General features: G+C 35.5%; 1 protein-coding gene, 2 long non-coding RNA genes and 3 pseudogenes across 4 annotated transcripts; 1 reads left to right on the top strand and 5 right to left on the bottom strand.

Annotated features, from left to right (window-relative positions):
* Positions 1–7,436: 7,436 nt before the first annotated feature.
* LOC115982438 lies at positions 7,437–21,458 on the bottom strand (annotated as a pseudogene).
* LOC115982439 lies at positions 10,342–12,226 on the top strand. 2 transcript variants are annotated; one of them, XR_004089619.1, is made up of 4 exons: positions 10,342–10,803; positions 10,879–10,976; positions 11,378–11,429; positions 11,681–12,226. It is a non-coding gene; the product is annotated as an uncharacterized LOC115982439 (long non-coding RNA). The 2 variants fall into 2 exon arrangements; XR_004089618.1 differs by having other exon boundaries at positions 10,348–10,976.
* LOC115982440 lies at positions 12,671–14,983 on the bottom strand. Its single transcript, XR_004089620.1, has 3 exons — positions 14,250–14,983; positions 13,989–14,075; positions 12,671–13,221 (listed from the first exon to the last, which is right to left on the bottom strand). It is a non-coding gene; the product is annotated as an uncharacterized LOC115982440 (long non-coding RNA).
* Positions 21,459–23,234: 1,776 nt separating the features above from the next.
* Positions 23,235–26,424, bottom strand: LOC115979010 (GDSL esterase/lipase At5g14450-like). Its single transcript, XM_031100948.1, has 5 exons — positions 25,792–26,424; positions 24,789–24,998; positions 24,532–24,704; positions 23,961–24,231; positions 23,235–23,801 (listed from the first exon to the last, which is right to left on the bottom strand). The coding sequence occupies exons 1-5, from the start codon at positions 26,114–26,116 to the stop codon at positions 23,548–23,550; spliced, it is 1,233 nt and encodes a 410-aa protein (XP_030956808.1). The 5' UTR covers positions 26,117–26,424; the 3' UTR covers positions 23,235–23,547.
* Positions 26,425–34,833: 8,409 nt separating this feature from the next.
* On the bottom strand, positions 34,834–37,907 carry LOC115981137 (annotated as a pseudogene).
* A 7,364-nt stretch (positions 37,908–45,271) lies between these two features.
* LOC115981136 lies at positions 45,272–53,362 on the bottom strand (annotated as a pseudogene).
* Between the last annotated feature and the right edge of the window lie 9,544 nt (positions 53,363–62,906).

Below are 62,906 nucleotides of genomic sequence, written 5' to 3'. Positions count from 1 at the left end.
GGTCAATTTATTTTCACATAGCATGTCTTTTGTACTTTGTTTAACTTTGATGAGCTTATTTATTGCACTTTACTAGTTGAAACTTTGTAGTGCATGTTGTGTGGGAAAGATGTTTATGGCTTTTGATTACTATGTCTTAATTTTGAAGTCACATGTTTTTGAATGTTTGACTTGAACTTTTAGAGAAAGGCATAAATAACCATCTCACCACAATTTACTAGCCAATCATGAACACTTTAGTGCATATCATAAGATTTTGTGCTCGAGAAAGTATAGCACATGCACAAAAAGAACATAAGGTGAAACCTCGGGTTAAATTGCTTAATTCTTAAAATCAAAATTGGTGTGTACTATTAGGCTTGATACCAAACTCACATAACTTAAAATTGGAATGTATACTATGAGATATAAATACAAGAAACTTACATGATTGCAAGCTTATGATCTAGGAGATGTGGGAGTTATATGATGTAACTCTTTAGGTGATAGTCTCTTTTAAATTCTTTGTGATGAATTTTGTAGACTTTATGATTGATTGCTATTCATATATCACCTCACATGTATCTCAAGTTTTTGTTAGTTGCACACACTACACGAGTTACTCTTTGCTAAACTTTGTACATGTTATTGTGTGTGTTTATGGTCTGACCAACCAAGTTTTGCAAATATTTTGAATTTTGTGCAAAATTAATTTGTTACTTGAAAATTTGTGGAGAATGCAAGAAATTTTGTTTTGGGAATTTTGGGCTTAAAATTCTTGTTTTGAAAATCATATCATCTCATACTCATGCATTTTTGTCTTAAATTTCAATGCCTTGAGTTAAATCAAATTGTTTTTCAAAAATTGTGTTTTTCCTCAAAAATATGGTGAGCCTCTGCCTAATTCGATCGATCCATTCTGTTTTTCGATCGATTGAAAATTTTTAAATTTGAGAGAGAGAGTCTCTGTCTGTTTCGATTGATCGAGGCTGATTTTCGATCGGTTGAAACTCGTGAATCAGGTTTTTTAAAAAGACAGATTGGACTTTTTCAAAGTCACTTTTTCATATAGTTTTCAACTTTTCTCTCTCTCTCTACGTTGGCTCTAGGCTCCACCATCCAATTTTTTGTTGTTTTCCTTCAAGATTTTTGCAAGGTTTTTGTCCTTGGAGGCCGGTAAGTCCCTTTTGCCCTTCATTTTCCATTTTATTTCATGATTTCATGTATTTTTCATGCATTATAATGGATATTTTCGGCACTTTCAAAATATTGGGGTTTTTGATGATCCGAACCTATTTTGGTGAAATTGATCAATGGGTTTTTGTTCTATGATGCTATAATGATGTTCCTTATAGTTTAATTTGATCAATTTTGTGATTTTTGAAAAATTGGAAATTCTAGGGTTTTGAATTTGATCTGAATTGGGGATTTTGTCTAATTGGGTTAAACTGATAAAATTGGCTTATCAAATTGATGTATTTGGTCATTATTTTTGTTATTCTATTATGTGTGATGATCAATTCGTCAATATTTTTTCAAATTGATCAAGTGGTTTTCCAAATTTTGGGGTTTTTGTGTTAAAACCTTAATGTTCAAGCCAATTTTGTAAATTTGAAACTTTTGGACTTAATTCACTGCATTAGAACATGCATCATGTCATTTAACTTGTTCATGCATCATATAGATTTTTATTCTATATTCTGTTTTTGTGCTAACTTGCAGTCTGCCCTTGGTTTTGATTTTGTGTTTTTGTTCTTTTGCTTTGTGTTTTGGTCCTTATCTTAGCACCATGCCTAGGAAAACTAGAGCCAATAGGACCCCTTCTACTTCCTCTGTGTCTCCCTCTAGGGTTGAGGTGTTTAGGAATGAGAAGTGTTGTGAGGCCTATGAGACTTTGAACTGTAAGCGTAAGATATGGGATGAGCGAGCTGTTGTGTTGGATGAGCTTGATCCGGCCATTAGGGCCAATTTTGAGTCTAGAGGTTGGTTGCCTCTCTTACAGATAGATCATCCACCCTCGACCGCCCTGATTAGAGAGTTCTTCTCGAACCTCTCTTGCCACATCTATGATTCCAACACCTTTGTTAGGAGTTGGATACGAGGTGTAGAGCTCACCATTACCCCTCGGGTAGTGGCTGAGGCTCTTGGGGTGCCGATTGTTCGGGATGCTGACTATCCCTATGATAAGTCACCCTCATTAGATGTTGTCATATCTTACATCACTAGGTTATCTATCCAGTGGGGTTCTAATCCTCGGATCACATCCGCTGAGCTTACTGAGACGGCCTATCTCTTCTTTAGGATAGCGTGTCATTCCTTATGACCTATCTCTCACTTCCACACCATCCCTTCAGAGCGATGTGTGTTTTTGTATGCCTTTGTTTCTGGAGCATCTATCAGTTTTCCTCACTTGTTCCTTCGCTCTTTGAACGAGGTTCATAGGAGTTCTATCGTAAGGCATGCATTGATTCATCCTATTTTCATTCATAGGATTTTACTCTTCTTAGGTCTAGATGGTTTTCCATCTGGTGAGCCTGTTCATGTGATTGCTCCCATAGGTGACACATTTCTTCGTCAGAGGCCTGCTCAGTTGAGAGTTACTCCTTCTCGTCCTAGAGGTGCGTCATCTAGTGGTGTTCCCCCTCCTCCCTCTTCTACAGGTACAACTGCTGCTGAGACATCAGGTGCTGCTGCTGATACTTATGTTCCTCCATCGACTGCTTCGGATGATTCAATCATTCGTCTCACGTTGGATCATGTCTTGACCGATTAGGCGGCTCAAGGACAGATTTTGGTAGACATACTCGATGAGATTCGTGCCTTGCGTGCGAAGTTGGCGCAGTTTAGACCACCTCCCTTTTGATGATGGATATCTTGTTTACCCTTTGGCATTCCGTCACAAAAAGGGGTAGTACTTTGTAGAGAGTTTTTTGCTTTCAGGGGGAGTTTTATTTGTTTTTGGTTGGAGCTTATGGAGTTTAGATTGTATCTAGGTGCTTCACTTTATACTTAACATTTTTAGCTCTTACCTTGTTTTTTATGAGATATTCATGTTAGGGGAAGTTTTATGTTTTGTTGGTTTTTTATATGTTTTTTGTTTCAAACTGCTTATTGATTTATATTTATGTGTTGTTTGAAATCAAGAAGTTATTTGTTTACTTGTATTGTTTCCACACATGCGGTTATGCATTTTGTTTAGTGTTTCAGGAAATATACAGGTTGATTCAATTGAGCTGCTGTCTACACTTGCAACTGATGGATAGTAGTTAGGATTGAATTTGTTTTATGAGCATTATTTTGTAAAGGGCTTTTTATTTTGTAAACTTTGAGCTTCTAGTTGTGTTTTGTCACGGATTGCCAAAGGGGGAGTTTGTTAGGTTCTAAAGTTTAGGATTTTATGTATTTAGAACTCTAATTTGTATTGTTGGCAAACCATGATCAAAACAATGTGTTTAGAAGTGTTTAAGTCTAGCTCAAAGTTGTGCGTCTTTGTAAAGTTGGAATAGAGTTAAAGCAGGAAAGGATTGTGCCTTTCGGCCTGGCTCGATTGGTCAAAAGACAGGCTCGATCGATCGAAGCTCTGGCAGAATGTTTTTCTGTAGATTCGTCCAACTCAGCCCTAAGTTTTTTAAAACGTTTTTAGGGTTTCTTATTTGTCCTAAGTATAAAAGGCAAACCCTAGCTACATTTTAGTGTTACTCATATTTGCGATTTGTGTAAATCTCTTGTGAGATCTAGAGGAGCTTTCTTTTACACAAACTTAGGGTTTTCAAGGAGAAGATTTATCTACGCCTTGATGATCAATTCAATTGCTGCCATTGAAGCTTAAAGAAAACATAAGCGGGTGTACTTGTAGCTGGTGGTAAATCCAAGAAAGAAGGAGTTCATGGATTCGGAGCTTGCACGTGGTCGTATCAGTAAGTTCTACTGGTTGGTAGCAATAAGAAGTCGAGCGTGGGAGCTTGTAAGTCTTATTGTATGAACTTCGATTCTTTCAAGATAGTGGATTCAAGTTTACCTTGAGGATAACTAGGTCAAATCCTCCCCAGGTTTTTACTGGTTTGGTTTCCTGGGTGATCATGTCTTGTGTTATTTATTTTCCGCTGCTTTACATGATTTGATCTTTTATATTGTGATAACCTAGACTTGTTTAATTGGACTAAGTAACAATTTGGCTAATTACCTAGGTTTAATCAATTGTTTAAGGGGTCTAAAAACCATCAAAATTAATTTCATATGAACTTATTGACAAACTTTTACAATCCATTTTTTTTTTATTACAATCCAATTTCAAGTCTATATAAATATATTTTCAGACCAGTATAAGTATAAAAATATAATATTACATATAGTTTAATCAAGCTATCATATTTACGAGCTTGTTCATGAATACATTATTATATTTCAGCTTAGTTCGTTTAATAATCGAGCTTAAACTTAAGGTTTGAACTTGGCTTGTTTTCTAAACAAATGAACATAAACAAAACTTTTCTCAAGTCGAGCTTGGACTATTTATAAATAGTATGTTTTATTTACAGCCCTATATACACGACCCTATATCGAAAGGATGTCCCCTCCTTTCCTGTCTTGTCAACGTTATATCTATACTACTAGTTAAGGGTTTTCCCTCTTTGGCATTCTCAATTTTGATACTTAAAATACCCTCAAGTTTCCCAGTTTGTAAAACTTAAATAACAGTTGCACTTTGCACATTACTCCCTCATGTCTTTTTTTTATTTTTTTATTTATTTTTTTTTCCATACTTCTATACTACTATTTAAGGGGTTTCCCCTATTTGGGATCCTTAAATTTGATGCCCAAAATACTCTCAAATTTACTAGTTTGTAAAACCTAAATAATACGGTTAGATATGTAAAATTACTATTTTTAAAACTCCTAAATTTTAGCTAAATTTAAAATTTCAGCCTTTTCTAACCAGATTTCTACCACCTCAACAATTCTTTCTCACATTAGTGTTTTTATTTATTATTTATTATCTATACTACTATTTAAGGGGCTTCTCTTATTTGGTATCCTCAATTTTGATGCTCAAAATACTCTCAAATTTACCAATTTGTAAAGTCTAAATAATATGGTTATATATATATATATATATATATATGTAAAAATGTTAGTTTAAAAACTCCTAAATTTTAGCTAAATTTATATAAATAAATAAAAAACAGTTTGCACTTTGCATGTTACTCCCTCACGTCTCTTTGCTTCTTCTTTTTTCCCACAATCTCTTTTTCTAATGCAAAGGGAGAAAGCTGCTCCTAAATTTCTCCCTCAAGTTTTTTTTTTTTTTTTTTTCTTCAAATTGGGTTCATAATACCCCTACACCCTGGGGTTAAGTAGGAGTAAAATTTGGTAAAAATACTTTTTTAACAACCACGTAAAACACTATTTACAAAATAGGACCACACTCATTGGTTTTCAAACTCAGTTTGTTTCTTCCTCAATTCTCCCAATTCTCTCAATTATGTGTTAATCTTCTTTCCACCATTATCATCATCTTTTATATTTGCTCTTGCTTAATGGTATGTGTATGTCAATGTATATTGCTCTTTCTATTTTGGTTATTTTATTTTATTTTATATTTAAAAATAAATAAATCGAAAGCATTCTAATACTTTTTGATCACAGCCATGACAACTTGTCTATTGATGAGATTTTCGTAGTTGGTTTATGTTGAATTTGGTACGTTACTACTTTGCCTTTTCTTCATTGTTTCTAAAAGCTTAGTATTACGTTTGTTTTTCTTTGCTGCAAAGAGGGAACCTGCGGATGTTTGCTTTTATTTTTATGAGTTGCTTTTCTGTATTTGCATTGCTGTATTTTTTTATAATTAGTTTCCTTATTTTGTTATCATTATCCTTTCCATATCATTATCTTATCTAATCTTTAAAAAAAAAAAAGTTCTGGTTTGTTTGATGAGTAATTAATTAAAGTAGTGAATATTTTAAATAATGAATTGTGAAAGCAAGTTAAAGGGCATGTAGTGGTAGACAGTATACACTGACAGAGAGATAGAAATACAATTCATTATGATTGGTTTGATTAGTAATAAATTGTGAAATAATCTAAATAAGTAATTATTTTTTTTACTCCAAGTATTACATAGTCTAAAATTTCCATGAATAAACCGTTAATTCAACCTCATTTTATGTATGGTTTGGTTTCAGTATTCTTTGTGATAAGAATTGTGTTTATGAATTTTATAGTCTTTGAATGTATTCTAAGTGGTGCTCTCTCTTCCTTCTATTCTTTTTCTTTTTGAAGTTTGTTGTTTTTCTTATATTTAAACCTTACTACTATTTTTTGTCTTTTTTAAGGGTGACATATTAACAATTTTGTTTGATTGCATAGTAGGCACATTAGATGAATTCAAGTTAAAGTCTTTACCAAAATTATTGTACGATTCAAGGCTCACATAAAGTGATAGTCAATCTATCAAGTGGTTGTTAAAGACCATTTTTTTGTAAATATCCTACCAATGCCTATATTTATTAGTGTAACACTACATTTTCAATTAATTGAAATTGTTAAATTTTGGCTTCATTTTTCTCAATCTCATCTCTTTTATATGAAATTTAATATTGTCCTTTGTTGTACCTTTCACAACAATTTTTTTAAAAAGAAAATACATTTTTTAAATTGGTGATTTAATAGTAGATGTTAATGTTGAGAGCCTTTCTTAGTATATATATATATATATATATATTTGGGGGGGGGGGGGGGGGGGTGGGACTTTTTAAAGCATCCTAAACTTTAGTTATGGATGTATGCTATCTGCCTATCTTTTAGAATTAAATATAACTACATATCTACCATTTTATATAAAAAAAAAATTAAATAAATAAAAAAGTTGACAATGTAAGTTTTTAGCATTTTAAACTTTAGTTTTGGTTGTGTACTAAGTGGTTACCATTAAATATAACCTCATAACTACCATTTTTTTTAAAAAATTAACCAAAAAAAAAAGTTGACAACGTGACAACCTTTAGCATCTAAAAATTTTGTTCCCAAATTATAATAAATGTAAATTATTAACTTTTATCCTTAAAAATGAAAAGCTTCTGAGCGCATGCTATTCAAAAAATAGGAAAGCCTCTAAGCACATGCTACTCATTTTTTTTTTAGGACTCTCTGACTTCCCTAGAAATTTTTGTGTGTAAAATATGCAGAAACTTCAAATTATGATGAATAAAAATTAATCTTTACAAAAAAAATTTAAGAGGTTTTGCGTGTGTGCTCAAAGGCTAGTACAAAATAAAATGGCTAAGAAAGAGGTTTCTTTGATTCTAAAAAAATCACAAGCATGCTTAGAGACTAGGACAATATAAAATGGCTAGGAAAGAGGTTTCTTTGATCCCACCCAAAAAAAAAAAAAAAAAGGAGAGGTTTTTATTTTTTTATTTTTTTAATTTAAGAAAAAGAGAACTAGAGAATGTTTATTAGTGGTCCATTCTTTGACAAGCAATATCCAATGAAATAGGCGGGTCCGTAAATGAGCCACTAGCTATTTGGTTGAATACCCATTTGTTGCGGCCTCCGTGAAATGAGTCCCATCCCAATTAACCCGAACCGATAGGTCTTTGCATTTATTTGAAATCACAATATCTTTGCCACCTACTGTCTTCTTCGACCCACAGTAGTTCTTCAGGTTGTAATTATATTTCCCACCATGGCCACAACATACAATAAAAGGCTTCTCGAATCCTTCAAATTCAACAAGAAGAAAAAAAATTCATATGAAAAAATTTCTCTCCAAAATATAGATTTTCAAGGTTTAGAGGAAAAATTCCTTAAACTCATTACATTACGATTAATAAAAAAGGATGTAATGTTTCTACCGTAAACTATTACATAATATTTTTTTTAAACTATTTATATGACAATTTTTTACTAATTCTTCCATAAAAATAAAAATATCTTATTGGTTGTAATTTAGATCTGTAACTAATATCATTTTTTTACTCATCAATAACTACTTAATACATCAATTGTTTATAAAATAAAATCTTGTAAAAATAGTTTATGCTTTTAATATTTTTCTTGATAAAATTATCTACGTATATTTTTAATCACATTACCTATTTAATGAATTATATGACTTGTAAAAAAATCTTGATGAATTGTATGATTTATTTAAATGATAAACATAAGTGATTTTACGAATTTCCATTAGCCCAGAAAGTTATTTATCAAATCAAATCAAATCCACTAGTGTAAAAAGGATGTACCATATTTTTTGAGTAGATATCAACGATTCAACATAGGTGATTCAGATCCTTCCTGAGTTGGGCTAGGGCTTCTTTTAATTTGAGATTCAAATATTGGGCCGCCTCATTGAATGGGCTGGCGCAGCCATATTTATCCATTTGGCCCGCTGTAATAAGAAATCGGTCCAAAAAATATGGAAGGCAGCCCAATGAGCCGGCGTTGTGTACGTACCCAAAATATTCTTCCACCTTCACCATATATTTTCTGCATGTAACTTGTAAGTCATTCTCACACTTGAAGAAAAAAAAAAAAAAAAAAAATTTTTGAAGTGATTGTTGTGAATTTGTAATACCTTAATGATATCTAAGAATTGGCCCATTACATCAGGAACATATGCCTTAATTTGTTCAGTGGTCAAGTTGGTTTTTTTTTTTTTTTTTTTTTTTGTAACCAGCAGTAAGATCATTTTGGCCAATGTCAAATGTGTACAGGGCTTGAGAAAAATAATCCTCCTTGGGTAAAAATTTCTCAAAGACCCCTCCCTCTTGTGCCAGAATTTTATTGAAACAACATTCACATTTCATTTTCAACACCAATATGATAATCAAAGTTTTTGCACAAAAATGATACATCCAAGAAAAGAAACATAACCACCGCACACTCTTGGTGTGGTAATTACTTTATAAGTATAAGTGTTTATGGGGTGTAGGGAACAAAGGCCAGGGATCAAGTATTTAGGATAGAGCTTCAAGCATATATACACTTAGATTAAGTTAGAGTAGAATTTCTATATTGTATCAAAAAAGAGAAGAAACATGGGAGTCACCTTGTTTTCTCAATATTTGGGATCTTCTATGAAAATCTGAGAATTGGGCAACCTGCATGTCTAATGAAATGGGACTATTTCCACCCAATGTAATTGGTATATCCAGAGGTCCGATTGATGATGCAACATTTGCAAAATTGGCTCTGTGGCTAAAGTTTGAACCCATAGAGTCTAAAAAAGCACTAAGATATGGTAACCCAAAGTTTTTCGCTGAATATCAACAAAGAGTTTTTCTTGTACAATTAGAACTAGCTACGAACCTCAATTTTTCAGGTTAGTTTCTCATGGTTAGATTAGCTGTCCCTGGGGTTCCAGAGAAGCTTACTTTACATAGTAGAATAGCCGTTCCTTGAGTGAGGATTTCGTTGTACCTCAAGTAACTATTGTCACCTGTAGGTCTCTTGAGTCTTTTCTTCTCTTCTTCGCTGTAGTCTACTAGGGATACACGAGTGTTAGTGAGAAAATAGAGATGGACAACCTGGCTGAACATTGGCAGAACCTCTCATTGAATGAAAGAGAGGATGTAAACCTAGAACTATCTGAGGATAAGTCATCGAATGAATTTATTATGGCTGCAAAATTCCTAACAAAAAGGGCATTAAGTGTTGAGGCAGTCATCAAAACATTCAATCCTCTGTGGCGATCAAAGAAGGGTTTTGCGGTGAGAAGAGCAGGGGGCCACATTTTGCTGTTTGTGTTCGATAATAGAGAGGAAGTGGACAAAATCCTTAGCAGCAAGCCTTGGAGTTTCGATAAATATCTCGTGGTGCTGCAGTGGTATGACAGGGAAGTTCCCATTAGGACTTTAAAGTTCGACACGATACCGGTGTGGATTCAAGTACACGATATCCCGGTGAGATTTTTGAACCACAAGGTTGCTGAAGAGTTATGTGAGGTTGCAGGCTCGGTGTGCAAGGAAGAAGACATTAACGAAATGGATGGTGGAAGTTTTATGAGAGTGAGAGTCTTATAGACATCAATAAACCTCTCTGCAGAGGGAGGCGCTTCTCTTCTCCTCAGGGGGAGCAAGGTTGGGTTTCTTTCAAGTATGAAAGATTACCCAACCTTTGTTATTGGTGTGGGAGCTTGAGCCATGTGGATAAAGATTGTGAGTTATGGATAGATAGTGAAGGTTAGTTGAAGAAAGAAGAGCAAGCGTATGGGTTCTGGATCTGTGCTCCTCCATTTGTTAAGGGAAGAAGTCCGGTGATCAAAGTGCCAGGTTTTTATAAGGCGAGGAAAAAGGAAAAGCAACGGATGAGTAGAGAAGAGCCAATTCCAAGGTCGGTGATGGTTCTGGGGAAACGGATCCTCTCCATTTCCTTTGAAATGGAGAGGCCTCCAGTACACGGTCAGGATTTTTCTGAAAATGATCCACGCTCAAAAACTGGACACGTCATAAACTTAACCCACATAAACTTAACCCAAACCACATGAACTTAACCCAAGGTTAGATCAGCCTATTCTTTTCTCTCACCAACCCATCTGAAATTTCAAAGTTCAAACTCTCATCTCCAACTCTCATCTCCGAGGATTTTCTCTCATCTCCAACCCAAGGCCTTGCGCAATCTTTTTGAGAGTTGAGGCACAGAGTAACACAGAGATTTTGGAAAGAGAAAAGAGAAGAAAAAAATGAATACCCCTCACGGCACCGATCCAAGCAGAGATTTTGTCGTATCATCCGATCCAAGCAGGAAGCATTGACGGCACTGATATTCTCCCTCACGACAACGCCATTTACAGAGCCCACCTCTGCGCCTCTGCTGGACTCTGTATATATACCCCTCTCTCTCTCCTCCAATTCTCACAATTCCAATTCTACCCATCACTTTTCGCTCTTTTTGCAGATGACCCCTTTGGCGATCGCAAGGTCATCGGAGACCCTTACTGCACCGTCTTTGTCGGCCGCCTCTCTCGCCACACCTCCGAAGACACTCTTCGCGAGGTCTCTTCTCTTTTCAACCCTCTCACACTCTCTTTTTGGTTGCCGAGATAGCTTAAAGGAAAATAAAAAATAAAAAATTTAATAACTGAATTTGAATTTTTTTTGGTGTACTTAGGCGCTGAAGTGTCAATATCATTTCAATTTCATGTTTGTTTGGTTGCTGAGAAAATTTAATGCTCGTATAGAAATTTTAGTTTCTTTTCCTTTGGTTCCGTATATAGTCCGTATCAACTTTCCAAATTCAATTTATTTTCTTTTGCTTCCGTATTATTACTTTACTGATATGTCTAATTTTTCATTATATATATATATATATATATTTATATATATATATTAAAAAAATTATGTTCTTTTAATGAATTGTTATTTGTTAATGGAAAATATGGTTATTGGTGTTTTAGGCTATGAGCGAGTATGGGCGGGTGAAGAACTTGCACTTGGTCAGGCATATTGGTAATGATTTCATACGTCACTTTCTTAACTGTTGATTTCTGTTATCTATTTTGCAGTTGTCTTAACTTTCTTATTGTAGGTATTGCTGTTTGAGAATTTGGATTGAAATTCGCTTAATTGATGCAAATTATAATTTCTTGGGGTTTTTGATTTTTTTTTTTTTTTTGAATTGGGATTAGATTTTTGGACAGGTTCTGTTATTGGTTTCTTTGTAATTTTGAAGGATTGAGATTTGTTAATATTGCTTGTAGGTTTCATTGATCCTAATCATCAGTAATTTGGAAGGACCTTTGGAGCTATGATACATCCCAAAGCTTTGATACCAAAGCATCATACATTCATACCAAGAGATGGGGCAAGTTGGATGGAATGTATAATTAGCTATTTCTGAAAGCTGGAGTCATGTGATGGTAAAGGGCGACTCAAAAATTTGCTTCGACTCAATTGCGGGCAAGTACCAGTCCGTGGATTGGTCCATTTCTACTTTGACTGATAATATTCGTAGTTTAGCTGTGTTGTTTGCTGTTTGCTCGTTTAGCTGGATCAATAGGAGTTGTAATGGCGCAGCTCATGCTGCTGCCAAGTTAGCTTTAGGTTCTTCCTCTCCTTTTTGTTGTAATAATGGCAATCTTCCGGCTGCTTTGCAGTCAGCTTGTAAGGTTGATTGCCCCTCTCTTGTTTTTCCTGTTTTGGTTTAATACTACTATAGCTGATTATCAAAAAAGAAGCAAGAGGTAGAATTCTTGTTAGGGCTCTTGTTCTAATAGTCTTGTAATCAAAGTGTACATTTCAATAAAGTTTTGTTCATTATTAGCTTTATTTATTATTGGATCAAACTCGTGCATCAATTCATGACCATATAGGCAACATCAAAATTGTTCAATTTGAAGCATTACAAGAAATTAGAAATAAAAAGGCGCACAATCAATTACATTGCGTTACACACTCAAACCAATGTAACTAAATTTTGTTACATTTTTCTTGGTTTGTATTCTAAATCCTTGTTAAAGTTTTTGTAAATGAACAATGAAACTACCTAGTATCAAAATAGAAAATACATTTAAAGTTTCAGTTATACTGAAAATAATTAGCCTATTGACAACAAGATATGGTTTCAATACATCATGGAGTGCTTGTAACAGGTTCTATGTTATGACTGGGTTTAATTTCTAACTGAATGGATAGTTATTTGGTCGTATTCAAGATGACCGGTCTCCTGAATAAGAGAATAGAGAAGGAAATTGGGATAATAATTCTCTGCTGCTTTATTAATTGCATTCTACGTTAAATACAAGTCTTAGGAATCCAAATAACAATAGATACTCCTATGAATATTCAGAATACTAACAGATAATCCAAAAGGGACTCAACTTCCTAGAAACTCAAATACAAGTACCAAATCAGGTATAACTTTATCTAAATAACATAATTCAAATATGAATGCAACAGCAACTCCTTAGTAATCCAAATATGAATTTCAAATGCAATAGCTATCCACCCACGGCAATAGCTATCCACAATGCCAAGTCTTCCACGTAATCTTCTCCCTTTCAGCAGTGCACTTCTTTCTTTAGACATCACATTCTACTTTGAAAAAATTCAGTTACAAGTTACAACCAAAGGCCATCTTTGATAGAGCTACTATTTTCCTGGCAGAGTACCAACACTTCATATTCTTAGCAATTTTTATGTCAAGCTTTTCTTTATGTAGCACTGTCATGTAATGTGTCTTAGCTGCTATGCTCTTTTCTGAATGTGTCTTAGATCATGGAATGCTTCAAAACATTTTATCCTGTTAACAACAAGAGACATATAGCTATTAATCCATCTAAAAGCTTTGGCCACAATAAATGGGGAAAATTCATAAAACAAACTCTTGTTCATAAGCTCAATTGTGCCTAAATTTAAATGCAATTTCTGCTTTATTGTATAGATCAGTACCATATTTGTATAACTTAGAAATGCCCAATTAGAATTAGAGTTCATAAATCAGTAACATATCTGTATAACATTGAAATGCCCAAGAATTAAAGTTCATCTAGAAATATTTGAAGATTTATTAAAAGAAAAAACACATCACCAAATTTTCAAACATTCTTTTGAACCAAAAACCCAGAATATTTGAGGGAGGCCTTAACATATAAAAATCTAAATTGACTACTTAAAATTTGGGCTAAACTTGTTAAGTATGATTGGTAACAATTCAAGCAAGCAAAGATTTTCCCCTCAAGTTAGCCTATCAAGAGCCACAGTTTATACCTTTAAAATGAACTACAACACGCAAAATACCCATCTGCAATTTAGGAAAATAACAGGTACCTAAGAAAAATTAGGACAAAAAGAGAAATTTCATAATGATTTTTTTAGCATAGACCAAGCAACACAATTACTTTACTGATGTCAAAGACAATAGCACATTTGGCTGTACCCAAAAACCTCCATTGTTTTATGCAAAAGGAAACTTAGCCACTAATAAAAACTGAAACAAAATGGGGGTTTCGGTCATATCTAAAAAGCAAATAAAAAGAGAATAGACAATAGAGAGAAAAAGAAGGGTACCAGCGGCCACCAATGGTGTAAACACCGTCTATATGCACCGCCGCCGGCAGTAGTGTGGTTACAAGATGAAGCTCGGCCAAGAACAATCTGTATCCAATTACACAAATTCCACATTATTTTTTTCCCATGTACAACAGGGAATTCAATTTCTTTATCAAAAGAAAACGAAATCCTAATACAATACTACAAATTAAAAGATCTTTTTTTTTGTTGAGAAAATTAAAAGAAGGAAAAATCAAAGAGGGAGACAGAGAACTTTACCAGAACCACGGTCGGAATTGGTGGAGCGGAACACAGCGGCTGCTAGCGGTAGCCATGGAGATTGAGCATCAACTTCTCTCTTTCCCGATTTTCCCCAAACCCAAACCCTAACCTTCTCTGATTTGGGTCTGAACCAAATCGGCAAGGCTGGCTCACCGCAACCACCACCTCCGATGGTGGCTTCTTCTCTCCTTCGACCAAAATCTCTTTCTCTGTCTCTCAATCTCATTTCCCTTCATAGATCAAACCTGAAAGATCATCAACTTCTCTCTTTCCCCATTTTCTCCAAACCCAAACCCTAACCTTCTCCGATTTGGGTCTGAAAAGCATCAATGTCTCTCTTTACACCCAATTCTCTCCAAACCCCAACCCTTACTCTCTCTCTGATCTGGGTCTAAAAAGGATGCGTGTATGGGTGTCGGGATCTCTGGTGAGCTAAGGTTTTTTCTTTGTTTTTGCTGATGGGTTTGAGTTGAGTATGCTAGAAATGGAGGTTGAGAGAGTTTGAACTTCGAAATTTGAGAGAGAGAGTTTGAACGGCTGGTGAGAGTTAAGAGTTTAACTTGAGTTTTTTTTTGCCCGGTTGAGTTAAACCCCAGTTAAGTGCGTTGAACTCTAGTTAAGTGTGGTGTTAAAATTTTAAATGACGTGTCCAGTTTTTGAGCGTGGATCATTTTGGACGAAATCCTGACCGTGTACTGGAGCCTCTCCATTTCAAAGGAAATGGAGAGGATCCGTTTCCTGGTTCTGGGATCACAACAGGTGTCAGTGGTGGTGCAAACTCGGAACGAGGAAAGAGTGGTTGTTCAGGAAGAGTAGTATGACAGTGACGTAGGGGCTGGTACCGAGGCTACGTTTACATTGGAGACAGTAGGAAAAAGCCGAGATTTGGGGGATGGGTTTGAGGAGCGCATTGAGGAAATTGACAAGGGATTAAAGCTATTTGATAGGAGTGAAAGCTTAAATCTGGGTAATGAGGACCGTATGTTGGGGGATGAGACCAGCTTTGAACACGCAACAAAAAGTTTGGCTTTTGGTAAGAATGGACAGCCAGAGAAAGTGACAACTCAAGGGGTTCAGCTTGGGCCAGAAGGTGAGCTTTTATCTAATATTCTCAATACATTGGAGTCTGATGTGACTATTATAGAGTTTGAACCAAAAGGTGAGCTTTTATCTAACAATGTTAATACAAGCAATGCATTTATCAATGAACCTCTTGTGTACTCGGTGGAACTAATTAATGGTTTGGCAGACTTGGGAGGTCATGCCCATGCAGAATGTAGAGTGTAGTGTTGATAATGCAATAAACAACGTGGGGTTGCCTAGTCCTTTACCTTCCAATACAAAAACTCTACCATTATCAGATATAACTAACCGGGCTACTATACAACCTCGAAATGGCCTAAAGAAAAAATGGTCAAAATTGGAGCAAGAGGTTGATGAAAATAATGTTAGTACTGATATGGAAGTGCAAGGTAGTAGGAGATCGGAGTTGGAGCTCTCGAAGCAACTTGTTCAAAAGAAAAAGAGAGTAAGTGTAGTTGGAGGATTTTACAATGAAAATGCTCAGGTGGATGCTGGTCGCCAGCACCACCTGTTACAATGAGTTGCCTGAGTTGGAACTGTCATGGGCTTGGGAACCCACAGACAGAAGGCGAACTTGTTGATTTAGTCAATAAAAAAGATCCCAAAATGATTTTCTTGATGGAGACAAAGGTTGATAAAGAGGTCATTGAAAGAATTTGTCGGAGATTGCAGTATTCTAATTCTTTTGTTGTTCCCCGGATCTCTAGGGGGGTGGTTTAGCCTTGTTGTGGAAATAAGGTATTCAAGTTATTGTGATGAATTTTTCAGAGAGATATATTGATACAGTAATTGATCATGGAATGAATGATGCCTGGCGTTTCACAGGTTTCTATGGAGACCCTGATACTGCCAACCGGGAAAATTCCTGGTCATTACTTAGGGACCTTAGCTCCCGGTTTTCCATCCCTTGGGTTTTTTTGGGGGATTTTAATGAAACCATTAGAGTAGAGGAGAAACAAGGATGGCTGGATCGGCCAGAGAGGCAGATGCAGGGGTTTAGAGATGAAATAGATTTTTGTGGGTTTAAAGATCTCGGCTTTAATGGCTTTCCATTCACTTGGTGCAACAGGAGACCAGGTGACCAAAATGTGTGGGTTAGGCTAGACTGAGGGTTAGCTACGGTGGAGTGGATGCTTCGATTCACCACATGTTGTATTCATCATTTGGATGCCTTCCATTCCAACCATAAACCTATTTTGCTTATCTTTGATTCCGAGCAAAAAAGGTTTTACTGCAAGGGAAGGCCTTTTCGTTTTGAGGCTATGTGGCTCAAGGATAATTCATGTGAAGAAGTGGTCAAAAATTTGTGGCAAGAGGTGAGTGATCCATCTCCGGTTTGCATGGTCACCAAACAAATAATTAACTATCAAGATAATCTCAGAATTTGGAACTGAGATACCTTCGGTCATGTCTGGTTGTCCTTTGCAAAGAAATTAAAAGAATTAAAAGGGGCCGAAGAGAGGGGTTTTTATAGGTCAGATCCAGCTCACGTTCATCAGCTTCGAGCAAATATTCAAGCTCTTATGTCCAAGGAAGAAACTATGTGGAAACAACGATCTCATGTTGAATGGTTAAAGGAGGGTGACCAAAATACTAGGTACTTCCATTGCCGAGCAAATCAGAGGAATAAACACAGTTACATTTTGGGTTTTGAGGATGAGGTTGGGGACTGGATTGAAGATGAAGGAAGAATGGGGGAAATGGTTGTGGAGTATTTTGCCAATATCTTCACTACTTCAAACCCATTGGGTTTTGATGAGGTTCTTGAGGGTATGCTTCCCACAGTGACTAAGGATATGAATTCTGAATTAAATCGACCCTTTTTGGCAGAGGAAGTTCAAAGAGCGCTTCACCAAATGGCTCCCCTCACAGCACCTGGTCTTGATGGTATGTCTCCCATTTTTTATAAATCTTTTTGGCATATTGTTGGTAATGATGTTATTATGGCTATTCTATTAACTTTAAATACAGGTGTTGTCCTCGAATCCATTAACACCACCTTCATTGCACTTATCCCAAAAATTCTAGAACTAAAAAAGGTCTCTGATTGTAGGCCTATCAGCCTTTGTAATGTGATTTACAAACTTATTGCTAAAGTGTTGGTTAACGAGTTAAAGATGATGTTACCTTTTGTGGTTTCTGACACACAAAGTGCCTTTTTGTTGGGTCGCCTTATTACTGACAACATATTGGTGGCCTTTGAAACATTGCATTACCTTAAACGGAAAACTCAAGGCAAACTGGGGTTTATGGCTCTGAAGCTTGACATGAGCAAAGCTTATGACATAGTAGAATGATCTTTTTTGGAAAAAGCTATGTTACATCTGGGTTTCTTGGAGAGATTTGTGAAAATGATCATGTCTTGTGTTACATCGGTCTTATACTCTGTGCTTTTAAATGGGGAGTCGACAGGTAATATTAAACCTAGCAGGGGTTTACGTTAGGGAGACCCTCTCTCGCCATATCTGTTCCTTATATGTGCCATGGGGCTTCAAGGGTTATTGTACAAAGCTGAATTTGAAGGTCACCTCAGGGGAGTATCAATTTGTAGAAATGGGCCTCGGGTCTCCCACCTGTTCTTTGTTGATGACAATGTATTGTTCTGTCGGGCTATAGAAGCGGAGTGCTAGATAATCCCTAGATGTGCTATCAATCTACGAGAAAGGTTCTGGCCAAAAAATTAACAGGGATAAGACTTGCATCTTCTTTAGCTCCAACACTGAGGCTGAGCTTCAAACCCGTATCCAACAGGTCTTGGCTGTACCTACAATTAGGCAATATGAGAAATATTTGGGCATGCTCGCTTTTGTAGGTAGGGCAAAAAAACAAAGTTTCATCTATATCAAGAAGCGAGTGTGGAAAAAATTACAGGGTTGGAAGGAGAAGCTTTATCACAAGCTGGTAGGGAAGTCCTTATTAATTCAGTGATTCAAGCTATTCCCACCTATTCTATGAGTTGCTTCAAACTTCCTAAAGGTTTGATCAAGGATATTGAGGCTATGATACAAAAGTTTTGGTGGGGTTACAGTGGGGATTCGAGAAAGGTCCATTGGGTGAAGTGGGAAAAGCTTTGTGAGGCAAAAGAAGTAGGGGGCATGGGTTTCAAGGAGATTGAAAAATTTAATGAGGCTCTCTTAGCCAAGCAAGTTTGGTGCTTGCTAAACAATCAAGATTCTCTCTGCTATAAGGTTTTCAAAGCTAGATTTTTTCCAAATTGTTCTATTCTTGAAGCCAAAGAAGTGAAGGGTGGTTCCTATGCATGGAAAAGTATTCTAGGTACAAGGGAGGTGGTGAAACAAGGGCTGATTTGGCACATTGGCGATGGAGCCAATGTAAGTATCAAAGAAGACAAGTGGCTACCGGATCCTTGCTATAGAAAGGTTAGCTCCCCTCTGCCTTCTATTCCACCTGAAGCAAAGGTTAGCTCACTTATTGACCATAACTTAGGAACATGGAAAAAGGAGGATATCAAACAATTGTTTTTGCCTCAAGAGGCGGATGCAATTATAAGCATTCCATTGAGCTTGAGAATGCCCACTGACTAGCTGGTGTGGTCTAAAACTCCTTTGGGGAATTTCTCTTCCCGAAGTGCTTAAAGGTTGTTGGCTTCCAATGCTTCAGCCACCAACCTAAGTAGCTCTAATCCAATCCCCTAGAGATCCTTTTGGAGAGGAATTTGGATGCTACATGTCCCTCACAAGGTGAAGCATTTCGCATGGCAGGCCTGCAACAACTTTTTGCCAACCATGGATAATCTGTTCCGATGACGTATAGTTCCCTCTGACTTATGCAGCCAATGTAAAGCCCAACTTGAAGATATCTTGCATGTGGTGTGGGGCTGTGTGGAGGTTGAAGGTGTATGGAGGAACCTCAATTGGGTTCGGGACCTAGCTCATCCCCCTCTTGGGGACTTCACTAACTTTATTTCAAGGTTCTTGCAGGTTGTTGATGAGCACAGGGCTGAGTACTTCATCATTATGGTGTGGATGCTATGGAATAGGCGTAATTTAGTTCGTCTCAATCGCCCTGCATAGACTCTAGAGTACATCACAAGAGTGGCTGGCAATTTTCTTCAGGATTTCCTTAAAGCGTAGGAGCCCGTGCAAGTGTCAAGACAAGCTGCCACCGTCTACCATTGGTGTCCACCTCCCCATGCCAGATTCAAAGCCAACTTTGATAGTGCGATCTTCCAAAGTAGCAACGAGGCAGGTATTGGAGTGGTGATCCGTGATCACAAAAGTGAAATCATTGACTCCCTATCTTTGTGTATCCCCCTCCCTCCAACGGCAGCTGAAGTCGAAGCACTCGCATGTCGTCGAGCTGTTCTGTTTGCAAAGGAACTGTGTCTTCATGAGGTACTTTTTGAGGGTGATTCGTAGATTGTTATCAACGCCCTTGCAGATGGTAGAGCTGAACAATCCATTTATGGTCATATTATTGGTGACATCCTTCATGAGGCAGCCCAGTTAAGTTTTTCAGAGTTTGTGTATGTTAATCGCAATTGCAATATAGTTGCTGATGCAATGGCAAAAAAGGCCAAAACAGGTTTAGAATTTCAAGTTTGGTTAGAGGACATCCCAGAGGAGTTTGTTCCTTTGGTTCTTGCTGACATTTCTTGAGTTTTTATTTTCAATCTAGCCTAGGTTGGTGGTTTCCAGTCTGGTTTCTCAAAAAAAAAAGAAAAAGAACTAGCATGCTACACTTAGTAGTCCTCCAAATCAAGCATAATTTTGACTTCCCTCTTAATTTCCTAACCAAAAAAGAAAGAAGAAAATGGAAATACCAATAGGTTTTTTTTTGGTTGGGAGGAGTAAAGTTAATAACAAACTAGCCTCGTCACACGTGTTTCGCATGTGCAATGAGACTTTTTTATTTTTTATTTTTTGAATTTACATGTTTTACTTACGGCTTTTTTTTTAAAGAATAAGTTGTATTAGTACTTGATTACTAATATGAGAGACAAATATGGAGGTGGAAAAAAAAAAGCAGTTTAGGGATAAAAAAAAAAATGGTACTTTTGTGGAAAAAAAATTTTATTTTTTATATTTTTTCAAAAAGAAGAAGTTGTATTAATACTTAACAACTAACGTAAGAGAGAAATATAAAAATGGGAGAAAAACTGTTTATTTATTTATTTTTAATTTAGCTAAAAATTAGGAGTTTTTAAATTACTAATTTTACATATCTAACCCTATGATTTAAGCCTTAGAAACGGATGAATTTGATGGTATTTTGGGTATCTAAATTGAGGATTCCAAACAGGGGAAGCCCCTTAAATAGTTTCTTAATTCATTTCTTGAAGTTGAATGATAGAAATTATGAGATTACAATCTTATATCATGTATTTTCTACCCATATAGATATGCAAACACTAATGTATTTGACTATTTTCTATATATATATTTTTTTGAGAAAAGACTATTTTCTATATAATATTAAAGAAAAAATTTAGTTACAAAATTAGTTGTAGCCTAGAGTTACAACCTTCGTCAATATTTTTTTTTTTATTGTAGGTGAATTTTGACAAATCCATCATTGTATTACATCTTCTTCTTATATCCACCATGTTTGCAAAATTTCTAGAAAATTAAAGTTCAATAGCTATGTTATTAATAAATTGTTTAAATTGCAAGTTTTTATGTTTTAAAATTATACATAAAATATAAGCTTATAAATCAAATAATATTCGATTAACACAAAATTTGACATATGCATTAAGTACGTAACGTAAAGAACATGCATTTCAACAATTATATTTTCAAAATATGTAGCCTTAAGCTACAACCAATTTTGTAATTAAACTTTATCCTAATATTAATGGATACATGCTTCCACAAAATTATTAAAAAAAAAAAAAATCAGAACATTAAGAAAGAGAAATGGATTTACCTATGAAATCAATTACAAGGTGCCCATCACAAATCCGTCCGGATGGGGTGTGAAAATATGTTTCTCCATTAGGCGGTGGAACTTGTCCGAATAATGCTGAGTAACCACCGGTGTCTGCATTTGAGGCACAAAAGTTGAATATAACAGGAAAATTTTGGTTGAGATGGTAGGATTTGGTATTAATGCCAATGAAATTATCAGGCCAAAGATAGCATATAAGGTATGAGACTCCATGTCCATAAGAGACACAAAGAGATCAACTTTTTTTTTTTTTGACTCAAAGAGATCAAGCATAGAGACAAAGAAAATATGGTATGACTAATGTCTGTTTGTCTCCATCTAAAAAAACATGCCATTGACCTGTTCCAATGATGGTTTTAAAAATCGTACACTACAAAATTTGCTTTTGTTCTCGGTTCTTAGTTTTTCTCTATTTTTATTGGTTTGAGGGTTTTTACTAGACCGAATTAGTACCCGATTCCAAGTTTAACTAGTTGAACCTACTAGTCGATCTAATTTTTAAAAATATGGTTCCTATTATTATAATTTGGTCTTTATTTAGCGAAAAGAATATCTACTTTTGTAAAAATTACTGACAATTAATTAATCTGTTCCTATGTAGACCTTTTTCCTATGTATATCTTATCTAAGTCTATATAATTTTATATAAATAAAAGTTAGCTTTTAGAAGCTGTTATACCAATTGGATATCCTACCTGATTGCCAGGTGAACTAGTGGTAATTTTGTGGCTGATGCTTTAGCTAAAAAAGCTAAGGACATTGTAGGATGTCAGGTCTGGTTGGATGAGCTCCCTAAATACATTGCTCCTCCGGCCGAATTTGATGTTCATTAGTTTCTATTTTTTAATATATTCCCAGACTCTCTGGCTGGTTTCTCAAAAAAAAAAAAAAAAAAAAAATTATTCTCATGAAATTTTATTTTTAATTCTTTGTTTATATCATCTTTTGTTTTTAACTGTTTGTTCTTATCAGATTTTGCTTTGACAGTTTGGTTAAGGCTATGAAAAAAAATTTGTCAACCACTCTTTTTAGTTGTTTTTTTGATGAACCACTTTTTTTTTCTTTACTAATTTATTCTCATCAAATTTTAGTAGTTATCCTTAAGAGTTTACTGTCATTATTATTATTATTTTTACTCCTATTTTAAGCTAAAAGATAGCTGTCAGAATTCTTAACAAGGCAGGTACACGTGCTTTTGTTTGGTATTAATTTGCTACGTTGATGAGGGGCTAAAAGTTATCACCATTTATAGTTTGTAAGACACAAAACAAAATTATAGGTAACAATTTGTGATGTTCGTGGAGAGAGACACAGAGAATTGTTGATGGTTTTTAATTTTCCCAACAGTTAAGTTGATAAGTTATTATTGATTTTCATGAGCCTCACACTATTTTATTTTTTATCATTACCAACTCGCCATTTCATATGGTCATCTCCATGGTAACTCAGTCCCTTTCATATTCAACCTCATCATGCAATTTCCATCAAAAAAGAAAAAGAAAAAAGGAAAGCTTCATTATGCATAAGACAATCATGGACATGGTGATCTTCATAGTACTGGCCACAACATACCCAAGATGATTAACAAAACCTGCAATTTTTCAACACCAACAAAAGAGAGATTTGAACAAGCCAAAAGATAGAAGCACAAAACTGAAATTATCACTCCATTACTTTGAATCATAGGGATGAAGAGCAGAATTTAACTTACCATACTACTTTGCTTCACTAATAAGTGTGTACTCTGGTTAATATATGTCAGTGATTTGTAACCTGACAATACTTCATAGTTGCACTAAGCAAAAATCAGCAGTCTGAAGACCAACTTGGACAATAGGAGATCGCCATCCTTAATGCTGTATTGGGCAGCTTTCCCTGTACAATATATGCAGAGATCTCAACATGGACACAAACAGATGGACTGTTTTTGCTCTTTTTCTACCATAGATTCCAAGACTGAGTCACTGATTAAAGTTTATTTTTGACCCTAATGCTTCTAAAAGTCCCATTTATAGGATGCATTATCAAAAATAAACTTCATGTCTACAGTTTCCATGAGAAGCCACACAAAATTTTTGCTAGTCCCAACTTCAAGTGATAATAACACTCATACAACATTGATCTGCTTCTTTTGTAACTTTTCTGTGCAAATTTGTGAAATGTCTGTACAAAATGAAATTCGAAGTTCTATTTCATGGGAAGGAAAATGAATTATTAACAGAAACATAACCGCATCTCTGATAGAACTTAAACTTTTCCATTGCATGGTTGCAAGATATCCATTGGAGCTTAAGGCTTGTGATCATGAATGACCAAGCTTGTGACAAGCTCCAGTAATCGGGATCGGAGGGTTGGAAAGGTTGCCGTTAAGAATTTGGTTGGCTATCCATTTATTTGCAGCATGAGAATAATGTACGCCATCCCAACTGATGTACTCTGAAGGATTGCTGCATGAAGCCCCTATGATTTCAGTCCCATTCACCATTGCCTTCCTTCCACAGTCAACATTGTAATCTCCAAGATGCCCACAACAGTATCCATGTGGATTAGCAAAACCTGCATAACCCCAACGCCCAAAACTGAAACTTTAATTTATACAGAATTAAAATGAAAGTGAAGTGCACAAATGTGATCAATCATATCAGCAACGACTAAATTCTTTCAGTCTTTCATGTAGTCATAATGATACTCATGATGATCATATGTGAAGCTTACCAAGCTTCTTTGCTTCAGAAATTAAAGTGTATTTAGCCGAGAAAATGTCAACATAAGTAAGTATTGCATCTGGAAGTTGCGCTCCCAGTTGGGTCACCCTCTCTTGAAGCTGCCTGTTAAATTCCTTGGCGACCTCATTGTGGGACTTCACACAACCACTTTGGTCCATATTTTCTGGCTTTGGAGGATAATATATTACAGCAAAAGGCAAGCAGCCAATAGGACCTGTATTATGTATCCAAAATGATCTTGCTCCTAATTGGTATAGTTTCTGAAATAGTAAATGACAACAATGTTTATAAGGTTTAATCTGCACAAGTAATTTTGGTTACAAAATTGAATACGTTGAATCCCAGAGAAGGACTGTAGATTAGAGGAAGAAGTTCAAAATCAATATGGTCAACTTAAGTCTTCATAGCATGCTCCATACAGGTTGCAACGTGCATTTGGCCATAACATACCCAAGATGATTTAAAAGCAGATAAATAGTGCCGACTTTGTAGGATACTACTTGGTCCCTTACTAAAATATAAGTTGTTAAGAAGCTATACAGAACATATATTTTTGTTACCTTGACTGCCTCAGCAGATTGATTGATAATATTTGGTGTTGATGCCAGCACTTGTTTCTCTGTCATCGACACGAACCCACCATGAAGATCATTCTGTCCAATATCCAATGTGTATAGTGCCTTGGAAAAGTCCACTGGTCTGGGGAAACTGCTTTCGATATATGAGCTTCTACCTGACAATGAGAAACTACTAATGCTTTCAATCAATCAAAAGCACAAAAATTTTCTGACTTCTCCACAACAAATACACATCTAACCTTCCTTGTATAGCTCAATGGTGCGTGCTTTGAATTGTTCAAATTGAAAAAGCTGTATGTCAAGAGAGAAGGGGCTAAAACCCATCTCAAATATTTTGGCATCAACTGGCTGAATAGTAGACCCCGCTGTAGCAAAATTTGCCCCATATCGAAAATTTGTCCCAATAGAATCTAGATACCCGCTCAAGTATGGCAATCCCAGCTTCTCAGCTGCAAAAATAGGTACATATGGATAAAATGAGAGAGAGAGAGAGGGATCCATAGGATTTATTGTTGTGACTAGTCACAGATTTACTCTTAAAAGTTGGAATCTTTTATCACCAAAAACACCAAATAATTAGCTTTGTGGCTTACATTGGCCTAAGAATTTTGCATGAAGCTTGACATCCAATGCTAACTACCTTACCTAATTCTATTGAAAACAGGGTCATTTTACAACAGTATCCTATCTTAACCTGTTATATCATACTAACTATTAAATACGTGGGTTTTAGTTAATTCATGTACTAAAATCTATGTTGCTGAATAAGGGACTTAAGTTCAAATCTCACCTACACCAAAATCAAATGGTGTCTTGGCTTGATGATAAAGAAAAATCATCATGGAACAAACATCATAAGTTCAAATCTATCATATCTATATTAAACAAAATGCTGACAATTGGATGTAAGTTACATTACCCAAAAAAAAAAAAAAAGTGTACCGCATAATTCTCATGAAAAACAAGCAGAAACGATGCTTTTAACCCGTCAAAAAAATTAGTAAAAATGAATGTCCATCGGATCCATCAGAAGGAGGAGAAGATGCAGAGAACATACAATGTTTGACATATCATTTACAAACCAAATCAAAAATTTTAGTATGTTCTCTGCACAAACAAATTCCCCAAGTAAAATCATCAAATGGGTATTTGTCCAACACATTCCTCCTCACATAAACTACCAAATTTTCTTAGTGATTCCAAAGGAAATAGAAAAAAAAGGGGGAAAGTGAGAACAGTCACCTATAAAATCAATGACAAGTTGTCCATCGCAGAACCTCCCCGAAGGTTTACCAAAGAAGGTGTCACCGTTAGGAGAGGGAAGCCGATCATACGCTGCTGATTTGCCTCCAGTATCAGAGTTCGAATCCCCAAAGTTGAATATTGCTGGAAAGTTACAATGACCTGAATGATTATTCAGTTCAATTTGATTAAGAGTTTTAGAGCGTCCCATTGCCATGAAAATTGAGAACCCAACAACCAGAAAAACCAAGAAAGCCACTGCTTCCACACTCCTTAGTGCCATAGCTATAGGACCCCTCCATCTCCTTCCGAGGTTAACGTCCATTGAAATTTCTGCTACAAGTTGTCTTAGACCTTTTGTCAAACAGGTGGTGGTGTTTCTGTTTCATCAGCCGCAGTTGAATTTATTGGTAGTTGGTAGGCACTAACTATTACGATGAGTGATCAACTAATATATATAAAAAATAAAAAATAAACACTAACTGACAAGTTAAACCCCTCGAATTGTACATTCTACGCTTCATAACTCTCAAAAGTAATTTAATAACCTAATGCAGACCAGCTATTTAGCTTTAGACCTCGGCAATGATAAAATTAAGGATAATTTTTTTTTACACCCATTAATTGAAACCAAATTTTCAATTAAAAAAAAAAAAAAAGCGTGTAAACAGAGTGTGTGTAACGGTTTTTATCCTAAAATTAAATGCTAGTTCTAATTGGTTTAATTGTTAAAGTTTCTTGTCTTAGAACAAAAGATTTTATCATGAAATGGGAAATTAATAAAGAGCTGTGGGTTGTCATTGTGAATTAAAAAACTAAATTGTTGGTTGAAGTGATAAACTCACACACTACTTCATCAATTTGCACATGGACAAGGCCATGCAAGGCTGCTCTGGCTCACTCACTATACATGATTCACATGATGTCCATAGCACATACATGGCCTGCAATTTGCGAAGCCATGACCCCAGGTCCATCACCTTCACAAAACCCATTGTCACGTTGTTACTTAGACAACAGGAGTATGCAAGGTCCACAACAAGGTAGCATAGACTGTTATTGCCTCAAAGCACTCATCCCATGGCATGCCACCTTCATGCCCAGAAATGTATGTGACTGTCATGGATGCAAGGTGCCACCACGTGAAGCAGCTTCAAGCATCAAGGTCTAACACTTTAGTGACTCATAAATTTAAGAGGATAATGGTCAAATTTGTTCTTTGATGGTCACTTACTTTGCTACCTTAGATTTTGACTAAATTACAAATTGCTTGGTCTAATTTTGACATACTTTCAATTAATTTTCATTTTTAAATTTTGGTATTTTAACTTTATTTTGGAGGTTTTGTGCAGAACAGATGTCTTCAGTGATTCAAAATAGTAAGTTAGGAACGTTTTGAAAGAATTAAGAAAAATAACATCTCGAGTTTTAAAAACTCGAGATTCAAGTTAAAAAGCGAGTGTTATAAAGTCGCTTTGCAGTTGTTCTGAACTGCTGAGGTGGCAAAAATTGCCACGCAGATCTCGAGTCTTAAAGACTCGATTTCAACATGGTAAAAACCGAGTCTTTAAGACTCGAGATTGGATTAAAACAACCGTCCCTTTTTAGTAAATTTTGAACAGATCTCGAGTCTTATAGACTCGATTTTTGTGTAGTAAAAACAAAGTCTATAAGACTCGAGATTTAAGTAAACAAACATGGTTTTAATTAAACTTTGAACAGAACTCGAGTCTTATAGACTCGAGTTCTCCTGGGACTAAATATTAATAACGTGTTCTGCAGGATTTTTATTCAGTCCACACTCAGCCTCACTAACCTCTCACCCAAAAACAGAGCATCCTTAACTCTCACCCATACACTCAGCCTCACTAACTCTCACACCTCTCACTCTCAATCATCACATTGCCTCTCTCACTGCTCTTCCCTCTCAACAATTTCATATTTCAGGTAAGGGTTTTTTGATTTGATTGTTATTGTAGTTGGGTATTAGTTGTGTATGAGTTTTGCCACTAAGAGAACTTTCCAATGGTTCTTAGTGTCTTTAAATCTTTTTATTGACTTCTTATCACAATTCATGTTCCCATTCTTTGCTGCCAAACGCTGCGTTAATTTATTTGTTTTGAGTTTTGTTATCTGATTTATTCTGAGCTGTAACAAAATTTATTTATTTGTAAGGATTTTGGGCTTTTGACTTACCAACATATGTAAGATATATAAGCTCATATTACACCTGGTGTAACCTTTTTCAATGTTGCACTATTAAATTAATAACTTTCATTGGATTTCCATGCTTGCAAAATTCGTAGATGAGTAGATATATATGTAAATTGCAAGGGTTTTTTTTTTTTTTTTTTTTTTTGTGCTTTAAAAATGTTCGGAAAAATATGAGTTTATGGATTAGAATTAAATAATGGTTGAGTAAAAGTGTTTGATTAAATTGTAGAAAACTTTCCAATGGTTCTCAGTGTCTTTCGATCCATGGGTATTAGTTGTAGTTTTCTACCAGATGGTTCTTTGTATTTGATTAATGGGTTAAACATGCTGCCAGCCTTAGCGTATTGGAAATTCCTCTTAAGATCAACTTTAACCTGCTTTCAAGCATGTAAGAAGTAAATATTTGTCCAATAGCATTAAATAGCATATTTAAGGTAATCAAGGTTCTGGTATCTTCCGTTTTGTTCAATAATAAGCTCTCTCTACTTCTTTATGATAAAAGGTTAGAAAATATGCTATCTACTTATAGTACAGGTTAATATAGATGTGTATGTGTGAACAAAATATTATGGACTTTAATCTTGTAATGACTTTTCATGGAACCATTACCAAAGTGGTCTGTACAGAATAGCAGAGGTTCTCTTATTCATTTTCGAAGGGGCTTTTGTTGAGAACAGTCACAATCTTGAAGCAGATTTAATTTGTAATGAGTGTGTATCGTGTGTTCATTAGGCTAAAAGGTCCACTCTGATGTGGTTATTAAAGGTAGTCTTGGAATCTAATAAAATGGTTGACTGGGATTTCAGTTGATACTAATGTCTTAAGCATGAAATATGTTGGAAATATTGAAAAGGTCTCGATTCTTTTTTGTTGGGGGGGGGGGGGTTTGTATGTGTTACCAAAAAATGTGGCTGTGTTTGTGTTACAAAATTATATGATATATCTTTTGCAATTATTTAGTCCTCCATTATCTTTTGCAATTTTGTATGTGTTACAAAAAATTGCGTTTGCAATTATCTTTTGCTTTACATGTGTTTGCCTCTCATACCATGCTGCTATAATTAGCCTCTTGTATATAGGAAGGACAGATGGATTTGTATATGTCCAATTGTTAAATATAGTCGTACTACAGCTGAAATTGTAGGAAAAAATGTTCAGTTTGTATGTATCATGAAAAGCAACTTATAAAAATTTCTCGGCCGCATCTTTTTATTAGAAAGTTAAAGGCCTGCTTCAAGTTTCTTTTAAATCAGGGAACTTGAAAATGTTTGTTAACTAACATAGTAACTTGACTTTAACAGGTTCACAATGCCTGAAATTGATATAATCATATACCACGGTGGTCCGTTGAAGAATGCCAATGTGAACAAGGGATTGCCATTTGAAGGGCTGGGTATAAAGACCTATTATACCCAAATTGATCGTAGGTTGAAGACCCTTGACGAATTGAAGATGATGGTTATGGAAGAGTTGTGTGAGAACCTTGCTGTGCACAACATACACATTACTTATCGCATGCCAAATGAAATCTTGAAGCACCGGATTAATTACATGGCGATAGAAGCAGACAAACATGTGAAGATCATGTTTGACAAGTTGGAGATAATACCTAAAGTAATTAACATTGAGTTGTACATACAGTTGGAGCCACGTGCATAAGTTGGTATTGAGGAAATCCAAAAAACACAAACAAGTTTACAAGTTACAGTTCCAGATGCTCAATATGAGTATTTTACACATGTAGAGCATGATAATGTTCATGCCGATGATGATGATGATGAGGATGATGATGATGATGACGATGACTTTGTTGATGAAAATATTGCCATTAATGGTGAAGATTTTGGCGATAGAGATGAGATTGAAGACAAGATTGAACAAGGGGACTTTAGGGACTTTGAGAGGGACATTGATGACGATGAGACATTGGACGGTAGTCAACCTGATGCATACAATGTTCTTAGTGTCCAAAACATTACAGACACAATCCCTGTGTACTCACCACCTACCTTGTCATTTTCCGAAAATACTTGGGAAAATATGGTTGATCCTTCACATATTGAGACACCATTTGTGTCTATTTGGAGAGAGGGGATGAATTTGTGCAAAGGCTTGACTTTTGCCAATAAAGTGGAGGTGCAACGCGTATTATCAAAGTGTGCCCTCAAGGAAAACAAACATTTTATGATCAGTAGGTCAACCATGACAAAACTTTGTGCGAAATGCATGGATGAGTCATGCATGTGGTATGTCTGCGCAGTCATGAAGCCCAAGTTCCACAATCTATGGATGGTCACTGTGTACAAGGGTCCTTACACGTGTATACGGACTGGGGTGCGACATGATGGTAGAATGATGAGTTGTAAATTTATTGTAGATGACATCCTTAAGAAGTTATGTGAGGATCACCCTACCCCAATTAAGCATCTCAAATCTATGATAGAGTCGAAATATGTGGGACAAAAGCCTTCTTACTACAAGGTATGGGATGCGAAACAAAAGGTGATTGGGAAGATGTGGTTTTTACAATGCCTCAGAGATGCGATTGGCCACGTGATACCTAACGAAGATATTTGCATAATTTCTGACCGACATCTCGGTATCAAAAACGCCATTGCAAACTGGCCTAGAAGGGATGATGGAAGACCACTGGTATTTCATAGATATTGCCTTTGACATGTTGCTAGCAACTTTAACACACATTTTCATAACTCAACTCTAAAGTCAGCGGCGTTGAAAGCCGGATATGCTAGTCAGGCAATGAAATTTTATACCATAATGGAGACCATTAAGCAGGCGAAAATTAAGGCCATTAGAAATAAGAAGAAGTTGACGGGGAAGGATGGCAAGGAAAAGAATCAAGATTATCTTCCATGCATATACCTAATGGGTGAGTCTGTGGATATGTGGACCCAGTCACATGATGGTGGGAGACGTTTTGGGGCAATGACAACCAATATATCAAAGTGCTTCAATGGTGTACTGAAAGGTGCACGGGGCCTTCCTATTGCCGCGTTGGTTGAGTTCACTTGGAACAAACTTGTTCAATATTTCCACGACCGTCGCAAAGAATACCATTTTGAGTTCTCAGAGGGTAAGAAATGGAGTGAATATTCCTTCTCCAAGTGGGATGGGAATAAGCGTAAATCTAAGAAACACTATCTCAAGCCATTTAGCAATGAAGAGCTGATATTTCAAGTAGTTACCCAACTCAACACGTGTAGTGCAGAGGGGGAAACCACAGTTATGAAGTTCGGTTACAGGAAAGAACATGCAGTTGTGGGAAATGGCAAAACATAGGGATCCCGTGTTCACATGCAATTAGAGTATATGACTATTTACATATTGATTCGACCACATATATTCACTTGTGTTATGGTTTGAACAATGCCATTAACACTTATGAGCATGCATTTATGGTTCCTAAGTCAAAGTCATTGTGGAGGGATCCCATAGGGCCAAAGTGGTTGCCTAATCCAGCATTGTTGCGGGCCAAAGGTCGACCAGTGAAGTCGAGAATAAGGAATGAGATGGATGGAGTGAGGAATAAGGATCGAGAACCGGGATGGCGGAGGGAGGATGCAGATTTGATAGAGTCAGCCCAAGCAGACATGTGGACTGTGTCATGCTTCCGGGCATAACCGTAGAAAATGTCCGCAGTCCCGTGGCGCTTCCACAAGTGGTCATGTTCCACACTAGGTAGGTAGATGGCAAATACTTATGCATCGGTTAAATATTTGTTGTTCATTCCATGTTGACCTAATGTTTACTATCTTCTCTCCTAACGTGATTACTCTACGTTTTTCAGGCATACTTCCAAGGACGATGTTTTTGTTGTGCGGACCGCCGATCTTAGGAAAAGTGACTACGTTGTATTGGCTCTATGTGAACTTTTTGGTTTTTGTTGAATGTACTTGTAAATCTCTATTCAATGTATGTCTATGAAGATTGTGATTTGAGTAGTCTGGTTAGAACTGCAAATTAAGCGTGGTTGGGCATGTTTAGAATGTTGATATTGAGAATGCCTTTTCCTGCGATGTAACTGCATTTGCATTGTAAAACCATGTTTATATAGAGAGCGTAAAAGTTTCTATAGTTTCGTGCATACTGAGAACACGTTTTGATGTAATGTATGTGTATTTACATTCTCAGCTTCTTTGCCTCTGAATGAGTGTTTATGGATTACATTCGCAGTTTGTCTATCTCTGTTTCTCAGTAGGTGCATGCACACGTTTCAGTTTCTGGTTTGTCTGCGTGACCAGGAAAAAAAAAATTCCGCAGTGAATGATTCCAGGAATGAGTAGAGGAAAACAGAACAAAAAAAAAAAAAAAAAATTCCATGGAACTCGAGTCTATGAAACTTGAGTTCTTCTGGAAAAAACAGAGGAAAACAGAGCAACTCTCTCAGACCTCTCGGAGTAAACAGAGCAAAACCAAAAAAAAAAATTTCCTAGTGGAAATCGAGTCTATGAAACTCGAGTTCCACTGGACAAAACAGAGCAACCCTCTTGGACCTCTCGGAGTAAACAGAGCAAAACAAAAAAAAAAAAATTTCCAGTGGAACTCGAGTCTATGAAACTCGAGTTCCAATGGAAAAAACAGAGGAACCCTCTCGGACCTCTTTGAGTAAACAGAGCATTAATGCTCTTTGGTTCTCGAGTCTTATAGACTCGAGTTCCACTGGGAATGTCAATTTTTATTTATTTATTTATTTTTTAAGCTCACAATTTTTGTTCTTTTCTACAAATGAGCTTTTTAGAACTTTTTAAGGGAAAAAGTTCTGTTTATGTTTTTGTAATTTTTTTTTTAACTACTTGGCCTCCTTTTATGTGGGGTAGATGTGAACATTGGGATTTTTTTTTTTTTTTCTTTGTAACTTTAATTGATTGAGCTCCTGTGTTACCCAAACCCCAATGCCAATACTAAAACCAATACTATTAACTCTAAATTATAATAAATACACGTTTCATAAATGGTCCTCCTCATGGAAGTAGCTTTTGCCGCACTCAGTCTTCAATTAATTGGATCACCGGCTCCTATATTGTTATGCCTTCCAGCTAGCATTATTGCTAGGTTATATAAATGACATGCATATGATTGATCATTTTAAATTCACATATACTCTATTTTCGAATATGAAATTTTAAAATTTTTATGCTCATTGTAACCTATAGATGCATTGCATTCAATAAATTATTCCACTCCATAACACCAAATGAGTGCTTTTGACAATATAGTGAAATGATCTTAACTCCAAATAATATGAGACACAAGCTTTTGATATAAAAAATGTGTCAAGTACATAGTTCTCTCTATACAAAACATAAAATTTCTGCCAATCAAGGCTTAAATATCCACATCTCAATACATTGTTCTCTCTATACAAAATTTGCAATCACACTAAGAAATGGCATGGAAGAGAAAGTTATCCACCCTTTTAAGACAATATACAAAGCAAGATAAGGTGGCAATGACAATGTTGGTCTCAAATATTTCATTCAACTTCCAACTGTCAGGCATTGGAGATGGCTTTACTCGGTCCTTTGAAATCGTCATGATGGTCCCTAATACAAATCACAAACAGAATTTGATCACATTTCCCATATAATGCAAAAAACAAAAATCTATCATTCATATCTTTATCAATTTAATTAATTATATATTTTTTACAAACTCTTTAGTTTCTTTACGAGGCCAAGAATACCAGCTAAGTAATAGAAAAAAGAAAGAAATATTTGCAAGAGGCTCTTTGAAATAATACCATCATTCAGTATTGCGATTATCAGAAGCATGAAAGGTGGGAACTTATCTTCCCATATCAAAGCTAGAAGCACGAAACCAAGCTACAAAAAGGTTGCGTTAATGAATTATAAGAAAGTTGAAACCAAAAAGCAAGAATTAAACCTTTAGCACTGAAGCTAGTGAAAATGAACTAAACAAAAAGTACTTAAATGCAAAATACTCCTAGCTTACCAATGTCCTTATGGTTATGGAGACAGCATATATCTGTATATTCATGCAAGCTAATTAGTTTTACCATTAAACAAAAAATATATATAAACAAAACTATGAAGAAAACACATGACAAGTTATGTGTAACAATCATGTTTGGTACTACAAAAGTTTCTGATATATTTTGCATGCTTATTGCTTAGACATAAAAATGACAAGTAGCAACTTCAAGTCTGGGAATCAACCTTCCAGGGTGATGTTGAGAAGCAAATTCTTGTTAGAGATTATGAAATGGGAAAAGCACTTGCTTTTCAGCAAAGGATCCTGAATTTGAAGGAGGTTCACACTTTAGATGGATATCAAATGTAAGTCCAACTTACATTATTTATGTCTTTATCAATTTTTCCCTGGTCGATGCATCTTCTGGCGTTCATGCATACAGTGCTGAAGCAAATGCATCTTCTACATCGAATGTTGACGAGCTTCATCAAGAAATCTCAGTTCATTCAGCAGTAGTCATAATTCCATTGATTATTGTGTGGACACACACACATATTCCTTGGAGTATTTTCTAGAAAATCCATAGAGGAGGTACAAGAGAAGAAGATGTTGCTAGAAAAGCTACAAGTCAAAATGAATGAAGCAGAAGCAAAGGCCAACAAGCTTAAAGTGTCATTGGAGAATCTATGTGGTATACTAACAAGGTTTTTACATTTCCTATTTTTTTTTTATTATAAATAATTCCAATTATACAGTAATTTTTCTTCCATAATAATATGTTAGAGCTCAATCAGACAATGGGAAATTGAAAGTAGGAAAACGCAGAAAATGATCTGATAAAGCTTGAACAAGCCCTGCATTATGAAGAAGCGGTCTGCCTTCTTTTCCTGGAATCTTCACCTTCCAATGCTTCAAGAGGTTTGATATAACAGTGATATCTGTGTCTAAAAATAAAGCAATAATTCTAATCAAAACCCAATGCAATTGAAAATTTGAATATGTATGTCATAATATTTTTTTTTTTTTTTTCAAAACATTGAATCTAATACTTGCCTAAAACGAGTATGTTTCTCAATGAAGGAATACAACTGGCTGCAACGTCGTAGTACTAAGTGCACAAAACTTAGTTATATTTGTGGGGTTTTTCAGTGGTTAAGGTTGAACCCACAACTACTTTTGGTGAAAGGCACTTGTCATTGCAACAAGGCTTGACCACTAGTGCAACTGCTAATTCAGACCACTAGTGCAAGGCTTGATTGAAGGCACCATTTATATGTGCAACTGCTAATTCTCACTCTTAACATTTTCAAAACTCATTATTAAAAGAAATTAATTTTAAAAGTCAATCGACCATACCTTAACCCTTTTCAAAAGATCTTTTGCATTATTGTCATGCTTGAAGTGTTCTCTTACACGCTACAAATAGACAGAACAAAGATGTTAGAGCACAAAATTAACGAATTTGATGATTTATAGGCTCCCTTGAGCATACTTTGCAATAGCCTCATAGTGTCCAAAAATTCACCCTATGTTTGGATGGGGCAGTTCCAAACATACCCTAAAGGATGTGGGCCAATCAAATTAAGGTCCTAGCAATTTAATCATAGCTTCAACATGGTAATGGGTTGCAGAAGTCCAACGTCATTTATCCAAAATGTGTAAAGTAGTGGCATGACTCCCCAAAGTGATGGGGAATCAATCTACCTAAGAAGCATTAATTAGAGCTAAATGGATTAAAGGAAACAACATACCTCTAGTATTTTATTGAAAGCCTTTGCCAAGGCTGGTTTAAAAAGCAGCTCGATGTAGCTTTCCACTTTCATAGTAAGCAACCAATTCTTCAAAGCTTTCGAAGCTCTTGGATTGTAGAGAAAACTTACATTGCAAGAAAACAATCTGAGTTACTATTCCCAATGAAAAATGATTTTGGAAAAATAGCGCAAGCAAATATAGAAATTACTTAAGGAGCACGGACTTTGAACAAGATGCAAGGGTTGACCATCATGTGAAAAGGCAGATGTCGTACCATTAACTAAATAAAATAAGTAAAGCTTTCATAATAAAATCCTTATGACTTACTTATCACCACCATTCTCTGCACTGCGCTCTATTACAAACTTTTTAAACCAAGGTAAAATGAGGTACTTCACATACTCCAAGCATGGATTCCCTTCCACAATATCTGGAGGACAGTATGCTCTCTTTATCTTCAAATTTACTTTGGCCTACAACATGGAGGCAGACTAAATCTAAGGTTAACCTAGTTTATAATCCACTATCCTTATGCTATGCGCAACTAATAAAGAAAACACTATGTAACCCCCTAAATGGCAATTTGATACCCCTATACATGCACCCTACCTCGTCATCTTCCATAAAAGTTGAAGATAGTGGATCACTTTTCGACATCTTCTCCTGACCTTGTTGTAAACTGGGTAACATGTTTGTAAATTACCAGTAAGCAAAACAAATAAAGACCACACATAAGCACATTGCATGCATGGGTAGAAAATTTGTGCTACAGTGAACTCTTCCTCATCACTTCGACCCATAATGTGACCACACCTGCAGCAAAATATAATAGAAGTAAAAATAACGACTACATCACCAGCATATTAAAGTAATAATAATAATCATCATACCATAATTCACCTTTTTATCTTTGAAACCGTATTCCTTTGTGCTATATCCATCACAAGAGGCTAGTACTCATGAGCTTGATTTAGTTTATCTCCTTCGATGACCGCAGAAACTCCACCTTCCCTCCATCAATATCCATCCCAATGGCCTTCCAAATCTCAAAGAGGTAGCGCCCAACAACATCAATTTTCTTCAACTGACCTCCCATCTTATTGGTTAGCTGGGCAAACCAATCTACAATCCATATTTTCACTCTACACCCAGCAGATGTCAACTTGTTCACATTTATTTTTAAATTACTCCCTGCAGAACAAAAATGAAAAAGAATAAATAATATTTACAATCTCCAACCTCATAACATAAATCATACCAAAACCCAATAAAGCAACACAATTCTAAAGCTAGTATGACAGTATCAATAAATACACAAATATAACATATACGGACTATAATCGAGTGTTATCCCAACTACACAAACGTGTCCCAATATTATGGATTGCAGGTTCTTTGAGTTAACTTTATGATAAACGCCACTAGCTATAATGTCAAACATAATCAGATTTAATAGTTTTATCCATGATAAATTATCATAGTATTCTGAGTTCAAATCATGCAGCCACTATCATGGGTAATGATTAAATTGAACATTAAACCTTTAATACAAGTGCTGATTTTAGGACTAAACCATTAGAGCGTACTTACGTACTTATGAAGACTGCTAAATATTTCGGCATTTACAATTTCAGTTCAATTCCTGCTTTATCAATTTTAACATACCAATTTACAATCCACCAAATATCAAAACTTCTATTATTTTACCATTTCATTTAAATATTATTTTTTTATTCGTTCTTTATGTTTTCTTTATTCTTTCTGTTTATGTTTCCAAATAACTACCATTAAACAAATATTAAGTTTTTTCAAATAATAACCTCAGGTTTATTTTTGAGAAGATTCTTGAATGACACTTTAAGCTTCTTGGCCTTTGCTTCTGCTTCATTCATTTTGACTTGTAGCTTTTCCAGCAACATCTTCTTCTCTTGTACCTCCTCTTTGGATTTTCTTGAAAATACTCCAAGGAATATGAGTGTGTCCACACAATAATCAATGGAATTATGACTACTGCTGAACGAACTAAGATTTCTTGATGAAGCTCGTCAACATTCGATGTAGAAGATGCCTTTGCTTTAGCACCATATGCATGAGAGCCAGAAGATGCATCGACCAGGAAAAATTTGATAAAATTTAAAGGACCTGCATATTCCAGCCCATAACAGACCTGCAGATTCTAGCCCATAAAGGACCTGCATTTGGGAAGTTAAACGAATAAAGTTTAAAACAAATTTATGCAATAGGTCTTCCATGAAATAAGAAAAATCAAAATAATTTAGTTATTACATAATAATGCAATAAGTATGGGATAAAAATTATGTTACCAAGAAAGTAATAAGCAATAGCCACTCTAGCACATACACCAATTATGTTAGTGATCTCGTACACAAATCAAGATTACAAAATTAAAAACATCCTCTAATCCAATCAATTGACAAGTCACTCATCTAGGAAGTTGTACTGCACATAAGCCCATACAGAGGTACAATATTCTCTACACAGAGATGAAAGGGGATAAAAAGATTCTAACTTAAATAAGAGTACATCATAAATTTTAAAACTTCAATAATTTATTTTAGAAATTTTTTTAAATTCAATAAGAAGAAGATAAATTTCATTTTTGTCATAAAAGATTACATTATAGATGTCGCACGCTATCAGTGATTTTACATTCTTAACAAAATGAAATTAATCACCACTAATGAACTGTGATATAATTCAAACTAGCCTCTGAGCACGCGCGTGAGCTCTTCTATTTTTTTCGGTAAAAGTTAATAATATGCATAAATTATAATTTGGGATTAATATATTTTCCAATCAACAAAAAAAACCTTAGGGTGTGAAGAAAAAATTATTTTACCACAAACGCTTAACACTCATCACACCCCTAGGTTTTTTTTGTGATTCGAAAATGTATTAATCTCAAATTATAATTTATGCATATTATTAACTTTTACCCAAAAAAAAAATTAAGAGCCTCACGCGCGTGCTCAGAGGGTAGTATTTCTTATTTAAGTAACCACATGACTGAATTTTAAGAAAATAACCTAAGGAATAACACCTAAGGTACTATACTTAAGACTAAAATTTTGTAGTATTTTTGTTTTTTTGTTTTTACAATTCAAGCCACAAACAAATCCTAAATTTTAGGATTTCAGAATCTCTACTAATGGCCTACTAACCAGCACAATTTCCCATTATAAAAAATAAAATAAAAAATTTCATGTTTTAGGATTTTAGAATCCTAAATTATCTTTTTGTTTTACATTTCTTTTTTTACTGTCCTTATTATGTTCCACGGTTGAGATTCAGGATTTTGGATTGTGCAATATTGTTAAGGATAAATTGCTATGTTTAAGGATAACAATATCCAATAGAGTTTTGGTGAAAAATAAATGCATTACTTTTATTGTTTCAATTAATAAATTGTGATCCTTGAACGTTGCTTTGATAATTTTTTTACAATTTCAAGCAAAAAAATAAAAATTAAAAAACCCATGTTTAGGTAATTTTATTCCTAAAAGTTTGCCTATTATTTAGAAGCCATTTTTTCTATGATTTTATAATTATAACTTTAAAGAGAAGAGGAAAAAAAAACGTTTTTACGTTTTTACCCGGTATTTTTATTCCTAAAATTTTGCCTATTATTTAGAAGCAATGTTCTCCATGATTTTACAATTTTATCTTTAAAGAAAAAAAATTAAATAAATAAAACCCCCGCGTTTTAGGTTTTTACCCGTAAAAGTTAGTCTATTATTTAGTAATAATTGTTCCATTTTTCTCAATCTGTGGCAATTTATTTTATATTTTTAATTTTTTTTTACAAATCTATTAGTAATATGTATATAATGGTCAATCACTCTCCTTTGCCTATATATTGTATGCTTCGAAATAGAGGTCACTGCAATATAATTAATTAATACGTGATACTTATCCAAATTGCACAATTTGTATTTCTTGTATACAAGATGATACTCATCCAAATTCCATAGTTGTTGTATTATAATATTGTAATCAAAGAAATTCACAGTAATATTGCAATAAAAAAGAAGAAGAAAAGCAATGACTAAGCTTTAACCTACAAATGCATAGAAAAAAAAGATAGAAAAGAAGAAAGAGGATAATCATAAGGAAATAAGAAATTAAAGAAAGAGCCAGAGCAAAAATAATTAGACTGCCATTAATTTCTTTATAACAACAAAATAGACAAGCGCAATGTACATTCACATACCTACAGAACCGAAACAATTAGAATTGAACTTGGTGCTTTCTAGTAAATTTTTTATTTCTTCTTTGGATTTTGAATTTAGGATTCAATGATGATTAAGAATACCACAGTCAAACAAACCATAAACCATCATAACTAACCATTTACAATAATTATTTATTCAATATATATTGCATGCAATAGTGAACGTTGAAGATGATGACTTTGTTTTTCTAATTATCATTGCAAAACACAAATAGAAATATAATCACGAAGGATCAAATAACGGGACTTTAAGCCGCGTTTTCTAGCCAACTTTTATCCATGACTATACAAGATAAACAATATCTGACCTACAACAACATTTGGTAATGCATAGCCAATAAACTGTCAAATTAGATTCAGAGGTGATCTGAGACCTATTACTGATTTGTAAAGAACAAACATACCGAACTATGCATAGATTTTCGGATAACATATATATATATCACTACATCAAGAATAGCCTATACTTTCAATTTTCTAAATAGTAACACTAAATGAAGCATAACTTAATGTGATATGTTTGGAATATTTTAAGCATAATTGTTGGAATAAGATATTAACAAATCACAAATGCATGCAATTGTAATAATTATAACCTCCAGAATACCAAGATAACTATGTCCAACAACGAAGTCGTCTCCTACATGTGATAATCTAAGCTAAATGCTATGTATGATGATATTGTAAGTCCAAAATAGAATATATTGTTGCCCACTCCTTTGAGGTTCCAAGAGTTGGTCTAAGTGAATTGTTACGAACAAATCGATATGATTTGTTGATTCTATATTAGCAAGAAAGAACTGAATGCATCCATGTAATTGGGTATTACTTGTTAGGAGTCGATTGTCACATTTTGCTATGGAGTTTAAAGTTTATTTAAATTATGAAAAGCGTTAGTCAAGAAGAAAGTTGTATGAAGGGTTGAAAATCATTTAATTTATGAAAATTTATATCATTTATGAAATAAGTTAGTCAAAAGAGAAGATGTATGAAGTGATAATATCTATATTTAAGTACTTCCCAACCTATTAAATTAAGAGGAAATTGAAGTTAATTGCATATACACACACACACGCAGGCATCTCTTCATGCAATATGAAGAGTGAGATATTCACCCATTCAAATATAAAACCACTGTCCTTTCCAATACAATACTGCACGTTGGGTATGTTCCAACTGTGTTTGTTTTACAAGTATCTTTTCAAAATTTGTATCATACGGCTACATATGTCTCAGATACAGCCCTATGATATAAATCTTAATCTATATAATTAAATGAAAAGAACAATTACAACAAAAAGAGTTACAAAGATGCAAGGACGCATCAATTTAAGAAAGATAGTAAGCACAACGAAGAAAAGGCGTGGGAATTGGGCAGGTACCAAGATAAAATGATAGAAAATGTAGGTGAATGGCTTTTGAGAGGCGTCTGGATTTTCGTGCACAGTGAGCGGAATTTGTTGTGAACTTTGTGCCTCTGACTATAATTTCAAATGTTTGCGAACAACATCACCTGTGAAACACATGTAAGGAACATGTTAATTAATAGATACATGTACATGTACATATATATATGTGTATGAAAATATCTGACTGAAATTCACACATATATTACTAAAAAAAAAAATAATGACAAATCACATATAAGTAGTCATCTTAACTAATCACGAAAGAGAGATTGATACAACAGGCACTACAAGTGAGATATGCCCTTCGCCCAAAGCACGATACATTTAGATGTGAGCGTTCATGAGTACCAAAAAGATAGGTGCTTTCGTCTTGGAACAATTGTCGCGATGCTTACTTAATTTTATTTTGTAACATAGCAGTGAGATTTATTCCTTTCTTTTAGATTATTTTAATATATTGTATACCAACATATAAAATATAATATAAAGTATATTGTTAACCTTGTCAACTGAACCAACTCCGTAAACAAACACTATCAAATTTCACAACTACCATAAGACATCAATAATCATAGTAAAATAAGACAAACTAGTCAGTAAAATTTTCATAATTAAAATCTAGTCCAAAAAGGACTAGAGGGTGAAAAGGCATAAGGAAATGACATAAAACAGTTCTACATGACTTGTTTTTCATTGACCATGTATAACATTTGTTATTGGATAACATGAGTTTAAAAATTAAATTAGTGCACTTTACCTCCCTAATGGATTGGTTATTATCATAACTAGTTGTAGGTCTATGCAATGCATGAGGCATTTACAATTGTTTGTATCGATATATATATGTTCAATAAAAAGTTTGTGCTTCTTCCAACCACATAACAAGAGTCTTCAACATAAAAAGGTACTTTGTATGGCTTTGTTTTATCATATTAACTAGTTTGTGTGATTGTATGAAAATATTAACGGCATTTATTGTTAAAGAATGAAGAGGGCAATACATTTATTTACAGATGAATTTCTACGATGATATGTTATATAATTTATACATTGTAAGATGAGCTTCACAATCTTCATATGAAATAGAATTGTACTGAATAACTTATGCATTAGAAGATTGTAGATTATGATACTAAATTTAATACCATCATCTTTAAATTTCGTCCCCCTATAAAAAATAATAATAATAATATCATGTAGGGGGAACATAAAGAAAGATAGTAAATAATACCATAAATAATTAAATTAAACAATTAAAAATAATTATATTACTTTTTGTCATTTTCGATTGAACTGGACCAATAAGACCGAGTGGATCAAAGGGCCAATTTGGACCGAAAGGACTGAAGTGGACTAAAAGGACCGAATTGGACCGAAAGGACCAAAATAGACTGAATGGACCAAAATGACCGAAGTCAACTGAATGGACCGAAAGGACTGAAGTAGACTAAAAGGACCGAATTGGACCGAAAGGACCGAAATGGACTAAAAGGACCGAATTGGACCAGAAGGACCAAAATAGACTGAATGGACCGAAAGGACTGAAGTGGACTAAAAGGACCGAATTGGACCGAAAGGACCAAAATAGACTGAATGGATCGAAGTGGACCGAAAGGACTAAGGTGGACTGAATAGACCGACATGGACCAAATTGGACAAATTATCAATAACAATGAAATGTCATTATTAGTTTATTATCAATAATTCTGAAATCTATCGGACGCTATAGTTTAAAAATCTCTAAAAAAAAAAAGGGTAAAAGACTATGAGGCTGAATATTACAAAGTTTCTTTACATTTTAAGTGCAATAACTAATCGATTCAAATCCTGTGATAGATAAGTGGGTTTACTTTGATTAGTTGAAATTAAATTTCAATACTGGAGAAACTCTTAGATGTCTATCCATTTTGAATTCATGCCCTCATTTTTGCCACCCAAATACAGCAACCCAAAAAGAAAAGAACAGGAAAAAGAAAACTTATATATTGAAAAATAAGCTAATTAGTGACAGATGCACTATTGTCATTGAAAGAAACACTAACAATTAAATTGCAGATGCAGCACAAGTGCACGACCATACAACTTGAAATTGGATGACCCCAAACAACTTTGTCGAAAGCCTTGTAAAACAACTTCCCAATAATTACATTATATTTCATCCTTTTTCATTAAAGGTCGACTAATATTTAAAAGTTCTATTTATCAAAAAATATAAAACAAATTCCTCTAACCTTGTCATAATTAGTACAGTATTGTTACCCTTTTATGTCATGCTAGTATTCCTAATATTGCATCTATACATTGTTTAAATTGGAAGTTGGGCGATTCACTTAAAATCCCTCTTCCACAGAGCAGCAGCAACACACACAGCAGCAGTAGCAGCACACACATACACACACAGAGCAGCAGAACCAAGCAACACACACACACACAGAGCAGCAGCACACACACACACACACAGAGCAGCAGCAGCAGCAACACACATACCCACAAACAGAGCACAACACCAACAACACACACACACACACACACAGTAGCACCAGCAACACACACACACCAGTAGCACACACACAAACACAGAGCAGCACCAGTAACAACACACACACAGACACACACAGAGCAGCAGCATATCCTATAACAGCAAACACACACACACACACACACACACACACAGCACAAGCAACACACACACACACACAGACAATAGGATCCGCAGCAACACAGACACACACACAGCAGCACCAGCAACACACACACACCAGCAGCACACACACAAACACAGAGCAGCACCAGTAACAACACACACACAGAGCAGCAGCAGCAGCAATAGCAACATACACACACACACACACAGCAGCACAAGCAACACACACAAACACAGACAATAGGATCCGCAGCAACACACACACACACACACACACACACACACACACAGATATCAAAAACCCACCAAGCAAAAATGAATTCATCGATCAAACATCTCCAAAACCAAATATTGAAATCTAAAACCAAATATTAAGATTGAACATTTATACCCAAAATCAAAACCCTAGATCGACGGCCCAAACCCTAAACCTAAAATCGAAACCGTAAAGCAAAAATAGGAACCCCAAAACAGGAATCAAAACAAAAAATTTGGAAAAACTTACTGCTAGTGGCCTTGCGAGAATGGGTGTGTGCCAGCGATCGGTGAGAAGGAAACGAAGAGGAGGAAGAGCAGAGGGAGGAAGGGGATTCACATAGGGTTGAAGTGAGGGGATTCACATAGTCTTGAGATCGGTGAGAGTGGGCTGAGATCGGTGAGGGGAGTGTGAGATCGGTGAGAGTTGTCTACGATCGGTGAGGGGATGTGCGAGCGTTGAGGGGACTGTGTTGGAGCGGTGAGGGGAATGGGCGATCGGTGAGGGGAGTGTGGGCGATCGGTGAGGGTCTTGTGCGATCGGAGAGCCAGTTTTCTGATTCGATGGTAAGGGATTCACGTTTCGTTTTTTTTTTGTTTATACTGAAACTTGAAGCTGCGTTTCAAACGCAGCTCCATCCTGGTACAGTACGTTTCAAGGGGTCTGAAGCTGCGTTTTTGAAACGCAGCTCAAGCTACAATTAAAAAAAAAAAAAAAAAATTAGCTGCACGGCCTGAAGCCGCGTTATTGAGCCGCATTTTTGGAAAACGCGGCTCCAGCCTTTCCTTTGAGCCGCGTTCTTGGAAAACGCGGCTCAAAGGAACGGCTGAAGCCGCGTTTTCCAAAAACGGGGCTCCAAAACGCGGCTTCAGGCTCCATTTTTTGTAGTGTATATAGAAGGACTAAGAAATTACAAAATACGAACGGTGACAGCAAAATCGGAATCAAACAAAGAGTTTGAATTTATAGCGAAAATAAAGAGGAAGTAGTTGATTTGGAGGGAACATTACAGCCTTACACCTTGGCCCAGGCTCTTCCTCACCAAATTCTTCGCGAAATTCCCTAAACAACTTGTCTTGAATTCTTTCCAGCTTTCAGACTTGGAACCATCACCCATCATGCCGTAGTCGATGAATTTTACTGCGCGATTGGTAAATACATGGTACAATTCGTCCAGATTGGGTTTCTCCATTCTCGTGTTCTGTGCAAGAGAAAACCATTAGCGAAGAAAAGTTACCTACCTTAAAATGTCAAATGCTTATAAACATAACTATCACAAACGTATTAGCACATTCTACAAAATTGCATGATAAGGCTAATTACATGTCCAAAACACGTAAGGTAAGAAAAGTTAACAATTGTTTTTTCTTTCCCAAATCATAACTACTTTCAATTTTTGTTTGCCGAAAAAGCACAAGTATATTCATCTGAGTCAAACTGTTAGTTCTGAGCTTAAAGAAAAACCAAAAAAAAATAATAATAATAAATAAATAAATAAATAACCCAAATTTGTAAATATAAATTTACTCACTTTTTTTACACAACAAAATACATACAATCAGTCGATCACGGTGTTACTCTTATCCCTAGACCACTAATCCCTTTCGCGAAGCAAAATCAAACATATACAAACAATGTTCAAAAAAATAGATAGGAAAAGATCCATACATACCTAGAATGAAAAAACAAGTTCTTGCACAAAAATTAAACAATCATACTGCAACTAGCAAAAGTGCTATTTAATGCTTGCAATCCTGATAAAATATACCTAATTGAAACACAAATTAAGAACTGCTATTACGTCAATAAAAAGAAAAGAAAAATGTAATGACTGACTATCTCAATAAAAAAATCTAAGGCCACAATGAAACAGAGTTAACATTTCTACAATCAACAACTATTAAAACCAAGACAACCATGATATATGATATCTTTTATATATATAAGACATTTTATGGTGACCCAATTAATCATTGACATTATTTATAAATGTGAAATACAACCATGGACAAGAAGAGAGAATGGTCATGAAGTAATGAACTAACAACTGACAAATCCTTAGAAAATAATATCATTTGTTAGGGGGACTTTTTAAATAAAACTTGTATTAGGCTTGCACCATTTGCACATTTTTCAATGAAATTATCAGTCTTAAAAAAAAATGAAAGAGATAGACCATATGCGCAATGAAACATGTGCATCAAAAACTGTTCTTGTTCGTTAAATAATCTTAGATTTGGCGAATACAAAGATGCAATCCATCACAATACAAATATTTTTCATATTCTTAGAAAATGAGATTAGGAATAAATAATAGATAAGTATAAAGTACAAGTACAATAAAAAATGGCTTTGGATTGGATTGGATTGGAAGCTGACCTGAACGATCCAAAGAGCAGTGGTGGTGGAGGCAACACCCCAGAAGGCAGCAGACTGAACATCGATGGGCTGAAGTCTAGGCCGAAGACATTTCATGAGTCCTCCCGATCTAGATGCGATCCCAGCAGACATTTTCAGATATATTCGTCTCAAATCCGAATATGTTAGAGTAACAGCAAATATAATGAACAGACAGGTACATATGACCCTGCAACCAATACACATCGAAGGAAATTAGACCAAAAAAAAAATACAGAAATTTAAGCATTAAAGCCTACCATGAAGAAGTTAAAATGGATGCGTAAAAACAGAATTGGTAGCAGATAACCAATGTGCCACTACTACTACAACTACAACAACAAAGCCTTAGTCCCAAAAGAGTACAGAAACAAATCTTGACAATTTGTTCCCTTGCATTAATAGACATTCCTGTGTCATTTGGTGTTTTTTTAATTTATATTTCTTTCAAATGATAACATTTCAGAATGTAAGTGAAAAAAATACAACCAGTTACAAACTTATAAACTTATAAAAAATACAACCAGTCACGGAAACTCATTTGAGATTAAGTGGAAAAACTTATAAATTTGTCATAACTTGGTGCTTTCATTAAGCCCTCTAAACCTGCCTAGGAACAGGAAACTAATGGGAATAATTTTCACTTCATTTTTTTTTTTTTTTTCAAAAAGAGGGGGATGGAGGGGTTATTAAACTAGTATATACAGTTAGACCCAAGTGATGTGTGAGACCTAATGTTCTCTATGGTGGCACCAACTGTGTGGCACCATGGGGATTTGGACACTAAACAGAGTTTGTTCATGCAGATTTGAAGTATTCCTTGCAAGGTTGATTAGAAGTTCACACCAAGACAATTACAGAGAATTAAAGTTCAAAGCAGAGGAACTACCTTTGATTGCAGGACCTTTTGACTGTCACTGAAATATTGATTTGGATGATTAATCCCAGCATCACATGATGTTCCATTCATAGCTTCAAATGTCAAGGTGCATGCCAACTGCATATATGTTATGAAGTTGTTCACTAATCTTAACCAAGATTTCAGAACTAATACAAAGCCAACAGGAAGCAACTTATAGGCAGCTGTCCGAACCTGATAATGTCTATTTCGCACTTTGTCCATTACATCTCCAACTGCCCTGTTAGTTATTCCCATTTTACCAAGGGTAGCTCTTACATTCTCCTCACTGTTACAAAATAATTGATAAGACAATAGGAAATATCAAATAGAGTTCCTTCACAAGCTTCCCAAAGTGCCGTCATTGTCAATACAATATGCGGTGCTTAGGTAATTAGAAGTAACTAAGAAATGCAACATCAGATTTATGAATAGATATGAATGATGTAGTTTCCCTAGTCAACCTAAAGTAAGAGAAAAAAATAATTTCACACATTGACTCATTTCATGGACACACTTATTTGGAACCTCCCTGGTTTATCTTTGTCCTGAAGAAAAGAAAAATAGACAGGATCACTGAAAATAAAAGTAATAACCTAACATATTTATCTCACATATAAAATATGCCCTACCTTGTAATTGAATCTTAACATATTAAATAGCTTCTACCAAGCTAACAGGAAGGATGATTGCTAAAGGTGGATGAAAAAGCATAAATATGTAAGTAAAATTTCCTAGCATTAATACTGATATTTGTTTTTTGATTTAGAAAGTTCTGGTGATGGATTTGTGAGGTCTTTTTGGGTTAAGAAAGAAAAAGAAAAACGAATACAAAACCACAAGTTGGCTAAAAGATGAAAAGAACTAATTCAAATACTTTTGGACTTGAGCAACAAGTACCGTAGTATATCCGTAGGAGAAATGCAATTAGGGTAGCAGGGATTCATATGGTGAAGTCCAGAAAGGATGTGATCACAATTCTGTGATTTGACCGTAAGTTTTATAGCAGTTCAGAGAGTTTAATTCCATCATTACTAGTTGAAGATACTTACAATAACTCTAATAAAGCTATAGAAGTGACCTGAAATGTCGATAGGGGCATCCATGATGATCTCCTACGGCAGGAGCTGAAGTGATGATCGTTTGACAAGAATAAGGTGTATAATCCTGCAAACATATAGAAAACACAATATTTAAATGTGTCACAAACACATTCATACAAGTACACAAAGGAAGTACAACTTCCTCTCAGGAAATTTTCTAACAAGAGGTCAGTGCCTTTAAGAATAACATAAGTAGGAAACTAAGACTAGTGCCACCCATTTCTTTTCTTCATTAGATGTTCCACTGATTTTTATTATTCTTGATATGAACCACTGAACTCCTGTAAAACTCTAATAATGAAATCTCTAATCTCCAGCCCAACAATATTTTTAAGCAAAGAAGAATACATCATTTAAAATTATCCTCTTAATGAAGTTTGTTGACTTACAGTTCTCTTACGTTATCTTCCTTAATTATGACGACTGCTGTATGCATATTCCTTGTCAAACCTTTCAGAACCAACCTGTAACAACAACATTAAGCGCTAAGCATAGATTGAATAGTACTTGCAAGAAACAAGGCACTGCATACCAATCCGTATTGTCACAAATAATATACCAAAATTTCTGCACATATATGTGGGAAGAAGGAGAGAGAGGCCTATCAAATAGTGTTTGTAAGGACCAGGGCACTGTATACCAAGCATAATCTCAAGGATGACAGCAAAATTTCTGTGCATGGATGACAACCATGTATACATATTTTGCTAGATTTATTTATTTTTTTATGAAAACACATCTATTGTTAGTTGTTACTAATAATTGATCTATGTAATGTTCAGGTGAATCCAAGCATAAATATAACATTTGCAGTTGCCATTTGTTTCCAACTTGTAATTGACAATATGCAGAATATGCATATGCACAGAAGGCAAAGGAAAACATATACGCAAAATACTTCAAACAGCACCATGCTTACCCTTTGGGAGAACTCAGCTTCCAAAATGCAAGGGCATATTCCAGCTTCAATCCAACACCCTGCACATGGAGAAAAATTAATACACACAGTAAAATAACAACTAGTAACAAGGCACAGAAAAATATGTTATTTATAAAAGGTAAGTTGGTAACTATTTCGGCTTCCACAACATCACTACAAATAACCCTACTACTTTTGCATGTCTGATGCATGCAACTAATAATCAAACTATGTATAACAATTATGCATGCTATAGTAAAGCTTGGATGTGATTAACTACTTGCATCACTTGAGTGTGGGTGTCTGCATGTGTGTGTGTGTACATAAAAAAAGAACAGAATCAATTTAACCCAGTTACACATGCTTACATTGAGAATATGTTGTATACATGCATGAAATAAAAATACAAATGCAAGTCGTGATTGATAAAGCAGACCCCCAAGCAAATAAACTGCCCATAGATGCTGATTGTGAAGTGTGCAACACACTTATGCAGGTCATGTCCAACAAGAAAAAACACTCTTTAATTGTTTGTAGAAACATAAATAAGTAGATCTATTCTATACCGATAAGTACCAATATGCAATTAGAAGTTTACTTGAATCATGCATCTAAAATCTGTTGGTGTCTCGTAATTGAAATGTTAATACAAAATGTGTAACAACTAACAACACACAATAAAATGCATATCCAAGCAGGTAGTGAAATACAACCTTGAGAAAGAGACCTAACTGCATCCTTCCTCCATGCTTTAGATGATGATCCTCTCTCAGCTGCACAATTGGCATAAAGAACCACATGGAAACAAAAACATTAGTTTATTCAAAGAATACATTATATACACATAGATGTAAATCAATACACACACACACCAAAAATATAGAACATAAAAGAAAAAAGAGATGAGGGATATAAATAAAATGATGAACAACTAATTACAAAAAATAATAACCCAATTCTATGAAAATTGTCTTACCTTTTCAAAAAGGTGGCGCATGCACAAACGAAATGAATTCTTGGCTATTTGGTCAATGTCCTTTATTGATATCTCAGCAAATTCCCTTGGCTAAAGTGATATTCAACCAAAATTAATGACAATTAATTTACAAATATGTTATCCATAAGTAAGAGGATTAGCAAATATAATAAATAAAGTACCTGAGAACGGTCAGGTCCCAAGTAGCTTGAGCATAGGGCTTGTACAATGTAGGCATTAATATAAAAATTGTCAAGCACCATACTTGAAACAAAGTCTCTTCAACCAATAAGGTTCACAATCCAATACTTACAGGAGTCAACCTATCCTTCTCTTGTTCTCTAATTGTAGATGTCCACTTTCTGAAAGCAGAAACTGAAAGTTCTATCAATCTGAAAGTCTAGACCCTTATTTTGACAATAAAAACTAATAAATTCTGCAAAGTTATGCCTAATTCATAAGCAAACCATAGGCATGATGTGGACTAAATTAAGCAATAAAGATGATGTTTCAACATTAGATATTGAAGAATAAACAAAATCCTTGTTTAGTGCATTTCCTCTCTTTCTTAATGTTTCTCTATAGAGGGTGACTACCTCAAATTATGTTAGTTCTCATACAATTCCTATCCCTCCCTATTAAGAATCACTAGGTTCCTAACAGAATAACAATTGATATGGATCCAACAGAAGTACAACTAATCTATGTACAAAATTCCATATGTATAAAACTGTTCTTCCAATAAAACTATCTATACACAATAATGTATGTCCTAATTCAACATATTCAAAAATTTAAGGTTTCTCCCAACGGAAACAAGAAGGTTATGCAGCTTAGTTTTACAATGTCTCTACACACCCTATCAACACTGCAATCTGTTTACTAGTTAACAAAGACCAATGTAGATATTGCAAACATAATAATAGAAAGCTTTATGAACTTTAAATAGCAAACAACAACCTGTTTGTCAAAATGGGTGCCTTTGACAGGTGACTACGGAATTGTGTGGCAACAAGGGAAACCACCTATGAAGGGGGAAAAGGAAAAATGAGCTAATAAACATCTATCACTTATGAATGTGAAAAAATTTAATGGCACGAACAGTTTATAACCTGATTCATGGCAATGTATGCATACCCTTTATGGATAAATACTCTTCCACTAGCTACAAGTTCTGGAACTTCTTTAAACGGTACCTCCATAGGGGGTGGGAAAAAACATAGATATATATCACATTCAGTCTAGTTTGTGGTTGGCACCTTCATAATCAGGAACAAAAAAGAGCAATAAAATGGTTATTAAGATAATAAAAGGCCACAGACATCAATACCAGCTAACGGTTGACCAAAGGATTAAGCAACTTGCTTAAGCCTTCCTTCACACTCTGTGGAGGAAAATATGTTAATATAAGCATTAAATAGCATGATAGTTGAAACTCTAGAAGGCTTGGGACTATATATTTGAGAGGAAGCATAGGCTAAGAATGTTTGCCAACAAGCGTATCTTACTTTTACAGTGATTACAAGTGTTTGCTAAGTGTTCTCTGAGAGAGAAAATCATTTTAACCAGATGGGATGTAATTACCTCTAATTCTGCATTGCTGGCTGCTCTGTAAGGAAGATTGAATTCTGCCATGAGTGCTCTCTGCAATCCAAGCAAATCATCAATAACTGGCTTGAATAAAGTACATACACTATATAGAATAAGTAGATCCTACCTGAGTTTCAGGTCTTTCAAACAGAAGCCGGTAACGCAATAGGTTAGTCTCCATGGAAAGAAACCATTTCCTCAAGTCCTCCCTAAGACACCAACAAAATAAATCAAAAAAAAAAATTTTGAAATTCATAATAATAACTAAGAAAAAAAAAACCAATCTTATGTCCTGCAATACACGAGACGAAGAACAAAGTGGGATATTATATCCTTGTTGACAACCTCGGAGGCGTCTGTATGCCTCATCTTTGCTTTCCATAGATGATCTGCCTGTTCAAAGCGTATAGGTTAATTTGGCATAAGGTCTATTACAGTGAAGTAATCAATTTTATTCGAGAAATTTACCAAATTTTTCATTTCTTCCGATTTCTTTCCACGGGATAAACTATCAGCAATCCCTTTAAGAACTGCATCCACAAATAGCTATAAATTACCACAACTCTTGAAGCTTTAAATTCAAACTAAAAATGAGAATTTTCGCTTTTCAAATTAAAGAAATCTATAAAATTGAGCCAAACAACTTGATTAATTGATTCATACCACATTTTCTAAGCTTGATAAGGTGGTTCTAATGATGTATCTGATTAAATTTTCTGAGTGCCGTAGATGTAATCTGAAGGAGCCCCCCAATTGAGTATAGTTTCCATAACAAATGACAGCACACACACAAAATAATATAATCTAATCAACTTTTCTTTTTTGATAGGTTCAAAAAAAGTTTATCATCTTTTTAAATTTAGATGTAATTGGGAGGAACCAACTATATCATTGATCATACACTATACTGCCCAAATCCATGCGAACTGCACCACTGCTGTTCTAACTGAAATTTTGAATAAAGCTGTAGTGCTACTACTAATGAAGGAAAAAAAAAGTGTAACGCTATTACTTACAGTTACTGCAATTCGTGAACCTTTATACCATGACTTGTTCTCTTTCCTGTTCTCCAAGAAACTTAAGACATCCTATAATAAGAAATATAACATTAGCCTCGAGCCTGACTTTGGAAAGTAGTATGACAATATTCATCCAAAAAAAAAAAAGTATGAGAATAAGATGCTGATGCAATTAACTTACCTGTCCCATCCGAACCCAGTAACCTCGACAGATTGCAATAAAACATGAGTCTCAAAGATGGTATGGAGATGATTCATTGTATTTGTCAGCTGCTCTTTCAGTGGCTGCATTTTACCCCTTACATCAGATTCCACCACAGTTTCCTTTGAATCTTGAAGAATCTTTTTCAGTTTTGTGGCATTCTATAACTTTGTCTGAAACAACAAAATAAAGGAAGTAAATCAAGCACACATGACAGAAATCCTTGCCTAATTTATTTTTATACAAGAAATATACTCTGAAAAAAGGGAACAACAACTTCGCTGCTGCAAATATAGGCAGAACAGCAGTAATTTCCTGTACACATGTATTGGGACTATAAATGTAGGTATGCCTATTGGAGTTTATAGGGACACTTTTTTCCCAAACAAGAATTACTCATATGTCATCCAGCAAGCTTTATTACAGTTGATAAGCTGCAGAAGGGTCCACAACCTCAACTTTTGAGGATGGCATAAACAAAGACACTTGTACAAGACCAACTTCAGGAACAAAAAATTTGTTGTTGTACATTGCTGAAGATCTTTCATTTTATAGTTAAATTTTTACAAAATAAATAAATAAAAAAGAAGAAATATCTATCTTTTTGTTTATGTCATTTCATCAACTAAAATATATCTTTATGTAGAATTTTTTTTGCAGCAAGAAAAACTGCACAAAACAATCAAACCTGTAAAGAATGCAGTAATGCATATTGAGAAGTCAATATTATGGTCCAATTCCATGGCTTTAGCACTTACTCAAGGTTCACCAATTTTGTGTTTTTTTAGCCCTTGTGTAATTTTTGGGCGGGGGAGGAGGTTGCGGGGCATCAACCTTAGGGTCATCATCATGCTGCAAATTCCATTAGATGCATGCAATCAATATTCGGTATAATGATAAGAATAAAGTGAAGTAGAAAATATATTATTACATTCAAATTAATGTTATCATACCATAGAGCTGCCTCGGTGTCCTATTTTGTGTCCACCTGTCCCACAAGTGGATGCTCTTTTAGTGCGTTGTGGTCTACCTTGTGGGGGTGAGGGCTGATGAGGGGGATGCTCGTCCGGTACATCAGTATGTGGCTGTAAAGTGTCAATCCCAACCGGAGGTCCTAGAGGGTCAGATGAGGATGCGGTAGGTGGGTAATCATGCTCTATGTAGAGGCCAGGAGTGGGTGCACTAGAGCCGATGTGTGGGTATAAGGGTGTCTCGGGGAGTATAGGAGGGGTCACATTTTGGTCAATACTGACATCGAAATTGGGCTACGAAGGTGGGCTGAGTGAAGGGACCTCGGGCTGAGGAGATGCATATGGGATGGGTGAAGGGACCTCAGGCTGAGGAGATGCCTGCGGGATGGGTGGAGGCATCTCAAGACTAGTTACAACCCGAGGGGTTGTTGCACGCTAACCACAGCCCTTGACTGCACTTGTACTTGGGGTTGCTGTAGCAGGCCGACCACGACCCCTAGCTGCGCTTGTGCTTGGGCTTGTAGTAGCACAATGACCACGGGTCGGTGTACTTACGGGTGCTGCACTTGTGCTTGGGGTTGCAGTAGCTGCTAGTTCAGTCTCATGCCCATTGTTTGCATGCTCATTTACTGCAGGACCACCACCAAGGCCAGCCACATTATTTAGGACACGCTGGACATGGTTGTGAGCTTGGCTACCTTTAGGAAGCATCGCCAACAGCGCTAAATGGCTTTGAATCCGAAACGGAGAAAGAACCAGTACAATCAAATTTAAGACATTTATGTATCAATTAACGAATGAATAATATAATACTTATGAATCTACTCAAAACTAACAGTTCTATTAGAATACTATATGTATCAGAAACTCTTTAATTACATGTCAGTCAAATCAAACCAGATTTGCTGAGAAATTCATAGAAATTGATTCTACGTTCATACATGTACTCAAGTAAAACGAAGTAGGCAATAAAATGTAATTAGAACACCTTACCATTATATCTAATTTAGCGCTGTTGCGATCGACATACTTTCAAGTGACCAGACGGTACCAGACGTAATAGGCATGATTGCGGGGCATCTCACCAATCTGAGGAGGTGCATGACAAAGTTGTTGTCGTCTCATTTCCCATGAAATGATATACGGTCCATGCTCCTCCATCCAATTCTTTTCCACCTTCCCACGTAAGTCGATTTTATGCAGTCTATTATCGTAGACAACATCGTCAGGCCGCTCCTGCGCCAAGCCAAACTGTTGAAGGACACGGTCTGGGTGGTGTCTCTCTACTATGCAAAAACACACAAGCGACACCCTTGCTGTCCACGTATCCCTCCCTACAACGCAGAACTCAGGAAGGTGGCCGAAGTGTGCCTCGTATGGCTGCCAGACAATCTACAATAGAAAAAAAAAAACAATTATCATAGCATCTTAAAATGTGAAACAAGGGAGAATACATAGATAAAGGGTAAAACTAAAATTATAACAAAAGATATGTTAAAGGATGAAGCAATCATATTCTTAAGGAAAATTATCATAACCAAACAGAATTTTAAAATATTATTACCTGCTCTGGCTGCATTGTAACTAATTGCTCGCGATAGTGGACCAAGGGCATGCCGGATGGCCTCCTCTTCGGGCTTGGCACCCGTACCCACCTACAATTACGAGCAAATAACATAAGAACGATAATACAATTTAGTTACTAAGAAGAGTACATTGCATAACACACTTGGTATCAGGAAAAGACTTACTTAAATGCAAGTGGGGCATATGGCCATGGGCCATAATCACATCCAGGTGGGGGCTCTATCCTCGGGCACAAGAATGGCAACCTTGCCCATGCCCAATACTGGACCAAGGTGCATGCCCCACCAATCTGCGATGCCCCTTTCTCGCTTGTCCGACACAAATCCCTGTATAACCAGGCCAGGCAACCACTACCCCAACTATACTGTGGCGGATCACGAAGGTTACGCATGAAGTCCAGGAACATCAGATGCACCCTATCTCCTGACTTGTCCATGAAAAGTTTATCCCCTACTAGCACTAAAATATAGCATTGGGCATACTGGTGTATCTGCATCTCCGTTGCGTCATGAGGCAGTGGCGCTGCAATGGCCTCAACAAGTCAACTGATGAGAATTCTTTGCCCCACCAAAGTTTTATTGTCATTCGGCGAAGTAAAACCAAGCAACTCCGTACACAATTGCCTCCAACCCCCATCATCCACCACAGCAGTGGGCCCAACCAAGATGTCACCGTCTATAGGAAGTCCGAAAATTACCTCCACATCTTGTAGGGTGATTGACATCTCACCATGTGGAAGATGGAAAGTATGAGTCTCCGGCCACCATCGCTCAACTAGGGCCAATATTAGGCAATGATCTATCTCTCTGTAAGGGGCTGGCTCTAAACAATCCTTCCAGCCTGAGCAATTTGATAATGTCAATCACTCAATTATCTTGCATCTGAATGCTTGCCATCTCCTTAGTGCGACCACGGCACGTAAGTGGGCCCGAGTCCTACAAAATCGATAAAAATTATAGCGGTTGTTAGAACTAGAAATAGAACATTGAAAGAACTTGCTAACTAAAAGTCAAAGACAACGTAAAAATTAAAGCGGTTGTTAGAACTAGAAATTTCACCTCTCCATTCTAAATGGCCTCTAATCGATGATATGGTTGTTGCGTCAACAATGACCTCTGAAGCGGACCGGGGTCCAAGATCTCTAGCTCCTCATCGATCCGAGGTTCCATACTGCAAACAGTGCAACTGTGAGATCATTAATAGTGTAGGGGCAAAGGAGTGCTATTCTACATGCAAGGAAAATCTATACTGAAGAACAGCTTATTGGCATTATTTAATAAGACAACTTTGTTTACAGAAAACTCAAAAACAATGATGAGTAATTATGTCAAAATGCTTGAGAAGCATTAATAAACACAATGTGCTTCTTCATATAGTAGTTCATTTTATTGTTCTAAAAACACATGGAAAGATTGTCAAATTAAGTAGAATGTAACAGAAGCTTTAACTTCTTCACTATAAAGATCACTAATAGAAACACCTGTCCATAGAATCTTCAGCCATAATGTTGAGTGGGATTAGCTACAGTAGAGATGTTTTCTGGTAACGGTGGAAGAATTGAGCACATTTGACAAATCAAACTACTTTAGACTAGTAAAAACTGTTAAAGGATCCTCTAATTTTCCAGTTTCATAGGATGGCAGAGGATAGCACCAAAATGCAGTACCAAATTGATAGAAAGAATGAGTTTACAACTTGGAAAGATGGGCAAGGCTAAGTCTCTTAGAGCAGGCTGGGGTTGTTTCAACTCTTCAAGAGACAAAATCTTGGAAAATGCCTCTCAGTTATTCTTTCTTGTTGATTATAAAAGATGACTATACTATTTTTTTGATAAGTAATTATAACAAATGACTACAATATGCACTACCTTGTCTATTTATAGTTACACAATGATGCATGCCATTGGCTAACTGCAATGCTTTAAATATATATATATATATATATAAGTAATAAAGATTTATGTACTATATGTGGGACCTACACAATGTGAGTGTGATAGTGAATGGTCTTACTAGAGTACCAATGTAGAACAAGGCAATTGATTCTTCAATTTTTCATTTTATTTAATTAAACACAAGCTTGACCAAATTGAGATTTAATTGGTTTGGTCGAAGTAAACCTGGAGTGGGAATATGGATTATATTTTAGTACTAGGAGGCTACTAGCTAATAAGGGCTAAGGAATGGCATCATTAATATTGCAATGATATCATACTGATAATTGCTATTTGATGAAACCAATATCACTACGTTTTAATACTAATTAGTTGCTGTCAAATACTATTAGATTTTCTTTTCAGTAATCTCGTTAATTCATTGGATATTTTATATTTCACATATCAAATGATTCATCCAGTCAAACAAATGTGGTTTCAGTCAATGTGCCCATTAATTTAAAATAAAAAGCAAGTCCACTTTTTAGGGATTCAATTAATACATAAATGACCTGCTACTGTAAAATAGAATTTTCTTCAAAAAAAGTAAGTTCGCAGCCTACCCCAATTAAGCAAACTACTATAGCTTCTATTTCTAGAAGTTATCATGGTATGTTTTATTCCTAAACATTGTTAGTACTATTAAAAGAAAATTACTATTTGGGAGTGGGTTGTGTTCTTTTATTGAATTATTTTTAGTAATAAATTATAAATTAGGACAATATTTGTAAGGTTGAATTTATTCAATCATCTAATTGGCTTTATTCCGTGCCAAATTTGCTTGTAATTCAGCATTTAGTAACCTTGTATTTAGGTGGGTTTGATGTAAGGGTAGTGAGTGAGATAGAGTGAAGTTTGCTCAAGAGTGTGCAAGAAAACAGAGACTCGCGGCTGGGACTCGCGGGTGACTCGCGACTGCAAGCCACCAGAAGCAGCACACGTGCCAAGCATGCTGGAAGATGAACAGTCATGCTAGCTGGAGCACTACAGGACAACTGGCCATACGGTTATCTCGCGACTTGGTCAAGCCGCGAGGTCAAGCCGTGAGCCACCCCTGTTTTGTAAAACCTGACGTTTCACATTCCTCTCCCACTTCAGTATAAATACCCCTATTACCCACGATTGAAAGAGAGCTTCCAGAGAGAATTTTGAGAGAGAAACCCTAAAGAAAAACAAGATTGATTCATACACAATCTATACCTTAGAGACTCTTCAAATTCCTCAACTCTCTTCCTCTCCATTGTCAAATCCTTGAGAGGCATTATACCAAACCAGGTTCTCACCATCATCATCAGTGTGAGACTGCTGTTTGGATTTCTAGGAAGCAGTTAGGAAGGAACCAATCTTTATTGGTTGATGCTACGGTCTAGTAGCGGAATCCGGGAAGCTAGAAAAGAAAAAGGTTCGGCGCAAACTCGTTGGAGCAAGAAGCTTGGAGGGCTTAGGTGCACTGGGTAGATTAGGCTTGGAGGGTCTATTATTGTCCTTGTATCCCAACTGTATTTTCTAGTGGATTGTTTACCGCTTGGAGGGCGGCGGAGAGGTTTTACGCTGAGGGCTTCGGTTTCCTCTTCGATAACACATCGCTTGTTGTCTTTGTGTTTGCATCTTCCTTCCTCTCTATCTTTGCCTTTTCATTATCTGCTGTGGTTTTATTTTGTTATGGCTTAGATAGTTTTTAACCAATTTCATATTATAGCATATGTTAAGTTTCCGCACACTAGTTGTTTGACATATTGCTTGAATTGGTTAAGTTGTAATTTGGGGGTCTAAACGTTCAAAGGTGTTTTGTACACGTTTTTGAACTTTCAATATTTATCTAATCACCCATGTAAAACCTTTTTTTTTTCCCCCATATTTGCTTCCCATGTTGGGAAGATTAAAAGTATGAACCCATATAGAAAATAATAATCTGACCACTTTTAATTTTTTCTTAATTTCAACTACTCCATTCTACCAAACATGGGGAAAAAATCAATCTTTCATTTTCTGTTTACTGAGCTAGAGCCATCTCATTGGAGACCATTTGTCAACATTTGAGACTTAATAGCAGAACTGTCATCATATGATTCGAGAATTACTATTTTATTAGCACCAAGCAGGGTTAAGTGGTTAACCAGATTTAGTTTGTTGCAAGTCTTTTTGTTCTTGGTTCTTAGTTCTTGGTTCTTAGCCCCCATAAAAAAGAGTGGGGTTATAAGTGCTCAACCAATACTAACATTGGTAATTTTGAGAGGGTCGCCATAAAAATTTCAAGAATTAACCTATTGACAAAGGCCAAATACCAAATTTTGCCGTTTCTTTTGAAGCACAATCTAGTTGTGTCATTACGTACATAGACAGAGGAAGGTCTATAAGAGATTGGAGGTTGGAAAGTTGAGACTTAAGGATTGGTATGAGAAAGTTTTTGGGAATCTGTTGCAGTAACTTGAGAATGCTGGAGGAAAGCTAGAGGTTGTTCAAAACAAGGTGCTAAGTTTCAATTTTATCTGGCATGACAGCAAATGCTGCTAAGAGTGAAGTTTCCACTTTGGGGTGGATCAACAAACAAAATAACAGATTTAGGATCTCTTAAAGTTCAATCATTTAAATAACTGGTACCTAGCTGTCTTGTAAATATTATAAGCCTTTCATTGAGAAAATCACGACTCGTATAAACTCATGAACTACCAAGAATCTCTCTATTGTTGGGAGACTTCGACTTATTCAATCTATTTTGTTCAGGGTTCAAGGGTACTAGCCTGGGGTTTTTATTCTCCCTAAAAAGTTTATTAGGAGCTTGGACAGTAAGTTTAACAGTTTCATAGGAAGGGAAAGAAGGGGGCTTGAGGTTAAAAAACTTGAGGATTGGAATAAATTTGTCATAATGAAGCATATTTGAAATCTTTTTGTCCTGACCGGATAAATTTGGGTGGCTTGGGTTAAAATCTTTTGGGTTGTTAAAACTTAAAGGTCCAAAGAAAATTAATCTTGGGGTTGGAGGAAGATTTCAAAGCAAAGGGAATATTAGGGACTACATTTTCTTTGATTGCTCAATAACTAGAAGGATTTGGCATCAGGTCAGAGTTTAGAGTTTGATGGAGGACTCTAGTTATGACTGGGGTTAGGTGCTTCAATGGAGTAACGGCACTTGAAGAATAAAAGATTTTAAAGTGCTTTGTTAGCAGGCTTGTGTTATCTGCTGCAGTGTACCACATCTAGTTACGGAGAAACACTATATATTTTTAGGGAAATTATAAAATTGGTGCCTAATCTCAATTTGGTCCCTAATCTTTTAATTTTGTGTTAAAATGGTCTCTGTTGTTAAGTGATAGATTAAAAATGTTATATGTCTAACTAGTAAAAATAAAATATTAATTTCATTTACATAAATGGTCATGTGTACTGCCACGTTAGTCTGCAAAGATAGAAACTTTTACTTCAAAAGTCAACTAGGAGAAGAACATATAAATGCACATTAAGAAAATATTGGGTAGCAGGTTAGCACAAGAAAAAGGAATATACATCATAAAACGGAATAAAAAATTATTAGTTCAAAGCCTGCAAAGTTTTGATAGAAAGAAAGGGCCTAGAAATGTGCTCTAAGGCAAGCAAGTGAAGCAGAAAGTGTATTAAGAACACGTTCGACCAGTAAACAACTGACCCATGCTTATGATTTTTAACTAAGCAGGAGCAAAATTACACGTTTATTTGAATCAGGTTGGAGGCCAACCTCTAGAAGTGACCAGTCACCTGCACCTATATCCTTTTCATACAAAGCAACAATCTGGCGATTATATTATGTAAATGCAAGAACATAATTCTTTAACCAGATTGTGAAATAGTATGACTATATTTGGGCAAGTTGTAAATCTGGAAAAAAAAAAAAAAAAAAGTCCACGCAGGTGATCATAAGCATGGCATCAAGGCCTCAATTGGCCAAGGAAACTGCTGAAGCCACCCCACTTCTTTAAAAGGAGCAATAAGGAAGGGAGATGGCCTCTTAGTTGGAGCTCCAATGCTGCACATACATTAACTTCAAGCTACTAATAATATTGTGAAAAACCAAAACAATCATACCAGAAATAGAACTAATGCAAATCGATGATGTTTAAGCAATCAAAGAAATTAGAATTGGTAAGTTAGAAAAAAACATAATGAATTTTTTGGAGTTGGATTAATTTTGTAAACTTTTACAATTAAAAGAAATTGAATTCTGTACCAAATTAAATTACTACTTTCATTAATTCTGCTTTTTCTTTGAATCAATGTACTTTAGAATTGGGTTTATACCCCCACAAGAATAAGCTTGTTCATTTAGAGAGAGAGGTAGAGAAGTGACAAAGACACCTTCAAGAATGAAACAATGCAACTAAAGGAGACATATCTATACTATCCAAAAAATAAAAAAGAGGAGACACATCTTGACATTAAACAATGCAGTTGTAATAGAACAGGGACAACACAAAAGAAAATTATTTCAAATTTTTCATTGTGGTACCTTGGCATATTTCTTCAAAGAATGAGATTAAGAGGTTCTCATTCTCTTTGTCCTCATTCTCATTTCAAATTGGTTAGGGGATATATATATACTCTTCAGCCTGCCAAGACTCTTAAAATCAATCATTTCATATATTTTGTAAAATTACCGTAGTATAGAACATGGTTTCCCAAATCCAAATGTATATTTATTAGTATCCAATTTTGGACCACAGGATGAAAACTGTGCCTTTATTTATGGAAGAAAGTAGGATTTTCATAATGATCCACACACACTTTTATTTACATTCATTCAGTTATGGTAGCCTATGGTTTTGTCATGTAACACGTTCAAGTGAAATTGTAAAATAGTCCGTGTATCGCACGGGACATCATCTAGTTTAAATTAACTATAAGTGCATTATAGCTAAAGTTAATTTTCACAATGATGATGGACAAATTGAAGCTCTCAACATCGAAATCGATATATACTATCAAAAGAAGTGGTTTATTCCTAACAATATGAAGAAAGGAGTGAGGAAGCTACTTTAGCTCCTGAATTAACAGCAATAAGCCTATATAA

This window comes from Quercus lobata, chromosome 3 (assembly GCF_001633185.2).
Source record: "Quercus lobata isolate SW786 chromosome 3, ValleyOak3.0 Primary Assembly, whole genome shotgun sequence".
In the NCBI taxonomy this organism is placed as follows: domain Eukaryota; kingdom Viridiplantae; phylum Streptophyta; class Magnoliopsida; order Fagales; family Fagaceae; genus Quercus; species Quercus lobata.
Note: the sequence above shows the minus strand (reverse complement) of the source record. Positions and strands in the feature narration are given on the sequence as shown.

Coding starts and splice junctions, on each gene's coding strand:
- LOC115979010 (XM_031100948.1), bottom strand. CDS start 26,116: ATGGACGTTAACCTCGGAAGGAGATGGAGGGGTCCTATAGCTATGGCA. Junction 24,705..24,788: donor CATTGAGCTATACAAGGAAG/GTTAGATGTGTA, acceptor TCTCATTGTCAG/GTAGAAGCTCATATATCGAA. Junction 24,232..24,531: donor AATCTGCTGAGGCAGTCAAG/GTAACAAAAATA, acceptor TTACTATTTCAG/AAACTATACCAATTAGGAGC.